Source organism: Glycine max, chromosome 11 (assembly GCF_000004515.6).
Source record: "Glycine max cultivar Williams 82 chromosome 11, Glycine_max_v4.0, whole genome shotgun sequence".
Lineage (NCBI taxonomy): Eukaryota > Viridiplantae > Streptophyta > Magnoliopsida > Fabales > Fabaceae > Glycine > Glycine max.
Window position 1 is genome coordinate 38,568,812 of NC_038247.2, and position 67,642 is coordinate 38,636,453.

General features: G+C 33.4%; 8 protein-coding genes, 1 long non-coding RNA gene and 1 other non-coding gene across 10 annotated transcripts; 5 read left to right on the plus strand and 5 right to left on the minus strand.

The window, feature by feature from the left end:
- Positions 1-5,971: 5,971 nt before the first annotated feature.
- Positions 5,972-6,231, minus strand: LOC121173090 (uncharacterized). The gene is made up of 2 exons (XR_005887242.1): positions 6,169-6,231; positions 5,972-6,071 (listed from the first exon to the last, which is right to left on the minus strand). It is a non-coding gene; the product is annotated as an uncharacterized lncRNA (long non-coding RNA).
- Positions 6,232-16,280: 10,049 nt separating this feature from the next.
- Positions 16,281-19,002, plus strand: LOC100780085 (uncharacterized). Its single transcript, XM_003538553.5, has 2 exons — positions 16,281-16,781; positions 17,505-19,002. Exons 1-2 carry the CDS (start codon positions 16,701-16,703, stop codon positions 18,600-18,602), a joined length of 1,179 nt encoding a protein of 392 aa, XP_003538601.1. The 5' UTR covers positions 16,281-16,700; the 3' UTR covers positions 18,603-19,002.
- A 4,020-nt stretch (positions 19,003-23,022) lies between these two features.
- LOC100779546 (GATA zinc finger domain-containing protein 14) lies at positions 23,023-24,087 on the plus strand. The gene has a single exon (XM_014764266.3). It carries the CDS (start codon positions 23,258-23,260, stop codon positions 23,855-23,857), a length of 600 nt encoding a protein of 199 aa, XP_014619752.1. The 5' UTR covers positions 23,023-23,257; the 3' UTR covers positions 23,858-24,087.
- Positions 24,088-27,416: 3,329 nt separating this feature from the next.
- Positions 27,417-28,414, plus strand: LOC100779018 (uncharacterized). The gene has a single exon (NM_001252748.3). The coding sequence runs from the start codon at positions 27,462-27,464 to the stop codon at positions 28,212-28,214; it is 753 nt and encodes a 250-aa protein (NP_001239677.1). The 5' UTR covers positions 27,417-27,461; the 3' UTR covers positions 28,215-28,414.
- Positions 28,415-31,992: 3,578 nt separating this feature from the next.
- On the plus strand, positions 31,993-32,685 carry LOC100500405 (uncharacterized). Its single transcript, NM_001250619.3, has one exon. It carries the CDS (start codon positions 32,028-32,030, stop codon positions 32,361-32,363), a length of 336 nt encoding a protein of 111 aa, NP_001237548.2. The 5' UTR covers positions 31,993-32,027; the 3' UTR covers positions 32,364-32,685.
- Positions 32,686-36,626: 3,941 nt separating this feature from the next.
- LOC100527069 (RING/U-box superfamily protein) lies at positions 36,627-37,527 on the minus strand. Its single transcript, NM_001251286.3, has one exon. The coding sequence runs from the start codon at positions 37,352-37,354 to the stop codon at positions 36,929-36,931; it is 426 nt and encodes a 141-aa protein (NP_001238215.2). The 5' UTR covers positions 37,355-37,527; the 3' UTR covers positions 36,627-36,928.
- A 2,676-nt stretch (positions 37,528-40,203) lies between these two features.
- Positions 40,204-44,999, minus strand: LOC100778486 (uncharacterized). The gene is made up of 15 exons (XM_003538550.5): positions 44,523-44,999; positions 43,327-43,432; positions 43,103-43,214; positions 42,833-42,976; positions 42,537-42,641; positions 42,138-42,221; positions 41,945-42,060; positions 41,712-41,813; positions 41,506-41,619; positions 41,355-41,411; positions 41,201-41,267; positions 41,045-41,098; positions 40,823-40,897; positions 40,699-40,734; positions 40,204-40,539 (listed from the first exon to the last, which is right to left on the minus strand). Exons 2-15 carry the CDS (start codon positions 43,344-43,346, stop codon positions 40,426-40,428), a joined length of 1,200 nt encoding a protein of 399 aa, XP_003538598.1. The 5' UTR covers positions 43,347-43,432; positions 44,523-44,999; the 3' UTR covers positions 40,204-40,425.
- Positions 45,000-46,934: 1,935 nt separating this feature from the next.
- TRNAR-ACG (transfer RNA arginine (anticodon ACG)) lies at positions 46,935-47,007 on the plus strand. Its single transcript has one exon. It is a non-coding gene; the product is annotated as a tRNA-Arg (tRNA).
- Positions 47,008-54,234: 7,227 nt separating this feature from the next.
- On the minus strand, positions 54,235-59,331 carry LOC100777954 (uncharacterized). The gene is made up of 14 exons (XM_003538549.4): positions 59,175-59,331; positions 58,345-58,504; positions 57,990-58,247; positions 57,639-57,813; positions 57,242-57,303; positions 56,973-57,136; positions 56,739-56,836; positions 56,347-56,405; positions 56,096-56,230; positions 55,763-56,010; positions 55,506-55,665; positions 55,180-55,255; positions 55,011-55,061; positions 54,235-54,663 (listed from the first exon to the last, which is right to left on the minus strand). Exons 1-14 carry the CDS (start codon positions 59,234-59,236, stop codon positions 54,401-54,403), a joined length of 1,971 nt encoding a protein of 656 aa, XP_003538597.1. The 5' UTR covers positions 59,237-59,331; the 3' UTR covers positions 54,235-54,400.
- A 1,185-nt stretch (positions 59,332-60,516) lies between these two features.
- On the minus strand, positions 60,517-66,850 carry LOC100777425 (protein PECTIC ARABINOGALACTAN SYNTHESIS-RELATED). The gene is made up of 11 exons (XM_003538548.5): positions 66,391-66,850; positions 65,986-66,036; positions 65,776-65,866; positions 65,291-65,367; positions 64,750-64,838; positions 63,045-63,164; positions 62,333-62,449; positions 62,106-62,249; positions 61,892-62,015; positions 61,607-61,798; positions 60,517-61,267 (listed from the first exon to the last, which is right to left on the minus strand). Exons 1-11 carry the CDS (start codon positions 66,682-66,684, stop codon positions 60,908-60,910), a joined length of 1,659 nt encoding a protein of 552 aa, XP_003538596.1. The 5' UTR covers positions 66,685-66,850; the 3' UTR covers positions 60,517-60,907.
- Positions 66,851-67,642: the final 792 nt, after the last annotated feature.

Consider the following 67,642-nt stretch of genomic DNA (forward strand, 5'->3'; position numbering starts at 1 on the left):
CCGGAAGAATTCCGGAAGAACTTTCAAAGTTCTGGAAGACCTTTCCGGAAGAACCCCTTCTTCCGGAATGTTTCCGGAAGAACCACTTCTTCCGGAAGTGTTTTTTTTGTTTTTTTTTTGTGTTTTTTTTTTAAAAAAAAATTTTAAACAGAAATTGTTTTATTTTTTTTTAAATGAATTATTTTATTTATTTTGGTTATTTTGTTTTTTAGATTTTATGAAAAATGAAGTTTGGGTTTTTTATGTCATATTTTTTTTATAATTTAAATTGTGTATTTTTACTAAATATTAATTTGTAAATTAATTTTTTTTTATAAAAGTAGTTGTGTTTGTTTTTGTTTATTATTTTTTTTTAAATTAGTGTTTTTTCTTTAAAAAGGAAGTTGTCTATTTTTATAATTAAAGTTGTGTGTTTTGGAAGTTTTATAAAAATACTAATTTTTTATAATTAATTAGTTTATTTTATTATAAATGAAGTATTTTATTTACTAAAAAAATTGTGCATGTTTACTAAATAATTTTTTTTACATTAGTTGTTTAATTTTTTTTAAAAATTAAGTTGTGGATGTTTAGTAATGAATTATTTTTATATTAGTTGTGTTTTGTTTTTATAAATGAAGTTGTTTATTTTTTTTTAAAAAAAATTAACTTGTTGATGTTTACTAAGTAATTTAGTTGTGTTTTTTTTTAGAAATGAAGTTTGTTATTTTTTTTTAAAATTAAGAGTTGGATGTTTACTAATTAATTTTTTTTACATTAGTTGTGTTTTTTTTTATAAATGAAGTTGTTTAATTTTTTTAAAAAATTAAGTTGTGGATGTTTAGTAATGAATTATTTTTATATTAGTTGTGTTTTTTTTTTATAAATGAAGTTGTTTAATTTTTTTTAAGAAAATTAAGTTGTGCATGTTTATTAATAATTTTATTTTACATTAGTTGTTTTTTTTATATAAATGAAGTTGTTTAATTTTTTTTTTAAAATTAGGTCGTGTATGTGTGAAAATAATTTGATTTAAGTTAGTCTTATTTGTTTATAAATAAAGTTGATTTTTTATAAAGAAAATTGTGTATATTTTGACCGAAAAAAATACGTGTTCGACATGATTTACAGATCATGGCCAGAACACGAGGTTTAGGTCGTGCCATAGATAGAGTTGTAGGTAGAGATAGAGCTGCTGACGAGGATGCTGGCGATGTTCCCGAGAGGCGTAGGCCTACTGCCTCAGCCCGTAGGCTACGCGTTCATCAGATGACTACGGAGGGACGTGATATGACTGAGGACGTCGCTGACATGACTGATGATGTCCTTGAGCAGCCTACGGAGGCACCTGAGATGCGTGCGGACGCACAGGGTGCTGATAGTGGTGAGGGGTCAGATGGTGATGATGCTGCAGAGGGATTCCCTGGTGGTCCACGTGACCCGTCAGTGCTCACATCATTTGCCGAGCATGTTGCACATGCCGTGTGGAGTGGACAGGTATTTTAATTTGTTAATTATTTGTCATTTTTTATTTATTTGTTTATGATTAATTTTTTTTAATAATTGTATAATTTGTACTTCAAATCAGGAACGTCCTGATTTGAAGTTAGTGTCACATGGGAGGAAGGTGACACTGATTGGGAGGCCAGTGCCTGAGATTGAAGGCCTGGTGGCTGCCACAGGATTAAGTCCACTGATAGATTGTTCAGTTATTACTGGCGATCCTGGACTTATATCCGCATTTGTGGAGAGGTGGCACAGTGAGACTAGCACCTTCCACCTTCCAGTAGGAGAGCTGACGATCACATTGGATGATGTGTCGTCCATTCTACATTTGCCCATCACTGACGCCTTGCACAGTTTCCACGCTCTTTCTACGGAGGAGGCCAAATTCTTGCTCACGGAGTTGCTGGAAGTGTCTGCGGAGGAGGCCAGAGCGGAGACAGCACTCACACGTGGAGCATATGTACGATTAGGATGAGTTCGTAACATTTATGAGACCAGATGTCAGGCCCGGCGGTGGATTGTCGCAGCTCGCGCTTATCTGCTGCACCTTGTCGGTTGCACTCTTTTTGCTAATAAGAGTGCAACATACGTGCATGTGGTCCACCTTGACGCTTTCCGGGACCTCGCTCATAGTGGTGGTTACGCTTGGGGGGTTGCCGCGCTGGTTCATATGTACGACCAGTTAGATGAGGCTTGTAAGACCACCACCCGACAGCTTGCGGGGTACTTGACGCTACTTCAGGCAAATTTTGTGTTTATTAATATGTTAGGTTCGATTATGATTTAAACATGTTTTTATGTTATGTTAACCTCAATTATTGTGTAGTGCTGGATCTATGAGCACTTCCCTAGTGTGCATCAGTGCGTGACTGACGATACATACCAGGAGACGTCCCCACGTGCTTCCCGGTGGTTGACGTCGAAGGCGCACATGAAGGGCATCACAGGAGCACCCTACAGGGCACGTTGTGATGGTTTGACCGTCACAGATGTGTCCTGGTTGCCGTACACGGAGCATCGGGGTGTTAGGGCGTTTCAGGAGATTTCATCGTTCCAGGGTCAGCTCAGATGGGGTCCTATGATCGTCACAGTTCGACCGGAGAGGGTGGTACGCCAGTTCGGTTACATCCAGAGCATCCCTCCGCCGCCTGTTAGTGCACGATTGTCACAGGATCAGATAGATGACAGGTGGATGGAGTTTGCGGATCACTTACTACCTGCGGGTCAGCCTTGTCTAGTACCTGGGCAGGTATCTGCGGATTACATTGAGTGGTTTTTCCGCATATCTCACCCTTTCATGACACCGACCCAGGAAGCTGACCAGCAGAGGGATGCACCAGCTGCAGACCCTGAGGACTACATACAGCCGCCCAGCCCCCAGGTTCCAGTGGCATTTGACCCCCCTCCATATGTGGTAAGATTATTTGCGCGTTTAATGTTTTATGAGTTGTTGTTTATTTTGAATTTCATAATAAATGTTTTTACTGACTTTGACAGGATGATTACGAGGGATATGAGGCGATTGCACAGAGGTTGGAGCATGTGCTCAACCTTAGGATAGTCACTGCAGGCACAGAGTTATATGACATTATGCAGGACTGCCTGACGATCGCGAGAGGGGGACCCAGTGCTGATGGGACGGTCAGGGCTCGTTAGAGACGCCGCACGGACCATTGATCATTGTATTTATTTTGTTGTGTTGTAGTTGACATGAATATTTGTAATTATTACAGTTTTTGTTTAATATAGTTGACGTGTTTTGCACAGTTTATTATTTTATAATATAGTTTGTTATTCCGATTGTTTGTGGTCCTTAAGGGAAGTTTACGGTTGTTTTAAATTTATTTTTAAAAAAAGGGAACCTAGAATCATGAGTTTTGTTTGTCAGAATTACATAAAAAATAAAAGTTTTTAAAATGATTAATAATTCATAAGTGAACCCTTTTTCCATGTTCAAGTACCCATGTTTGTAAGAATTACATAAATGAACCATTTTTCCATGTTTGTAAGAATTACATAAAAAACATAAGTTTTTAGAATCATGAGTTTTGTTTGTAAGAATTACATAAATGAATCTTTTTTCCATGTTCAAGTACCCATGTTTGGGATTTTTTTGCGTGGGTGTGCCTGTGCCCTGAGACAATGGAGGGCGGCCATTTCTCATTTTTGGACGTCAAAGAATCCAAAAAAAATAGTCCCGTTCCATGGTTCCGTCAACTAACACGTCAAAACAAAGCCTCAAAATCCAAAAAAATAGGAAATGAACCCTTTATCCATGTTCAAGTACCCATGTTTGGGATTTTTTTGCGTGGGTGTGCCAGTGCCCTGAGACAACGGAGGGCGGCCATTTCTCATGTTTGGACGTCAAAGAATCCAAAAAAAATAGTCCTGTTCCCCGGTTCCGTCAACTAACACGTCAAAACAAAGCCTCAAAATCCAAAAAAATAGGAAATGAACCCTTTTTCCATGTTCAAGTACCCATGTTTGGGATTTTTTTGCGTGGGTGTGCCTGTGCCTTGAGACAACGGAGGGCGGCCATTTGTCATGTTTGGACGTCAAAGAATCCAAAAAAAATAGTCTCGTTCCCCGGTTCCGTCAACTAACACGTCAAAATAAAGCCTCTAAATCCAAAAAAATAGGAAATGAACCATTTTTCCATGTTCAAGTACCCATGTTTGGGATTTTTTTGCGTGGGTGTGCCTGTGCCCTGAGACAATGGAGGGCGGCCATTTCTCATGTTTGGACGTCAAAGAATCCAAAAAAAATAGTCCCGTTCCATGGTTCCGTCAACTAACACGTCAAAACAAAGCCTCAAAATCCAAAAAAATAGGAAATGAACCCTTTTTCCATGTTCAAGTACCCATGTTTGGGATTTTTTTGCGTGGGTGTGCCTGTGCCCTGAGACAATGGAGGGCAGCCATTTCTCATGTTTGGACGTCAAAGAATCCAAAAAAAATAGTCCCGTTCCCCAGTTTCGTCAACTAACACGTCAAAACAAAGCCTCAAAATCCAAAAAAATATGAAATGAACCCTTTTAACAATTAAATTTTTGGACCACTGAAACAACGCATTCAACTTTATTATGGGAATTAAACACGCCGTAAACATATAAAGGTTACATCAACGAAAAAACAAAAAATTAAACATGACATTCAGTTGTTTAGCGACGTCCCACTGACCTCGTCTTCAACATATTTAGTAAAGACAGCTAAAATTTCTATTGGTCCATATTTTTTCCAGTAGTTAGATTGTACTAACACCTTCAGCAGTTCTTCGTTGGTGATCAGCTCATTTATTTAATATTTTATAACCGTATCTGAATACTCAAACCGAGCTGGTTGGCGGAAAAACAATCGTCTTACCGTTTGTGATTCGTGAATTCCAAGAGGGGGAATCCCTTTAGGTGCAACTTGCTTGATTAAATTCTTCAGTTCATCGATGGTACATGTTGAAGGAATTTGAAATTTCTTAGGATTTTTTCCTGTGAACGCGCAACCAACAAATTTGTTCTGCGGTGGCATGTTCCATTTGCCGTTGTAATACAGGATCGCGTCATGAATACGAGGCATAGTGCGTTCAAGTAAGTTTATTATTCCATCTGGTGTTCTTCCAACGGTGCATAATAACTCAATCGGACCAACACAAGAAAATTGATCATTACACATTAACATTGTGTTGACATCGTCATCATTTATCAATTTGATACACTCAAAGCGAATTTGGTTACCTGTATCGGTGAATGGCTTTCGGTAGTGAATTTCATCCAAAAATTGTTTGTCGGATAGCTGAAGGGTATTGTGTATTCTGGTTTTTAGGCTTGCAAAATCACACCTATTTGGTACTCGAATGGGCACCGGAGTTGAAGTTTGGAAGTAAACCCCAGTATCATTGTGAATAATCGATCCATTTGGATAAATGAAAGCCAACCTTGAGTTGACAATCGTCTAACTGCTAGTTTCTTCTAGAAATGCCATAGTTTGTGTATCAGTTGGGAGATTATTTGAAAGCAAGATAATGTGTGATTTAGTAGCCTAGTCTGCCATATATATAGATGGTTGTGACCGAGCCTTTGTTTAACTTTGTTTACAAAAAAATAGACACGCGTAAATGTGTAGTCAAGTCAGCCAATGTGTTGTCGCTAATGTGTAGTCAAGTCAACCAATGTGTTGTCGAGCGACTGCTAGTTTCAAAATGTGTACTGAAGTCAACCAATGTGTTGTCACGCTCAAACTGTAATACGCATGCATGTCATTATGTGTTGTCAATTATGACAATGATGTATGCTGTACGCGTAAATGATTTTTGTTGGACCAACAATTTCCTTGCTTAACCAAACGAGTAGTTGATAATATTAATTGGTTAGTGACGGGTTACAACGAATTATATCGCATAATGAATACAAATAAATAAACAATGAATGTTTAGTCTTCATTTAGGTCTACATAGTGTGTTTTGAATGACATCAAGCTTGTGTATTCCTGCATTCTACTAATATATGGAATTGCCCATTGCTTTGCCTGAGAATAACAATTGGTTGACCACAACAGCGCTGGGGGCGGCAACGGACAATGGTCTTTCAAATAAACCTGTTGTACATGAACAAACATTATATCATGCGCTGACCGTGCCAAACGAACAAGCGAAGTCATTGCATAATTGTTACACTAACTATATTCAATGTACCTGAACAAAATGATTTCCAAACACGTGACCGACACATATGATGCGGTGGCCAGAAGAGTCAGGTGGTGGTTGACTTCTAAGAGGGAAAAATGTCATGCTTTGTTGTTGGGACAACGATACAAGGATTACATTATACCGTGAAGCAATCACATATCTCATGTCTGTTATATCCATCCACTTGTCCACACTAACCTGAATGAACCAAACATACACATGTAAGTAATTTAAACATTGTTATTAAAAAAAATTAACCTAAAAACATACCTTTGAAAATCCATCAACAAGTAGGGACAACTTTAATTGTTCAAATCTCTCTGTGCCACCTAAGAGGTTCATGTAAGCAATTACGCACTAACGGCCACGAATCTTCCCCCATACCTAATAAAGCGCCAATGGACCGATATCCACAGTTACCGTCCGCTTTCACATCCACAACGTCACGAATGAAACCTTGAAAGAATGACATAAATTGATCCAACATCGGGATGATCCTTGTTGGCTGACGCGGTTGAGAACATGATGCACTTCGTTTCACTGGAGAGTTGCTGCTTTGAACAGAATGAAAAGCATCAACATACTCCCAGTAAGATGGATCACGCTTTGTGGATGTTTGACTTCTTTTCATCGGTTTCTTCGGTGCACCTTTAGTGTTCACCTTTGATGGAGGAGGGCACATAGAGTTATGATCAGGGTATGCGATTTCTCGAAGTTTACTCTTCAGATTTACTTTGCCAGCCACATCAAGTTCATCAAACCTTTTAGATATGACCTCTATTTCTTCCTTGATGGTGACTTCCGTCTCACATAACCCTTGGTCTGAAAAGCAAAGTCTCCTCCAAAAAAGATGGACTGACTCAAATGGGATGCTGCTAGCAGTATACCTAGAAAGCTCACATGCACAAGGAAGCCTGTGCGTGCTTCTCATCACACAACCACAAGAAGAGAGATTGTTGCCGAGATAACGTAGACGGTCAATCTCAGAAGCAATCTGATTTAAAGCATCCCTCGAAACCATCCCAAGAAGCCTCTTGTATAAGGTTTTTTTATATACATGACCAACCACATGCGTACTGGTTTCAAAGGATGCTTTAATTTCGACGTGTTGCAGCGTGATCATGTTGTTCATGGCATCCCAAACACTACATAGGTCTCCAACGCTATTTTGTAGTACTCTTTTGAGAGCCCAATGAGCTGATTCAATCCTACATTTAAAATACACAACAAACATGAAAATATACAACAATTAAATACCATTTAATATTAATCGTTACTAAAAAATAAAATCAGTTGTTAATACCTGTTTGTTGTTGTGTTGCCTAGGTGCATGACCTTATTCGTCCATGCTGTAATAAATTTTTCCTTGTGGGGGATAATCCATGTGTCGTTAACATAGTCAACGAACATTGGCCAAGGCGAACAAGCAACTTGAAACTTCTGATATGACTCATGGAACTCGTATTCGGACGGACAATCAACCAAAGTACCCCAGTTATCCATTACACAGTCCCACGCATTTTTTTCGCCGATTAAATATTTGCACTTCGCCTTCACATTCTTATCGATATGAAACCTGCACAACAAATTAGTAGACTCGGGAAACACAGTTTTCACTGCATTCATCAGTGCTAGGTCTCTGTCAGTGACAATAACAAGAGGGAGGCGATCGTGTCTTAAAAATAGGCCTCAAAATCGTTCCAAAGCCCATACAATATTATTAACACGCTCAGCCTCCAGATATGCAAACCCAGCAGAGAATGTCATCGCCGTTGGTGTCATTCCAACAAAGTCAAGTAGTGGGAGTCTGTACCTGTTTGTTTTGTAGGTACTGTCTATAAAAAATACCAGATGACATGCATTGCATAACTTTACTGCATCTGGGTGACACCAAAACAGATCACGCACCACAACTTCATCCTTCAATCTATGCCAATGAATGTATTGATCACGTTCGAGAAGCTTCATCAGATGCTGCATTTCGGTATCAGCTCCTCTTATTGAAGAACGATATGCACTTCTTGCATTGTAAATTTGCTTTATCGTGGTGTAACTGTCGGCATTGTGTTCCTTCAACGTTAGCAAGATGTTTTTCGGTTTCACCATCGACTTTGTCATATCAGCAATAATTTTCTTTTCTTCCTTAGTCAATCGCCCGGCGTATGGATGTCCAACTAAGGACTTCGCCAATTCATGATTATGAATCCCACACATCAACTTCACCATCCAACCTTCCCCTCCACGCACTGGTTTCCCACGAAGCCTGAAGGGACAACCACATTTCCTACTCCCGGTGTCTTTTCTAACGAATTCTTTATTTCTACACTTGTACGTACCACTCCTTTCACACCCAATTAACACAAATGAACTTCTTCCTCTGCTACCGGTCTCTGTGTCAGATCTCATAATCACTGCAACAAATCCATTTTCATGGGCAACTGTTCGAGCCCATTGCAAAACATCATCTCGAGTAGCGAATACCTACAACGCAACCCTAACACATTAATTTTCATACAAACCATCAATTCAACCAATGACTCAAATTATCTATGATTACCTGAGATGTATTAAAAGCATTTGAACAATCGACATGTGGTTCATTCACTCCACATTCTTCTTGATTATCATAATCATAATCCATATGAACTTCTTGTGACATCGCAAAGTCATACCTCCATTGATCTTCGTCCATCTTAAGGACATATGCATCATACACAAGTACATTCAAATTATCATATAACCACATCCAAAAATTTACTACACCTTAAATAACAAACATATTAATAGGACATATGCATCATACACGACTATATTAAAATTATCACTATATTCTAAATTTATAACTACATTATTTACTTAAACTAAACTTATCACTATAATAAACAACTAATAAAACATTTTTGTACCATTATACATTTAAGTTACCTAAATCATTTAATATTATACCATTATACCTAATTAAATCAATAATCCACAACATATATAAAACAGAAATAAAAAAAATTATAAAACAGAAATATATATATATATATATATATATACCATTATAAAACAAAAAAATTATTAAATGAATTTTATTGTTATAAATTTTAATGTCCACAATATATACCATTATACCTAATTAAACAAATAATCCATTATTAAACAAATATATATATATAAAAATTATAAAACAGAAATAAAAAAAAAATGTTAATAATTTAACATTCCGGAAGACCTTCTTCCGGAAGTGTTTTCCGGCAACACTTCTTCCGGAAAAGGCCTCAGTGCCTAAAATTTCTTCCGGATACACATTTTTTTACTACTTTTCTTCTCTAAAAAGTAGCCGGAAAAGAAAAAAAATACCCATAAAAGCGTACCTCCGACAAAATAGGAAGAACAGCCACTAACAAAACTTCAAATACCGAACACGGGACCACCGAATCTCTAAATACTTCACGGGACCACCAACAAAATAGCGAAAGCGCAACCGGAAGAAACAAAGCAATCGGAAGAAACAAAGCAGAAGAAAGCGAAAGGCAGTAAAAAGAAGCGAAGAAAGCGAAAGCGCAGTAGAAAGAAGCGTTTACGCGTTAATTTAAAGAAAATTACACAAGGGCAAAATCGTCATTATATACGCATTAAATATTATTTTATTTTTACTTATTATTATAAAATGAAAATTCTTATTTCGTTACATACGTTCACTAATTATTTAATTATTTATGTATAATAATATTAATTATTTTATAATTTAGTTTATCCATTAAAATTAAATTATATTATCAAATAATTTTTTTTAAAAAAAAAGTTAAGTTCCAGAAGAAGGTTCTTCCGGAAACTTCCGGATGAAACTTCTTCCGGAAACCTCCGGATGACGATCTTCCGGAAACCTCCGGATGACGATCTTCCGGACGAAGTTTGTGGGTACTTCCGGAATTCCCAAATTCTTCTTCCGGAAGAAGTCTTTTTCCGGAAACTTTTCGGAAAAACTTTTTCCGAAAAGTTTACGGAAATACTTCTTCCGGAAGAAGAATTATTGAAGGGCAATTTTGCCACTTCACTGTTTGCTGGGTGCCCCAGCAATAATGCTGGGTGCACGTAGCAACTCCCCAGAAAGCCCCGTGCTATCAGAATGGCCCAACAGCACACACCGTAAGGTCCAAAACGCTTTTCTTTTCTCCTACCCTAAAGCTTAGCCCAAGTTGAACTTTCGGATATGAACAAAAGTTTCTTCATGGGGTTTGAATAAAATTTGTGAGGCTCAAATAAGCACTTAATATATAAATTCACACAATAACAGTTGGGGGTTGCTATTGACTTTTTATCACCATTCAAAAATATCATTTCTCCTAATGCACAACGAAATTATCATTTTATTATATTAATGGAGTAAAAAAAAATTAAAAGAAGTTGTGATTTTATTGCATGATATTTTCATATTCTCATAATGCAATGAAATTATAATTTTGTTGTATTATTAGATGTGTGAAAAATATACAATAAATGATAATGTTATTATATAAATGAGATTAATTAAGCATATAATGGAATCATATTTCTGTTAATGTATATTTTTCTAGAAAAAAATATGATTTGGTTGTGTTACATAAATTATAACACAACAAAATCTGGATGAATTTTTAACATAATAATCATGATTTCATTGTTTTGCTAGAAAATTGAAAGAAAAAAAAAAGAATCACAAAGGTGAGGGATGGGTGCCAATATGGGAGAAAACAGAACGAAAAAAAAAAAGAAAGATATTTTGATAAATGCACTTGCATGGTAGGGACCAAAAGTAATTTTGGGACAACAATATCAATTCCCTAAAAGTTTCCTCAACATACTCACGACACTTGATATATAAAAAAGGAAAACTCAGGGTTGAACCAAAAAAATTGCATGTATGTAAATTTAAAATAAAATCTTTAAAATGTTTTTTTAAGGGAAATCTAAAATGTTTTAACTGAACTATTCACACTTCTTTAAATAAAAGAAAAAAAATAGCATCTAATTTTAATCAAGTAAATCAGTTCTGTGAGCGTGTGTATAATTAATTGTTCACATGAAACCGTGTTGGAGATATGATTAATAAAAAGAAGTCACGCTAAGAAAAACAGGACTCTAAAGATTTTAATAAGAACAAAATGCATTTAAATTGCTAAAAAAAAATGCGTGCTAGCATGATTATTTGTATTCTGAAAAAAAGTAATATACAAGAAAATGGAAATGACATTTTCACCCTGCCATTCTTTTAAATTTATATTACATGAAATAGAGGCATTCCATGTCTGTGTACATTTTTTTTATAAAATAAAATAAAAATAAAATAGGAAGAAAAGGGAAGAGAAGGAGCTACAATATTAAAAAAAAAAATTAGAGAAAATGTAACAAGATAGTAATTAATTTTAATAGGTATTTTGAATTTTGAAAATGGTTGAAGGATATACTCCAAAGGATAAAGAAAATTACTAAAAGAAAGATTGTCTTTATCATATAATAATGATGATGCTATATATATATATTATAAAATGACTTTGACTTCAGTGGCGTGGACCAATATCAAAGCCTACTTTTTGAAATTTCTTGGCAAGTACTGGGTCTTTGTAGTTATGCCAAATTATGAACAAAACCGTGTAATCCGTGAAGTTTGGGTTTGAAATAGACGTCCACTTCTCCTTCTAAATTGATGTTTCCTAGTCTCTTCCCAGTTGAATTTTATGGTAAACCCATGACCATAAAAGCAATTATGGCCCATGAAAGCATTAGTAACTTTCTTATAAACAATTCAAACAAATTCATTTAATATTAAATTTATTATCCTTCTAGTCCTAAATTTTTCAAAATTTTTATTTTTAATTTTTAATTTTTTTTTTTATCTGTTTTACTTCTTCAACTTTTTTTCCTCCTTACTTATAGTCCATTAAAACTTAAAAGGATTAAAAACATGGACAAAAAAATCAGAAACTAAAAATAAGGATTAAAAAACTTCAGGAACTAAAAAAAATAAAATATTCAGGAATTAAAAATAGTTTTTTTAAAAATTTTATGAACTAAAAAATAGTTTATGCTTTAAAATTTTATCTTACTGTTAAAGTGATATCAATAACCTAACAACAGAATTATGAGCAAAATCTGTGGATATTATCCTTGTAACTCCAATTCACGGCAATTGTTTCAATAATATATTACTGCACTATTTATTGCTTCCCTTGATACCAAACTCCGGAGCTGGAATCATCGAGTCTTTAGTCTCTAAGATGTGCATTCTGTTTTCATTAAACAGATAAAAGTAATTAACATAACTGGCAAACATTGGATTGCATAACTGTTCGAGTTTTATCGTAGAATTGGAAACACAGGCTTTTGTGTTATCTGTTCTTGGTTACAAGGCTTTTGTGTTATCTAATTCTTAATAATGATAATATTTTTTTAAAAGTAATAATGATAATAATTAGAATGAGTGTAATTGTAGTCCTTGTTAGATATAAATTTATTATTTTCAGGTAAACTCTCCCTAGTTTGCTGTCCAACGATCCCATGAGTTGGATTTCTACTAATTTTCTAAATATGCGAATGATACCCCACCTGATAACTTTAGTGGTATCATTTCTTTCCTACCGTTTAATTCACGAAAAAAGATTGCATGCTTTTCATTAGTTGACATATAAGTCAATAAAAATCATAAGAACCTCTTATCTTTTTTAATTTGGGTATTTATTCATGTAGTTATGTCATGATTAATGATTAGTTATTGGAAGATGAATGCAATTTATTAGTAATTTGTAAGTCCCAAAACAATAGTCGTCCTTATTATTTTAGAAAAGATGAAGAAAAATTAATAAATACATAAAAATAATAATATTATTATAAATTAATCTTATATTATTCTTGTTGGAAAATACTCAAGTCCTACATTTGTCTCACTCTTGGAGTGTAGCTTATATACATGTTGGACAACTTCACTTAATACCAATTGGTTTTAAGTTAAAATCTAACATGATATTAGAGTCAATTCTGATCCTGGGACTACGCTTCCGCTAGTTCTCGCTTTGTGGTGACAAACACCGATAATTTGTCATGCCCCGAGTCCAAAAATTGCTTGGCGTGAGAGAATGTGTTGAAAATAATCCAAGTCTCACCTCGACAAAAAGTAATCCTTACGAGTTGTGATTAAATGATATATTAAATTTTTTTGGTTATTATGAATATAAAAAGTATAACCATCGTGTAGCATTTGTCATCTTTTTTATTAATTTATTTGATCACATTTCATTTTTTTTTCTTTTTTTATATACTCGAACAATAAATAGTATTTATTGGGTAAATTATTATAAAAATAATATTTCTACTCAAACAATAAAAAGGATCAGTCATTGGAGGGCAAATTTACGGTAGAGGGTCATATTTATAAAGTATTTACGAATTAGGGTTCTTTTTGAAAGAAATTGCAGGGGGTCTGTTCTGTGTTGGATGTCGCCAGTTGCATCAGCGATTCAGGTGGTGCCGCCACTAGTTGTGGTGAGAATGGGGCTGACGTGGCTGGGTGCCGCTAGCACCAATTGCGGTACAACTTGTGCCGCCACTAGCACCAGCGAGACACTGGACAACCCGCCAATGCCAGTGGCGGGACATTTGCAACGGACCTGCATAAAAAAAAATCAATTAAGCTTACTCGTTGTTTTGAAATAACGTGATTTTAAATTGAAGATTGTTTACCTTGTCCACTGCTTATGAGGTCTTTGCATGTATCATCTAAGTAATCTGAAGCCTCATATGTTGAAGAATTTAATGGATTAAATCTTGCATTGGCTTGTTCATAGCATGACTTGCATTGATAACATTGGGTCCATGTGAGATGACTGCCCGTATCAAATACCATTTGCAAAGTTTTCTCCGACGTCCCAAGACGAATAACAATAATGTAATTCAAAGTCGAAAGTGGAGGACCTGGGTTAGTTGGTATGGTAGTAAATGAATCCAAATCATTGAACGACAAATATAGTAAAAATAAATAGTGCTCCGAATTAGTGCCCCACCAAAGCATGATGAGATTGAGAATAGTGCTCCGAATTGGCTTCACACATGTGGTGTTGATCCTTCTGCACTGACATGTTCCTCTTCCTCAGCATTATTATCTCAAAACACCTGCACAACACAAACACACACAACCAACCAATTTCAAATCAATTAGCCACACCCCAGAGGAAAAAAAATCAAAACTTTAAATGCATTTTACACTGCAAGTGCAAGATTCTCTAGAAACCCAAAAGAGAAAAAACATGCAAATGAAGAAACCAATAACGGAAGCCAAAGCCTTTCATTATTTCATTCCAACCCATATACTCCAAATGCAAAAAGTGAATTAAAAAAACCCCAAAAAACAAAACTTTTTTTATGCCATTGAAAGATGAGTGAGCGAGTGAATGTACCAACTCCCAAGTGAAGCCACCACACTAACTAATCCAGAGTGGAAAAAAAAAAGCTAAAGGGCACAATCAGTGAGATGAGGTATGAAAACCAGAGAGTGAAAGAGAAGAAAAATCTGAGGGAAAGGAAAAGAAAACCATTAACCCACCCAGTTTTCTCTCTGTGCTATGGAAACTTGACAGAGATGAAGATGTCGAGAAGAGTGAAGAGTTCCAAATGCAGTAAAAACATGAGAGGAAGTGTGAAACTTGTGTAGTACGACTCCTCTCTCTTCTTGCATGCCTCAAAATCAACGAAGCAGCAAGCTTATGAAAGAAGAGAAATGTCCCGCCAGTGGCATTGGCGGGTTGTCCAGTGTCTCGCTGGTGTTAGTGGCGGCAGACGCTGTACCGCAGTTGGTGCTGGCGGCACCCAGCCACGTCAGCCCCATTCTCGCCACAACTAGTGACGGCACCACCTGAACCGCTGATGCAACTGGCGGCATCCAACACAGAACATACCGCCCTGCAATTTCTTTCAAAAGGGACCCTAATCCGTAAATATTTTATAAATATGACCCTCTGTCGTAAATTTGCCTCATTGGAGTCGTTTAGGAAACGTAAAATAGTCAAGTCAATACTCACTAGTAGTAGAGTGGTAGGGTGCTCCTCGTTGAATCGTTAGCAGAACTGCTTAGGGCTTGTCGCACAGTGTTGCAGTTTTACTAATTAGAATTAGAAGAATAATGATTAAAGAGTAAATATTTCGTAAATACCAAAAAAGAAGAATAAATATTTCTTATTAAAATCACAGTAAATAAATAAATATTAATATTAATAATAACATAAATTTTAATATTTTTATTACTTAATTATATACTTTGAGTGCAAAATTAATAAAAAATACTTAACTAAAATTGTTATTTTTCTAACAATTTAACTATCTATTTTTAAATAATAAAAGAAAATATAACTTATACATTGATAATATAAAATTATTTTATATTATTATTTATATAATAAATTATCATGTATATATGGTGCTTAATTTTTATTAGTTATCATTAAACTTATAATACAGTAATTAACAAACATTTTTGTCAGGATATTACAATGAAAACATAAAAAAAGTTACACACTGATATTCAATTAAAACTTATTGCTCAAGATATATATATATTTAAAATTTTATGATATATTTTTATCAAATAGTATTATATTTTATGTTTTTTAATATTTGAATCATTGTCCTTAAGATAATGAATAAGATGACCGTTTCTATAATTAGCATCGGAATGAAAGCAGAAAGTTGGCGACAACGTCGTGGTAGGGCCCCTCAACACAATTAACCCAGTTGGTATGGGCCCCACCCTACACCCAATTGCCTTACACAGTGTTATGGTGCGCATGGCCGTAGCCAATCCTTCCCCCACCAAACCTCAACATCGTGCCAGCGTTACTCACTCGAATCCAACACCCATTGTCGCTTAGGAAGCAACGACGTCGTCTTGGATTCTACGCGCTCCCAATCACAAAGCATGGCCGCCACGTGGCAACGTTAGAAAAAATCCGAAAGAGAGAACAACTCACGAACGATGTAACCTACATCAAGACTTGGTTTTTACTACGAGAGCTGTATAAAAATAAAACGAAATTATATTATGATAATTAATTAATACACTTTTTGAAAGTTATATATAATAGAGGGGCTATGCTGCGTGACTAAGTAAGTAGAAGATATGTTCAAAAGAAACAAAACGAATGCGCGTGTAGAACAGGTGTTTTACTAGAAATGAGTTTTGGGTTTAGCTAATGGCTATTTATACATAAATACACATTTGGAAGAGGCGGTGATTAATTGGAATTGAAACAAAAACAAGTGGCATTGAGAAGAACAGAAACATCATCAACACAAACACAACAAAAAACAGCCAAAGAGGAATACCTCAACGGAACTTCCTCGTTTGGCTTTCAGTGTCTGTCTCACTCCTTACCACAAAACCCTACGCCTTTACCCCTTGCTTTTATTTATCCTTCAACAACGCCCGTTCCTTGTTGCTTCTCGCCAGAAGAGGATTTGGATCGGAGCGAGTGTTTTTCACTATCGATCTGGTTTCCTTGGATTTGGATTTGGATTGAACTCTAATAATGTGGTGTGCGGTGAGAGATTCCGGTGGCCATTACTGCCCTAAGAAGACCGATGATTTATGCGGCGACGTTTGTGGCCAGGTAATTATTATCATTCCATACAAGAAAAAAAGTTCCATCTTTTTTATGTGTGCGTGATTTTTGTGAGAGGATTTGCTCCCTTTGATTAATCGTCGTGGCTTCGATTTGCCCCCTTTGATTAATCTCGTCTTTGGTTTGGGGGGTTATTAAAATGATAAAATGAAAATGGTGTCTGGTCGTGGCCATTCTGTACCCTAGTCGACCTTTTTTTTTTTTTTTTCTGTGCGTTTTAATGTGTGCGTGATTTTTGTGATCTAAATTTGGCTATCTGAGAAAGCATGGATTTTTAAGCCTATTTTTAGCAAATATGCTGGACTATTTCTTAGGGATTTAATTTATGGCACATGCACATGCTTATTCAGACTCTCGATTCTTTCTTCTTCATTTTCTTTTGTTTATGAGGGGGGAGAGGGGTTTGATTGCGCAGCCATAATGGGATTGGAACGGCTGAACAATTAACAATTTGCATTTTGGGTTTTTTGCATGTGTCTGATCTGTTCAAGATGCAGCTTTTTAGTCTATTATTGATTAGAATTGCCCCCTTGGTGTTACGTTCAATGATTATTGAAAAAAAAAACATCAATAGATAGGGAAAATTTGGCATATGGATCATGGTTTGATTTATTTACAGGGTGGAATGAAGTTGCATTGTCAAGTTATAATGTTGTTGTATTATCCTTCTTGATGAATGTTGACTTAGATGTTTGCTCTTTAATGATACAGGAGTCAAGTCAAGTATCGGGCATGTCAAGAGTGCGCTGCATTTTACGCGGCGTGGATGTAAAAACCTGCATATTTCTTTTTGCTGTTGTGCCAATGTGCATCTTTGGAATATACTTGCATGGACAGAAAATCTCCTACTTCCTGCGGCCACTATGGGAGAAACCACCCAAGCCTTTCCATGTCATTCCACATTACTACAACGAAAATGTGTCGATGGAGAATCTCTGCAGACTTCACGGCTGGGGAGTCCGTGAGTTCCCGAGACGTGTGTATGACGCTGTGTTGTTCAGTAACGAATTGGAAATACTAAACTTGCGCTGGAGAGAGTTGTATCCTTACATAACACAGTTTGTTCTCCTTGAGTCAAATTCCACATTTACTGGTAGGCCAAAACCTTTTGTCTTCAAAGGCAACCGGGAGCAGTTCAAATTTGTGGAGTCTCGGTTAACTTATGGAACTATTGGTGGGAGGTTTAAGAAAGGAGAAAACCCGTTTGTTGAGGAGGCGTATCAGCGAGTGGCATTGGACCAACTCCTTAAGATAGCTGGTATTACAGATGATGACTTGTTGATTATGTCAGATGTTGACGAGATTCCGAGTGCTCACACTATTAACCTCTTGAGGTGGTGTGACGACGTGCCTTCAGTCCTTCATCTTCAGCTGAAGAACTATCTATACTCCTTTGAGTTTCTCATGGATGATGGCAGCTGGAGAGCTTCTGTTCACAGATATCAGAGTGGTAAGACTAGGTATGCACATTACCGCCAGTCCGATAACTTATTGGCGGATGCTGGTTGGCATTGCAGCTTTTGCTTCCGCCATATCAGCGATTTCATCTTTAAGATGAAAGCGTACAGTCATAACGACAGAGTCAGATTCTCCCATTATTTAAATCCCAAGAGAATTCAAGATGTAATCTGCAAAGGGGCTGATTTATTTGATATGCTACCAGAGGAATACACTTTCAAGGAAATCATTGGTAAAATGGGACCAATACCCCATTCCTATTCTGCAGTTCATCTTCCTGCTTATCTACTGGAAAATGCACAGAAGTACAAATTTCTGTTGCCTGGGAATTGCTTGAGAGAGTCCAGATGATCAAGGAGAGGTTATTTATGGCACAGTTTTATTGTGCAGCTTGAGCTGCTCATTGTGGTTTTAACTGGGATTTTGATGACTGTTTTGTCACTCGTACTGGTATTTCAAAATCCAGTAAGATATTATTTTGTCAGAATTTCGTTCATTTAGGACAAATTCTTTGATCATGGGGACAATTCTGTACATAATTTAGACTTGGACTTCTTTCAAGGGGAGCAGCATCTTTATCTATTGAGCTTTTAGAATACAATGTTTCTCTCAGTCATGATGAGGTTGTGTTTATTTTGGATTAGTGTGGCTGATTGATCCCCAGATACATAGTAGTTTAAAGTTCCCAACCTTACCTTTTCCCGTTAGGGAAGTTTTGTGTTGCATATAAATTTATTCTCTTTCTGCTCTACTTTGATGTTGAAGATGTCTCTCTTCTGATTGCCTGCATTATATTTTCAACGCTTGAATATGTTGTTTTTTATTCTTGTAAATATGATTAAATTTTGTTTGTTGATTTTGATATTTATGTGTTTTAAATTATTTTAAAATAGTCTTGGTCTCTACTGTGATGATATGACTATATCTTGATTCTTGACACCTCATGTTAACAACCAAAGGTAACATGCAGAGGAGCAGGCTTGACTTGAGTTTAAGGGAGTCAAGACCAAAACCCTTTCATTTTTTCTTTCATCTATGGATGCCATCTGAATATTTTTATGTAAGAATCTTAATGGAATTTGAATATTTTGGGGGTGACTATGTCACATGATACGGTTAGATAGAAATTTTAGTGATGGCGATCTTTTTAAGTTTCTTTAGGCCATTTCACCCAAGCACGACGTAAATGTGTAGGGTTGAGAATTGAAATGTCTCTTTCAATTATTATTTGGTATCTCATTTTAAGAACTTTATTCAAGCCTTGAAGAAAAGTGCAACTCTACCTAGTTGATTTCAAGCTTCATCAGGTCCTGAATACACTAATCCAAAAACTCATGAGAAAATAAATCTTTTTATAAAATAAAATTAGTTTTTGTGCAAGTTAAAATTCAGCTTTTAAAGAAACTTATATGATGCACTTGTAGGAAAAATAGCACTAAGATTATAATCTGATATTCATTCTTTTCAATTAAAAGCAATCCATTTTACTTTTATTTATTTTATTCTTTCTTATTAAATGCAATCAATTCGAATATTCCTTCGAATTATTTTATTCTTCTTCGTTAAATACAGTAAATTTGAATGTTTGTTTTAATTATTTTATTCTTCTCTATTAAATCAAAATCATGATTACTGAATTGTCTAAAAAAATTTACTTAATTAAAAAAAATATATGATTTGCATATACAAACTAATTTGTGGTAATAATTTTTCCAGTCAATTTTTTATGATTAAAATAATCTCAAACTAAAAATATATATTCTGATTTCTATTAGTGGATAATACTAATATATATTTCAATACATAATTAAAAAAAATTCATGATTCGAAATATTTCTACGATTTGAACATTTCAAAATAATAATAATAATAATAATAGAATTTATGTTCATGATTTATATTTAATATCATTACTTTATATTTTATTATCTAAAAATTATAGTATTTATATATTATAATGATATTCATGATAATAAATTATTATATTACACAAAATATTATTATTACTTATTAATTATTAATTATTAATGTAACAAACATTAATGGATAAATCATCAACTAATACTATTATCTAAATTTTTGCACATAATCTCTGGTATGGACTACTATAATACTATTATCTTAAATAAAAATTATTTCACAATATTTATGTTGACAATAAATTATAATATTTCTTATATATATTAATACAATTACCTTAAATAATTTAAAACAAATATATATTTTTATTGATCTAGGTTTATAATACTATTTAAAAAATATAATCAATCAATTATTACATATATTATTCATAAAAAAGTTTATTAAAAATTTTATATTATTATTTCAAAAATTAAATAAATAATGATTTGAATCAATTTACAAATTATTAGTTATATTATTAGTACTTAAATCAAATAAAAAATAAATTAAACTGCATCATACTTATAATATATCGAACTGATTTCATTAATTTTTATCACTATTACTAATAATTTCAGCTTATTGCTTATAATATTTTCGTACATATAATAATTTTAAATTAATTAATTAAATTTAAAAATATATTATAAAAGAAGGTTTTGCTATGTGGACAAATATCACTTTTTAACAAAAATTAATCATTCTCAAAGTTACTAAATACTTCATACCAATAACACAATTATACAAAATATAAAAAATAAAATAACTAAATCAGCTTTTTTTAAAAAGGAACATACAAGATATCACCAAAGTGAAAGATATCCTACTTAGGACAACACCTAAATAATAACATTTTTCTACAACATGTGTATACATAAAAACATATTTAAATATTTATTGACATATTTATTAATATACATTTATTAAAATTTAAAGTAAATAGTTCATAATATATAAAAATTCATAATGACAATAAAAAATAATTATGTAAGTTATAAAATATGAATTTAATAACCGTGTGTAATATTCATGCAAGACATTAGACATTAAGCTAGTATGAATTTAAAGCATTGATTTAAACACTTTTTTGTTGGATCACACGCTTCAAATTCTATATTTTGAATGGGAAATCATAGAAAGCAATTACATGAGAAAAATAAGAAGACAAAAATAAAATAAATGTTTTTATGAGTTAAAGTTAGCTTTTGTATAGATCCAACTTTTGAAGTTTATGAGAGTTGTAGGAAAAATATCACTAAGAATGATACGCTTTATATGCATTTAAAACCTTAATTTATAACCCTTTTTTCATCTAATCACATGTTTATAATTCTATTTATTAACCCTAAACATCTCCTATTCACATATTATCATTAGGTGTCCAAAGTCGGTTATCCATTAACACATTATTAATGGACTTAAGTATCATCTAGGTCATAAAATTAGATTTTTTAAAATAAAATAAAATGTTACAATTGATAATAACCAAGGAGACATAAAGTTGACCTAATAGTTGGGGTAGAGTTAAGGAAGAAGGGAGGAGAAAAAAAACTAAAAACGTATAAAATACTAAAAACGTATTTAAAACTTTAATCAATCATAGACCTCTTTAATTTTATTTGGAGAGGAGAATACGGTCCCATGTGAATCCCTCATGGTTGAAACATTATAACGAATGGGATGCTTTTCCATCCACGATGCGAATTAAGAATCTGATTTGTTATTCCTACAACGCTAGCCATGGTGATGGGTTTAGAATTTTTGAGCGGCAGAGAACCAATACATCATATTATTATCATTATTATTATTCTTGTTGTCATTATTAAACGTTATATTTTCTTTTTTCTATTTAACATATATACTCTTGAAAAATGAAAGTGTTATATTGGAATTCATTTTAACGTAAATGAGGATTTTAAAAACATCTCTGTCTGTGATTTTTAACAGGATTGAGTAGTTTTAATCATCTGCTATTCATTTTGTGACCTCAAAAGATAAAAATCAATATCATTTTAGATGAAATTTTAAAGCTAAAAACAGAACTATTTAAAACCTCATTTCTAAAATACTATAATTGATAATAAAGTGTTCAAAATTTGTTACTAGTAATACTAAAAGTTGTACAAACATATAAAATATCAAGGAGAGATATGATTACAAGTATTAAGCACTAATAAGAAATTTGTTTATATTAAAGTAGGATTAGAATATATAATTCATTCATTTTTAAAAGAAAGATAAATAATCTATTCTTATTATTACCTCTTCATGGAATTTGAGTATTTTATTAATCAACAGCAACCTCTCTATCCAAATGAAATAAGTGGCATATCAAATCTTCTACCACCAAATCAAAGTGACCTCAAGGAATGCCGTTTCATATAAGTAAGTTTCAGCGATAATTAAGATAAAGAAAAAAAAGTGGTCCTTAGCTTAAGACAAACCCAACCTTCAATTCAATCCCATTGCCTCAGCTAACTAATTAGCTATTCCATGTTGCAGCTACCACAAAAACACCTTGTTGGTCCCGGATACCTGCCCTATTTGCCCACCATTAATTGAATCATAAATTGATATGTCTTAACCTTTGACTGCAAAATATGATTTTTTTTAATTATTGGTGCTATTCATAATTCTTCGAAACACCATAGCTATAAAGGGTTACCGAGAATTTCTTACTTGGTTGTAATATGTAAATGTGTTATCCTGAAATTCACTTCTATCTTTATAATAACACCAGGAATGCAATTATTTATAGCCAAAAGGGAATAAATGATCTGCATATATGGTCTGAAGTCTGAACCATATCTTGGGGGGATTTTTTTTTTTAAAAAAAAGGAAGAACGGGAAGAAAACACTGAGGATTTAGAATAAAGTTGTATCAATAATTTATAGCGCACTTGCCTTCGTTCAAAATTCCAACATTGAAATTGGAAAAGATTAAATTCCGATACAAAGATGCATTACTATCAGCAATCCTATTTCCAGGCTTGTAATATTATTATTAAGTTCCTATATAAGGATCTCCAACCATTGAAACAAATTAAAGCAGACATCTCTCAACACTAATAACAAAAAATAACTTGAAGTTTCGAAGAAACAAGATGGGGAGGAACCATTTTCAGCAGCAGCAACACTGTGCTGATGAGAGCATGTGGATGGAGAGTCAGGGTCAGCAGCAGAGCTATGCCCTCCACGAAGATTCTTGGAGCTCTGATAACAACTATGGCCACAACCACAAGCAATTCCCAGGCATGCACATGAACATGAACAACCACAACAACAGGCTTGGTGCTTTTGCTGCTGTGGACTCTGACCTCTCCATGCAAAAACATCATCATGGCAACGTAGGAGGAGCCATGCACATGAACAACAGGCATGGTGGCAAGTTAGGAGGAGGCATGTTTCAAGACCATGGCTTTGGACATGGTTGTTATGCACAGGGTGGCAGAAAGTTCCCTTTTGGTGGTCATCATCATGGTAATAATAACGCCTCTCATCATGAGTATTTTTCGGAGGAATCCAAGAAGTACGAGGAGTCTTATGCAGAGGAGCATGTTGGCAGAGTCACGGCTAAGGTGGATGAAATGAGATATGAGCGTCATAACTGGGGTGGTGGGGATACTCGCTATGCCAATCCCTATGGAAGGAACAACATGAATCATAAACCCCACAAATTTCAGTGGACAGCAAAGGGGGTCTAATTAACTCTAATAAACCCACCACCTACACCCTATTAATTACTTCTGCATGCACTTGCTTCTTCCTATCAAATAGTATCAATAAAACAGTAATAAAAATAATGTGTTCTTTGTTGTTTTCTTGTTGGAATAATTAAGATCTCTCCAATTTATTTGGACCTTTGTGATATGATGCTTGATGCTACTTGTAATATCTTCTTTAACTTAAAGTTATAATATAAAGTTGTCTTTCATTATGATGACTGAAGATATTAGTCAAGCGCTTGCTTATGTCGTCTTCTTTTTTCATGTTTTTCTTCTTTCATTTGTTTGTCTTTCGGATAATCTTCTTTCTCACCTCTCTTCTTCTGCACATATTGGTCTAGTCGTCCTTTAAGTGAATACACTCATTTGTCATATGGTCATAATCATCATTAAAGGCATACCATTTCTTCATACTTTTGTTGGCCTTTCTTTTTATTGATGATAGTTGCGAGACTTGTGTGAACTCGATCGATCAAGTAGACTTTGTCTGGTTTATTACCAATGGGGCATAGTTGTTGAACTTTCCTCTTAATTCCTTCCTTAATCCATTTGTTGAGTAAGGAACGTGTCGTCACAAGTGTTTAATGGAGATATATTAAAATGTTTAGTGAAATACTTGGTGAATAATTTTGACTGTTTATATTTTTTAACCGTTAAGAGTTACATTGTTGGATGAGTTCACCATCTGCACATGACTGTTAGGGGTAATGCCATCTCGGGTTATTTTTCGTCTATTATTAACCATTTTGGTGGGTATTGGATTAAGTGAATTTCAGCATGGGACACTAAAAATGTGTTTGGATGAAGCAATTTAATAAGGGGATTCATTTTTTCAAGGAATTTAAAATGATTCATGATAAAATAGTTTGTTTAGATAGAGTATTTGAAAGAAGATTTAATTTTTGGTATTTTTATGAATTATTTTGATTGACTAAAGCAATGAGATTTCAAATTCTCTCAAAAAATATAGAATTTGAAATTCTTTTTTAGGAGATGCTCACTCTAACTCACATTTTTGCTCGCAACTCTTTTTCGCCAAACACTCACAACTATGGGTGACCAAAGTTTTTACGGCCAATATCGACATAAGTTGTTTTCACTAACGTTGACCGAGGTTTTTTCGATTAGAATTTTTTTGTATGATGTCAATCAAAGCTATTTTTTGTCGATATCGACTAAGATTTTTTTAGATGATGTTGGTTAGGGTTATTTTTTCACTAACGTCAATCATGAGAAATTTTTGTTAACGTCGGCCAATGATTTTTTTTGTCATTGTCATCCAGGTTTTTTCAGTTGATGTTGACCGATAATTTTTTTGGCCGACGTTGGCTAGATTTTTTCTACTGACATCGATCATGACTAACTTTTGAGTAGACACCTGTTAGGATTTTTCAAGCGACGTCAACTAGATTTTTCCAGCCAACATCAGCCAAAGCTATTTTTTAGCCAATATCAACTAGGGTTATATTTTAGTCGATGTTAGCTAGGGTGTTTTTGTTGATGTCAACTAGATTTTCTTAGCCGACGTTAGTTAGGATTTTTTTGCTGACATCAACCAGAGCTATTTCTTAACCACATTAGCTAGGTTTTGCATGATGTTGGCTAGGATTTTTTCTGCTAACACCAACTAGGTATTTTTGACCAACATTAGACATGACTATTTTTAGTTGACATCGACTAGTTTCTTATAGTCGACATCCACTAGAATTTTTTCAGTCGACATCGGTCAGAGCTATTTTTTAGCGAACATCAGCCAAGGCTATTTTATAGTCGATGTTGGGTAGGGTTTTTTGTCCGACATTGGTTAGGGCTATTTTTTAGCCAACTTCGACTAAGGATTTTTCGGTCAACATTGATCAATGATATTTTTCAGTCGACATCGGGTAAGTTCTATTGGTCGGCATTGACCAAGCTATTTTTTAGCTGATATTGGGTAGATTTTTTTGTCAACGCTTGCTAGGATTTTTTAGGTCGACAGTGGCTAAAAATAGCCTTGGTTAATGTCGTTCGAAAAGACCCTAGCCGGTGTTGACCAAACAAACCCTAACTGACGTTGGTAAAAAAATCTAGCCAACATCGGCTGAAAAATAGACTCAACCAACGTTAGCCAAAAAAATAAATCCGACTGACGTCAGCTAACAAATATTTCTGGCATACTTTGACAAAAAAAACCCTATTTGATGTCGACCGAAAAATAACCTTGGTTGATATCGATTTAAAACCATCACTGGTTGTGATCAGACAAAACAACCCTAGTTAAAATTATCAATATTTTATATTTATAAATTATTAAAAATTGAAAATATTTTTTAATTAATATTTCAAAATTAGATTGTGTTTATTTTCTATAAAGTTTAATATTAAAATTTCATCTATTTAAAATATAAAATTAAAATTTTGCATATGGAGAAAATTGAATTTCCCTATCCAAACAAAGAATTCGAAATGTAAAAAATTTGAATTGATTTATCCAAATAAAACATTTGAGAAATGAAAGAAATTAAAATTAAAACAATTCAAATTTTAGACATTTCAAATTTCTTGAAATTTTAAAATTCCTAATCCAAACAAAGGTAACGTCTTATGTTAGATGGACTTATATGATGTGTCTAAGATGAATTATTGACAATTCTAAGGCGAATAGTTGGTCAAGAATTAAGATTAAGATCCTATTTAGTGTTGAGTAAGAATTTCACTAGAATATTAAATGCTTAATTGCTTACATACTATTGTGAGATTGGTGATATATACAAGGATTAGAAATGGACTGAAATCCTTAGCATGGTGCCTAAAGCCTCTCATAAGCAATGATTTCCTGTTTTAGTGTTAGCAACAGAGAAAATTTTACTTTTTACCAAGGTGTGATTCACAGATCACAATTATATGTTATTACGTACTTCTATTACTCACATTGACTTGAGTGAACACTTGTGATTTTAGACTAATTCAATATTTGGTCCTGCATGGGTCACTATATAAGTAATATTGGTAAATCATAATTTTAGTCCGTAAAAGTTTAAAATTTAAAGTAAGTCTCTATGCTAATATTATGTATAGATATTGAAATGAAATAGCTTTTAGGGCTAAGGACTAAAATACGAAGACTAAACAGATATAAGAATGAAACGAGTAATTAATTCATAAAGATAAACAAAACCTTCAATCTTATTGCCTCAGCTAACTTTACTGATGGGCTAGTCCATGCTGCAGCTTTCACAAAGACACGGTCTGACCCTTATTTGGAACGTCTTCAAACCATATCTATTACCCATATCACGTCACTACAATGACGCATGAGCTACAATATTAACGCCTATTCAAACACGCAAAAGAGGTATTGGAATAAAGTTATATCAATAATTCACCACCGCATTCTCAAGTCCAACCGATCCTGCCTTGGTTCAAAATTCCATTGAATTATTTGGCAAAATTAAATTCGGATGCAAAGATGCATCGTTATCTATCCCATTTCTAGGCATATAATATTATTATATTATTATTTAACTGCCTATATAAGGGTCTCCAACAACTGAAAAATAAAACAGAAAACTAACTTCCTCCAAGTTTCCAACAAAAAAAAAACATGAGAAGGAGCCTTGTGTTTCAACAGCAATACTATGCTGATGATGGCACATGGATGGAGACTCATCAGGCTCAGCAACATGGCTATGCCTTCCACGAAGAGTCGTCTTGGAGCTCTGATAACAACTACGGCCACAAGCGATTCCCAGCAGCCATGCACATGAACAAGCTTGGTGCTTTTGCTGTGGACTCTGATCTCTCAATGTCAAAACAGAAGCATACCAAGTTAGGAGGAGCCATGCGCATGAACAGGCTTGCTGCTTTTGCTATGGACTCTGACATCTCAATGTCAAAGCAAAGGCATGGCAAGTTAGGAAGAGGCATGCACATGAACATGAACATGCTTGGTGATTTTGCTATGGACTCTGAGATGTTAATGTCAAAGCAGAAGCATGGCAAGTTAGGAGGAAGCTCCGGCAATAATATTTTTCAAGAAGGCATGCACAGTGACCATGGCTTTGGACGTGGCTATGCACATCATGGGGGTGGCAAAAAGTTACCTTTTGCTGCCAATAGTAGTAACTCTCATCATTTTTCGAAGGGTGGTGGCAAGTTCAATTCTGGTGGGCACCATGAGTATTTCTCGGAGGAAAGCGAGGAGTACGAGGAGGCTTATACCGAGGAGCATGTTGGTGCAATCACAGCTAAGGTGGAAGAAATGAGATATCAGCACCATAACTTGGGTGGGGATCCTTGCTATGTCAATCCCTATGACAGGAATAACAAGAACTGGTGGACAGCAAAGGGGATCTAATTAATATACACGACCTACTTCCTCTGCATTTGCTTCTTGCTATATGATCGATACAAACTGTAATAAAATGTGTGTTTCTGTTGTTTTCTTATGGGGAATAAGATTCCCCTGATTGTATTTGGACCTTTGTCATGCTTGATGAAGTTACTTGTAATATCTACTTTTAACTTATGAAGTTGTAATATATTTGGACCCTTGTCTTTGATTGAGATGACTCTGAGTTCTTTATTTGCAGCTCAATATGTCCTTTAATATTACCATCACCATACTCACGAAATAAAAAAAGCCATCTACACTACAGGTAAAAGTGTGAAACCAATGTATCTTGTCAAGATGCTTTAAGCATGCATACCTTTTTCTGCCTTTTAAATATTTACATCGTTTTTATGTAGTAATGCTAGTGAAATAATAATGAGGTTTCTAGTATAATAATATCATGAAGTGCATGTTTGGTTTTCAGCTAGGAGCCCCAAAGGTTTGTTTTATATATAAAACTAAAGAATAAAGAAGTCTTTAATTTTATTTAGTTTTCAGTTCAGTTTGAAGCTAAATTAAGTTCTGTCTAAACTTTATCTTGAAACTCGGTTCAAAATGAAAGAAAAGAGAGAATTATTTTTGCAAACTCGGTTTATAAAATGAAGCTCATTTAAGTTTAGAACCTTTAATCCAAATACAAGTTAGGTCTACAAAATAATATCCTTGTTTGTTGTAACACTTTAATTTTTTGTAAAATAAATTAAAAAAAAAATTTATTTAAGTTTTAGAAAAATAATGAGATTTTTGTAATTAAATAAAGAAGAAGAAATATTTTTATTAATTAAAATAATAATTTTAAGGTAAATAAAATAAATATATCTTCTTAGAAAATAAAAAATATTTTTTTTTTATTTATTCATTTGATAGTAAGTAAAATAGAGTTTATTTTTATAAGATAATAAATATAAAAAAAAATAATAGACTGAAAGTACCCTAGGAATAAATAGAGACATAGTAGGCTAATTTTATTTGTTATTTCTTCCTTTCAAATTCGTTTTTCCTTCTTTATTTTTCAAAATCCTATTTTTTTCCCGCATACATTCAAATTTGTTCGAGTAAAATTACAATCTTAGACTCTTTAATATTTGGATCATCGTGAAATTTGAAAAAAAGTTTCGAAACTCATTTTTTCACATCCCCACCATTTGGAGTTGTGAAATAATGTATGTGGTGAAAGAAATGTTCATCGTATGGAACTTTATTTTTTCCACATACACCCAAACTTGTCTCAATAAAACTACAGTCCCAGACTCGTTAACCATTGGATTATTGTGAAATTTGACAACAAGGTTAAAAACTAATTTTCTCACATTCTCACCATTTGGATTTATGAAATAATGTCTCTAGTAAGAGAAATGTCTCTCGCGTGGAGCTTTCTTTTTCCCGCATATACCCAAACCTATCCAAGTAAAACCACGACTCCAAACTCGTTAATCATTAGATTATCGTGAAATTTGAACACCACATTTGGAACTAATTTTTACACATTGATATTTGTGAAATAATGTCTGTGGTGAAAGAAAAGTCCCTCGCACGAAGACAGTGAAAAGGCTTCAATCCACTCTCCTTCTCTCTAACGCTTGGAAACCTTACTAGAACAACCAAAGAAAAAGCTTGAGAAATCTTAGGGAACCGTTAGAGACGTCACTATCACTATCGAATTACACACATGAGCCTGTGTAGGGATCCTTAAATAATCAAATTGAGAATTATTTTGGGATGTTTACTGTATTGTGATTCTTCCTTTATGATTATAATTACGAGATTGTTGTGTTTGACATATCAATTGATGCCCTGATGTGAATTGGTTGAAAAAATTGAGTGTTCTTAGTGTTTTCATGTTTTTGATCTATGATTTTGATTCCTTTGATTTTAATATGATTATGTGAAATTGTTTGAGGGGTTTAATCATATGAACATAACATATTAATATTATTATTGTGCAACATGTATATAATGCATGAGGTGTGATAACGTATTGTCTTGGGATTTTGTAAGTGTAATGAACTATGTGTAAGTGACAAGTTGAGTATGTATTAAATTATGAGATCACACATGTGTATTGAGATGTTATGTGTATTGAGTTGTGAACTATGAACCGTACAATCACACGACTCTAAGACCCTTTAAGGGCGACGAGTTAATGCACGACGAATATTATGATGAGATCCATTATGGAAACCCGGTGAGTTTAATCACTTTAAGACGCGACGAGTTAAAATTATTTTGAGAAAAATTGAGAAGTTGTATGTTTTGGACAGTTTGTAGATAGAGTTTGCGTACTAAAATGTTTTATGGGTTAAACTTGAATCAGGAGGGAGAGACCCTGACGGACTCTTTGGAGTGTAGACTTTAGAGGTAAATACATTCGGTTTGAATGTTCCTTGAAGCCTATGTTAATTCCATATAGTTGGAACGTTCTCGCAAGACAGAGTGACCCTGACTGGTCTTCCTATGATTTTATCTAGTGAGAGTGACTTGACTTATCAGCGTGTGCTCTATCTTGTCATGTACTCTGGGAGCCCGACGAGGTTTTTCACTAACATTGTACCACATTACATATAAAATTGAATCTTAGTATATTTATTGCATAACGCTTATGTATTGATCAATATTGATTGATTGAATGATATTGTGTTTTGATCCCTGAGTACGTGAGTGATGTGAAAATGTGAGACGTGTAGTGTTGATATGTATATCTATGTTATCTTGTTTCTCTCTATTAGTTAGGAATGTGATAACTCACTCCCTATGTATTATTTGTGTTTGAATCCTGTGATGATCTTAAATTTTGTGTTCGTGGGAGCATATAGTTAGGTGAATGATTATGGAGAACTTTGTGCTAAAGGATGCTGGAACACAATGTTCTGATAGGATGTGACATTAGAACATGAGTTTCTGTATTATTTGCATAATATTCTGATAATTAACACGAATGTGAACCTTTTACCCATGTGAATCCTTTATATTTATTGAATAAAATTATTTTAATTAATTTTACATTTTTATGTAAGACATTATATAAATATGTATGTCGGGATACAGAATGTCACATTTGTGATAGGAAATAGGGATGATACAATCATAATAACAAGGAAATGATTAACAAGAATCCCGAACAGTTTGTTGCGAAAATTTTTGGGAAAATCTAATTTTGTTTTATTAGTTAAAATAATCTTGTCATTGTGTAAAGCCTCCCTTTTCCTTTCTACATTCTTTGGTATAGACTAAGGCAACTTTCATTAGAGACAATTCTATTTAAACCGGATAGGATTATAATGAGCGACAAAGCTCTTTCCTTCAAATATTTGACCAGCTGCATTGGTTCTATTTTCCTGGAATGGTTTATCAAACAAGTTGATTCCATTCAATGAAGAGCATAATACGGGATTGATTTCCTTCAACTGTAACTGTAAGTGTAAAACGAATCAAATTGAATGGTGGAGCTAATTATTTTCTTATCCATCTAGCTTTAATTAGATATTCTGATCCATTATGCCGGTGCTCAAAGATCCACTAGTCCATATTTAATTCTCTTCTTTTTTGTTTATAAGTTTTTCTTTTCTTTTCCGAAAGAGAAGGGTATTAGATTCAGCCTTATCATGATAGAATTTTATTTTTATAAACACCATATCATGATAGAATAACAGCATATATTATATGATGTATACATCCACCAAAAAAGAGAAGAAGAAAGCAACATAGTCAGTGTATAAATAAAATACAAGGAGACAAAAATGTTAAAGAATGAAGGCGTAACTTTGAGATAGCTAGGAAATGGCATACCAAATGCAAATGCAAAAGCAAAACCTGAGATACCGAGGGTGGTGCCCCTCGAACGATTACCAAGTCCATGAAGTAATAGGGCCTGCACTACTACGCAAGGGCCTTGATCGTCCTCGACATCAGAAGGGTCGCGTGGCGTTCAAAACCGATCTAGAAGAGTCCATAACAGTAGCAGAACCAACCCCTGTGCCTGCAGAAACTGAAACCCCTACTACTACAAACCATGCAAATGGTTTTAGGAGCGTGGACCAAAAAGCTGATGCGTTTATTAAGCAGGAGCATAGAAGGATTGAACTTGCCAGGCTCAAGTCTTTGGGACAAATATAATTAGCACTTAGCAGCTACTTATTATAATAAGGCCATGCATGTTTCTCATATCATATCATATATACTTACATACAAACATGCAATAATCTCCACCTTGGCTACTCTGGAATTAGCATGTGTCTTTTTCCTTCTTTTTTTTAGACGTCTTAGATTAGATTAGAGCATGTTTTGCATTTTCATTTTCACCCTAAATAATGCTTCTAGCCCTCGATCACCCTAGTATACGGTTACGGTGTGCTTTAAATATATAATTTCTTATTTCACATGCGTTCAGTTCAGTAGTGTACTCGTTATGACTAATTTAATTTGTAGTTTTCATGGTACGTACCACCTCCCCCCATATTGCAGTGTTCTGCTTCAATGCAAATTTTGGGGAAATTGGAACTTTTTTTTATGCATATTAAGTTCCCATGAAGCTATCATATTATTAATCCCTAACTGGGGTAAAGGATTAGGAAACCTCGCAGAAAAAAGTGAGTCAGAGAACCTTAATCTCCTATATCATGAGAAATTATTGATTGGAATAGATGTTTGTAGGGAAAACACCACTCTCGTTCCCCTGTCCCTTATCAATGACGATGCATTTTGTTTTAAATGACTCTCCCTTCAAGTTACATCAATGTTGTTAAATTTATTAAGATCATTGACTCAATCATGGTGTGAGATCAGATCACTAGTTAGAACTAATGAGTCAGAAATCAAACCAATTAAAGTTAAACCATGCAGACAGATATCATATGGTTCCCCTCCAAGTTGCATCACTGTGATTAAACTTTGTCCGTTTATCAACTAGCTAGGCTAACATACCTATACGTATATCCGCACAAAACATACGCGCATCACGCACACAGAAAATCAACATTCAAGTAAATTTTCTTTTCCAGTAGAATTTGGGAAATTTTTTACTATTGAAAATGTCGTAAGGGGATGATTTTTCCTAGCATGAGGTGGAGAAATTAAGTTCAAGGCTCTCAACAATACTTGGTAGAGAATTTATCAAGTAGACAATTTTGAACTTATAACCTGTTTTTTTTACTGCAACTTATAACCTGTTAAGATGTGAGATTCTAGCTAGAGGCTGATTCAAATTGGCGGTGCTAGATGCAATTGATTGGGGTTAAATGGATGTCATGTAGTAGGCAGCATATATATTATCATGGGTTTTGTGATTTTCTTTTGTTTGCCTTAAATGTTGGGTAGTGGATTAATATTCTGTGACATACTGATCTTGTATATTTTGGCATTGGTACACCTTGTATTCCTGCTTCATTCTCAATAATATTTATCTGATTTTAGCCTTTCAAAATAAAATTAAATGTGAGATTCTATCTTTCCTACTTCACTTAAATAATTTCTTGCAGATAATTTGAAAATATTTGTATCGGCATGGTTATTTAAAGATAGTATAAATATTTTATTATCATATTTTATTGAAAAAGTTATTATTGATTGACTATTGTGTACCAATTGTCTTTAATTAATTATATTCAAATAAATTAACTTATACGGATTAAACTATTGGTAACTAATCATATTCGAAGGTGAAATTATATTTTTCTTTCACTATGTTTGTCTTATATTAAGTTTATTTATCAACAACATCTAATAGAGTCAATAAATAATTGAGTTTCTAAATTAAGTTAAGTTGTGTGCACCTTTAATTGAAGGTATAAATAAGTCAAATTTATTAAAGTTTTAATTTTTTAACTTTCATAAATATAAAACATTTAGTTAGTATACTTATTTTTTTCTCTATCAAATTATATCACATATTATATCTACACTAATGATAAAAAAATATTATACCTAGCTAAACTTTTCTCACTTTCTCTTCCAAGTTGTGTGTGAAGTAACATGGGATATAAAAAATCTTTTTCAATCTACTTTTCCACTTAACAAAATCTTCTCAGGTGACATTAAGGTTATTAATTAAATACTGTATTATTTAGTAATTAAATATCTAAAAATGTTATAATAAATAGAGAACTAAAGTAAAACATAAAATAAAGTTTAAAGAACGGAATTCTAGTTTCATGTTTTCTTTCTGCCTGTTTTTGCCTCATTTCAGTCACTTGACGTGGGAATGCAGATCTTATTTTATTTTTCATTTGAATTAAATTATCTTATTTTTAATTTATTTCCTGTTTATAAGAGTTTGTAATAAAAAATATTTTTTAATTTTTTCACTAATTATTGCATAAAATAAAATAAAAATAATTTTTTAACCAAAATAATACTATATTAAAATGTGTTTCAAAAGTCAAGAAGTTCTAGTGAAACAAATCAATACGTGGCATTAAATACAATTTTCACGCATTCTTCGGTGTTTCAAGCAAAATCATTTAACACGCCATGAATGCTTAGAGTCTATCAATCAAAATCATACCCTCATCCCTTAATAAAAAAAAATTTAAAAAAAAAAATCTATAATCCGCTGAAAGAAAGAAAAAAAATTAGATGAAAAAAAATAAAAATGATAAAAATAAAAACATGAAAAATTGTCTATATACTTGAATAAGTAAAAAATGAAAAAATATAGTCGTATATAAATAATTTTTTTATTCTTAAGATAAATTTTTCAATAGAAATATGGTATTAAAAAGGTTGTGTGTGGACAATATTTTTTATTTTATTACTAGTTGAAAAATTTGTTTATACATAAAGTTTGTTTGAAATACTTTTAAAATGTTCACTTTTAGCTTAGCTTTTTATACATTCTTTATGTTTTTATTTTTAATATATTTATTATTTTTTTACCTTTTTTAAATAAATTATAATTTTATTATTTTTTAGTTATTTTATATTTTTTATTTATTTTAATAATTAATTTTATTGAATATTTATATTTTAATAAATTAATTTTTAACTTTTAAATTTTAATTATTAACTAACTTTTTAACTAATTTTTTTCGACTTAATCAAATAAATACTTTATGATGCACAAAATATTGATAGTATCTCTCAAATTTATTACGCATGAATCACCCCAACTCCGAATAATTTTTCTCACTAAGCCTTACAGGAAAAAGAACAGCCTTTCTTGATTATAAAGATTTATTCTTTAATTATAAATTACCAATTTATCATAAGATTATTAAATTTTTTTAATTATTTTAAAATTATATCTAGAATGATTTTAATTAATTATTTATGTAAAAATCTTAATTTACATATACTCATTAAAAAAACAAGAGAGATTATTTTTGTTGTGAAAATATGAAAGCACAATTACACAAATGAAACGGAGAAAGACCGTGAGGCTATACTATACTGAAATGAAATAGTAAAATATGGCTCTTCTGAACTTTATATATAGTTTTTTTATTTAATAATGTGCCCGATCTCTATGATAACTGAAATATTATTTCTGAGTATATCGTTTTTCCGTTTAGTAAAAAATGAAACTACCCTTCTAATTTTTTTCTCTTTTATGCATTTGAAGTGAGACTTGACAAAAACATATTCACTAAATAAAATAAAACATTAGCTAAAGTGTGAAAAAAGTAAAAGCGGGAGGAATAAACTTCAAATTTCTTTTTTCTTAAATCTTTATTTAATCTTTTTACTGTAACTTAAGTTTCAATTTAATAATCTTCTATTTATTCATAATAATAACATTTTAAAAATTTAATTACCAATTAAGAGTCAATCAATTGCATTAATCTTACATAAGAAGATTCTGCTATGTGAGGACACAAATTTCTTTTGGTTATAAGTGATGACACGAACATTAAACAAAATGTTGTGACTAAAATTATAAAATGAGAGACCAAATTAAAAAAAACGATAGTTAAAACCTAAAATAAATTAGAAAATGGAAAACAGAATTTCACTTATTGAAAATATAAAAATAGATTAAAAACATATTTCTCTAAATATAATTGATAATTATTTACTAAATTAATTAAATTTAAAATACTGTCCTGATTAATTATTTATGTCATTAACATTTCCAATTTATAAATTAAATTATGTCTCGAATTTAAATTATGATTAACCCTTGCGTGTGGAATTAATCCTATAAATTATGATTGATGCTTGCGTATGAAATTAATACTGTATGGAAGTAATCCTGTAGGGAGCAAAATAGAGCTATGAATAATTTGGATAACTCAAATGATAAGCCTAGCTACTTAATCATTCAAATTGAAGCCTGTTTGTGTAACTCGTTAAATGGATTTTACCTACCGCTCTAAGATGGTGTTCGAACGGTTGGAAAAAATACCTAAAATCCATTTGAAAATTGAAACAAACTAACAAGCCGGAAGTATTAAATTAGAATTATCATGCAGCAATGAAAAGAGAATTTGGTATACTTGCACATACAAAATCGAGCTATTAATTAAGGCAACGTCATCTCTCATTATGTTCCATATATAAAAGCTAAAACATAGAGAAACTGAGTTGGGTTGAAGGAGGTGTACAAATCTAAAAGTAAAGAAATGAAAAGAGGCATTGATTCTTTTCACTATAACAAGTTAACAATATATAGCAACAACTACAACTATAGCTAGCTGGCTAGCTCTAATTGTAAATTTGAAACTAATTAACCTTTGTATATGTCTCTAGTCGATGGAACGACACAAGGGGCAAGTGCTGTGTTTGTTATCAAACTCAAACCATTTGTCTAAGCAACCTCTGTGGAAGTAATGCTTGCAAGGCAACTCACTAACCTCTTGATTGTCTTCAAAACGACACAAACAAACGCAGCACTCCACCATAGCCACACTTGTTCCTCCTCCTATGTCATGACTGTGGCACAATGACTTGTACTGAGTTATTGACACCCTCCTTTCCCGTGATGATGATGATGAACTAATTTCATCATCATGTTCAATGTTTGAAGAACTACTAGCAGCACTGCCACCAAACACTACTTGGAGCATGGATCTAAACATGCTCTTCAACAAAGCCACTGAGAAAACCGTGTTTATCACAAGCACAGGTAGCACCCCTTCAGATGCACTAATTGGGAAATTTGAGAGGCCCATAATTGATAATTATTCTCAGTTTCTCACTCACACACAACCACAAAATTGGTTTGGTTTTGGTTTGCTACTTAACACAAATTAATAAGGAGAATGAGACCAGACCCAGCACAGGACAACCCAACATATATAACAAAAAAACACAAGCCAACCCACTTGCCTGATAAACATTACATGTTATGTTAGAATTTATAGTAATATATATATATAGAGAGAGAGAGAGAGAGACACTATAGTGAGTGATGTTCACATATTCTAACTAGCGAATACTAACCATGGTTGATGGTTCTATTGGGTGACCTTGGGAAAGGGGTTTTACGCGTGGCAACACGTGGTAAGTACTGAGGTGAAGTGAAAAATCAATAAAAAAAAAAAGGAAAGTTTGAGAGAGCCACGTGTCCGTGGTGGCCACTCCGAGGTTTCTAGATTTTCGGCTGGGTCCGCGTAAAGCCCTTTAACTCGCTAACGCACTGCCTCAATCAATTATTTATTTCAACTTAAAATCTTCCACAAAGTATTCAAACTCTTTGTTATTATCATCATTTTTTCATTTTTTTTTATAGGTTACTCCCTCCGTATAAATATAATAATTATCGTATAAGAAAAAAAATCATTTTCAATAATTATTATTTTAATTTTTAATATAATATTAATTATTTTTTTATTTATATCTCTTATAATATTAATCATAAATAACAAAATTATTAATGAATTAGTGATGTATAAAATTAATTTTATACAATTATTACTGTTTTTCATATGTGATTTTGGAACGAAGGCACTGCTGTGTTAGAATATTAGTTTTTATTATAACGATTTTCATTTTAAGTTTAAATATTTTAGTTAGAGTTTTAATTTTAATATAATGTCAATGTAAAAAATATTTTTATAAACATGTTTTTCATTTTTATTTTTTTTGAAAAAATCTATAGATTAATTATATAGATATAAATCGTCTTTCTAATTAATTTTCTTTTTTTATCTAAAAACATCTATTTATACTGTTAGGAAAAAAAAAACATCTATTTATCGGTCGATATTTCAGTGTTGTATCTGTGTACACTTGTGAGGCATTTTTTTCTTAAAAAAGACTTTGACCTGACTTTTTTTTATCACGGAATAAGATACAGCGCTAACACGGTTTTTATATTTTTGTTATGCTTACTTATATTTATGCGTGACTAATTTTATTATGACAAATTCATAAGAATAATCTCTATAAAATATATCAATAAAAAAATAATTTTAAACATTTAATAATGTATGTTTAATATTTTCTCATAATCTGTCATATACATATAATTAAAAACTTGGTTTAAAATGTATACATTTTTAGAGCTATCTTATATTACTTATAAAAAAATGTTAATGATATTTTTATTATGTTAAAAAATAGTTACTTAAAAATTAAAAAAAATAGAAGTAATATCTTTAATATAAAATATTTGTGTTTAACAATTAAAAACATTTTAAAGGTTATAAAAGAATTAGAATCATTCATATCATAGGCTTGACTTAGTTTATGATAGGTTTAAAAAATATATGTCTTGTCAGGCTGACTTAATCAGCGTTTCTCACAATCCCAATTTAGACATTGCTATTTGCCTAAGAGATACATAACTCATAAAAGAGAAATGTTCCTTATTTTCCTTTCTCACAACCCCATTTTAGAAAGAAAGTGTTATTTGCCTAAGAGATCATAAAACTAGTGGCTACAATGTGAAACAGAGGCTAGAGAAGAAGACTGGTTTTAGCTGCTGGCTGCATCATAATGAGCCGAAACAAAAACAGCACAAGTTGAGCCGAACACACGGTTGTTTTTAATGTAGAAATTGGATTTTTTCTAACTCTGAAAGACGGAAATGAAATATATTTATTAGTCCAATTATAATTATGGCAAGTGACTAGATTAGATGAATTCCAGTGGCCCAACCCGTGATCAACAACACACACAAAACCAATTCCAAAAGTTTATAGTTGTTTGCTTCTTTCTCAAAATATACACCTGGCGTTCAGATATTGAAGAATCTAGTTGAGTTGTCGTCATCGTAGAGTTATTCAAGTGTTTGATTGAACATTCAACAACAATTTTGATTTTATTAAAACGATGGTAATCACCCGAAAAAAGCAAAAAAATTGTGCCCACAGCAACCATTTGGAAACAAATCTAGAAAGTTCACCAGAATTGAACACAAAGATACTGTGGAAATAGAACCCCGCATATCCTATTAGCGCCCCCACACCCCATTTTGAAAATGACTCTCCTGCCATTTTCTGTTTCTGGAGTCCTAATATCACACCTTCAAACATATATATATTATCATTAATTAAAATCTATTAAAAATTACAATAACATAAAAAGTTATTAAATATGATATAGGATTCATTATCTTTTGCAATTTTTAAAATATTCCCATCAATAAAAAAGAATATGTTCAAAAAAATGCATAAAAAGTATTACTAGCATTTCTTTCTTCTCTTTTTCTTTTTAAACTGAAACAACTCAACATCAATTAATCCATATGCATGGGTGATCCACATGCTTGGTGTTGATGGTAAATAAATATAATATGGAATAAATAAAATATAAAAATATAAAATAAAATTGTACAATCATTATTTAAACATTTTATAATAAAATCAATTTTTAAATTTTTATTCCAGTATCTGACAAGTAGAATAAAACAATAAGAAAATGTAACACTATTATAGTAATAGTCCTGTCTCCTCATCCCAAGGGTATGATAATTATGACATTTCGTTTTCTTTAATCCCAAAAACCCTAAAGAACTTCGTTGTCAGCCTCCAATTTAAGGATTCACTAGCATTTCCATTTCCTATAAGCACCTTCGTTAGCAGCAATAATAATTCTCTTCACTAGATTTACTCACTGTTAAGTACAGCAATTTCTACATCGAAATGATGTTTGGTCCCTAGCTAGGACTCTATATTGTGATTGCATTGCATGTACGTAACGTTACATAGGAATATATTTTTTTTTTTAAGGGAAAATTCTACGCGTAAGGCTAAGGGTAGTAACAATATGTTTACAAGTCAACTTAGGCCGAAGTCACCTAATGAGCAGTGGAATTAGATGTATCAATTCCAATGGAGTTGTGATACGCGTATTCAGCATTTGCCAACCGACTCTGGAACATGGTCCACTCCTTTCTACACCGCTCCCTCACCTAGCACCAACAACATTTGAACATCAACAAATTTCATTATCAAAATACAGATTCTTCATTAATACCATAATCTACAATCATAAGAAAAGTGATCAAAACAAATAGTCTAATAGTTTACAATGTAATAAAGATTAAGAATATTGAACAAGTAAAACATACCCCCTGCCATGGCGCTTTCCCTGTTTGAGATTCACCCTGCAGAGAAAAGGAGAATAGTTTTTTTAGTGAAATTGTTTTAGTCTTAGACTCTAGAGTAGTCATGGACTCATGGTAAAGAAAATACCTGATTCCCTAGTGAGGGAATACCTTGGTGAACAATCCACTGAGAATCAACAACTCCAATCTTCTCATGTGCAGGCTATATCAGAAAAAGGAGAATAGTTTAAAGTTACACAGAATGTTACAGATTGCATTTTTATTTTTCACTTTTTTTTTTCATTGGCATGTGCTTATCTTAAGGTCACACCAAATTAGACGATTTGAGAAAATGTGAGAATGGACTCACCTCAACACATTTTCTAAGAGCAAAATCAAGACCCCACCCATGGACCAAGTCATTCTGCATGTCAAGTGGTACAATCATAATTTTACCAAGTGCTTAAAGAACAACTTATCAAGGACATCTTTTAAAACAATTAGGACTTTAGGATTAACAGTCAACCTGAATCATATGCCACACACAGCGCCATGCATCTCGCGAGAACACTGGAGCCATAATCTCAACAAACCTGCATTTGTATTAACAGTGCTAGCACAATGAGATGCAGTCTTGTAGACTATATAATGTAATGATAAATACATAAGCAGCTACTTACGCTGCACAAGGAGGCAAATGAGGGTCAGAACACCATCCTGGTTTCTCCTCTGTCACTCTAACAGAAATACAAGAAAATAAACAGTAAATGCACATTCTTTAAAATAACATGAACTGCCATAAAACTGGTGCAGCACTCCAATCATTCTTACTTGTGAACTTCCTGATCACCTCTTCTTTTTGTCATTTGCCATGTCAACCCTCTATTAGGCTCCAAGCCAGGCTGTGAAATCTCCAAGCCATGCTTCCTCACAAGTTTTATGTACCTGCACTTGAAATAAGAGAGGCATATGAAATTTGATTAGAAATTAAATAAAATATTTAAAAAAAAAAAATCCCTCTCATATCCAATACTCACTCTTCTGCATTAAAATGCTCAACACCCAGGTCTTCATCCCATATGAATATATAGTCATATGGTGCCACAATGTCAGGATGCAGAAACCGCTTGGCATACCACCTAAGAGGGAAAAACTAAAATTGTCAATGTATTGACATAATTGAAATTAGGTAAGCACTAAACACTATTAATTGCAAAAACTACAATGAAAATTTATCCTCTAAAAAATAATGAACATCTTAGCTCCTTACCATTTGGTCTGTTTGTGAACACTCACATGAATAGCCTGCTTTGACCATTCAAACTCATCCCATTCAGTAGTTCGGCCATCATAATGAAATAGCAGAATAGTGAAGTTCCCTGAAAACTGTTAAAGCAAATTCTCAGTTAAAAGACACATAAACAAGCATATGCAAACAGAGAGAGGAATGAACTGATTAAGACCTTTTTCACAGCTGCATCAATATTATTTTTCTGATCATAGCCAACAGTGAAGGTTACAAGGTAATTTGGCCTGGACGTTAGATCCTGCAAGTGTGAACTTAATTAAATGCTCTGTCCACTAAATATTTGTTTGTTTTCCTTCATATAAGCAAGCAAATAATCTAGCCAAACATATGAAAGACTTATTTTTCTTTGCTATCATGTAGCACTTAACAAGGCCCTAAGCTGAAATTTAGCTACATTATTTTGATGCACAAAAAAGACAAGCTTTCGTTGCTCCAACTCCCCTACCCACCTCACAAAATGGAAGAAAAATAGGGAGAGAAAAAAAAAACAAATTTCTAGTGATATTTGGAATTGTGGCCACAACGAGCCTATAAACTGTTTTAGGATACACACCTCACTGGGCTTACCCCACAGTCTACGCAAATAATAGTCCGACTCAGCTTCAACAATGCCGGGAGGTAATCTTTCTGCACCTCTTGGATTTGATGGAACCCAAATCTGAAGAGAAGCAAGAAAATAAGGAGCATGTGAGTGATCAATAATTCAATATACAGACTCTCTAAGTAACCGTTTAGGAACAAGAACATGAAAAGGTCACTATAAAAGGCATGGATCATTAACTACCTAAAATCCCCATAAAACCAGTGACTTAAAATGCCTTAACAATGATGACAGGATGCAGTGTGTACCTTTGATGTATCATTTGATAATTGAACCTGCGATGAACTTCTTTTGTTACCATTATTCATAAAAGACCAAGCCTGGCGACCTGTATATCTGTCTTCGATGTAAGAAAGATCAATGGAGGGAAGCAGGCCAGATGGGAGATTCAACTGCAAATTGTTATGCGCTGTTAGCATACCATTATCAAGTCCAATAACATAAAACCATTGACAAAAAATTATTTCTGCAGAAACTATGCCATAAAGAGGAGAGGAAAGAGATACTCAGTCTTGCACCTTTGTTATTGACAATGTTGGAACTGATACTCCTATAAAGAATCCTAAAACTATACTAATAAAAGTTGTCACAAAAAACCTCATAATTTCACTTGGTTTTCTACCAGCAGAACTGCAGTCAATGAAATGGAAATGTCCAATGTCAATTGAAGGGAGTTGTTGAAATTAACCAGAATACACAAAATTTCTTGTTAAATAAACATAGCTATCACCAATGATTAGACCTGCGAGTGATGATTCCCATTTATGTTGGAACTTCTGTAACTGTATGTTCATAAAACTATATGGAGGAGCTATTCTTCACTGTTTATCAATTGGCAAGTATCCTCCCTATAAGAAACAAATATGCTTGTTAAATTAAAATAATAAAAACCCTGCCAAAGGAACAAAGCGGAAAGAACAAGAAACATTAAAAATTTGGAACCCGATAATGATTCTGATTTCAAAAGAACACAAGGGATAATTGTTTTACGAGACAAAAAATTTATCTTGTTAGGAATACAAATTATACAATATCCCCTAATATCATCTCAAATCCCCAACATAGCATTGGCATTTACAATATTAGTTTACTTCTATCCACGAAGGTGTTCCACAACCCAAGAGCATGGCAACTTATCATAGTACCATTCTGTTGAACTTTTCCAACCATATCAAATGGCAGTTATTGAAGCAAGAGCACTTCTAAAAGGCACTGTCGGTGGTTAGTGTGGTAGAAATTTCCAAGAAGCAAAAAGCAAAGGAACCAAGTTTAGCTAACAGTTCTTGAAGAAAGACACCGAGTGAAATGAAACATAGGCAAGAAAAGCATGTGTTTTTTTTTCCTCAATAACCTCCGAAATCATCTCAGATAGGTTGGACAACTCATGTGATCTCTTTGACAGAAGATGGATACGGATTTACATAGATATTGACACCCAACATAGTAGCTTCACTACACATATGCAAAACCACGCGGCAATTTCTATGCAAAATATAGAAACTGCCATTAAAACATTCAAATAAAAGGAAGGAAGAAAAAGGAAAGAGAAAATATAAAACTTGCCATATCTGAACTATCTTAATTTTTTATAAACAAAAAACCTTTAACAAGCAAAAACTCTCTCTTGAGAAAATTATTGATAAGCTTTTTGGGAAAAGAGGCACAATTAATGATTGCACTACCACTTAACATAATCTGAATTCATAAATCATTTTGCGGCATCTATAATCGATAAACTGAAACTCTATTGAATGCTATGACCATGATCCTAAATTTTAAGACTTTTTTATCTTTCTTTCGGAAAAGAAGGGGAAAAGGGAATAAAATTACATGGGGTTGTGTTTTCCGGAAATTTGATCCTAGTATTTGAAGCTTCCAACTTTAGTTTATGGATTCTGAAACTGCAAAGACAATAAATAAGAGAAGCAGAAAACGTACCAGGAACAGGAAGAGCAAGAGGAAGATCTGAGCAAAAATGGAAGCTTTTTCTGGTGAAAAGCTGAGAAAAAAACAGCCCAAGTGCGAGGAGTTTGATGATGTTGATCGAAAACAAACAATGAAGTTATAGAGCGAGAAAAGAAAGAATTTTTCAGCGGCAGAGACACGTGTATGAAGAAATAAATGAAGGGTGGAATCTTCTTCCCTCTCTCTATGGTTTGGGTTTATAGCAAAAGCACAACCAAGCAAGATCTTAATAGAGTTTAAACATCATGCAGGGTCATGGTCCTCTGTTTTGTACTCCTTGTTTTGGTTTTGGTTTTTGAGTTCCCTTGCTCTTCTTCAACCTTTACTTTACAGAAATTAATGAGAGAGAGAGAGAGAGAGCAATGGCTGTGATTAGTGATTGTATTTGAATTTTCAAATCAAATGTTATTAGGATGATTTGTGATAAGAGATAAGTAATTGTGCTTTTGATTGAAGCTGTTGGTGTAAAAGATAAGAAGAGGTGGTGGTACCACTAAAAAAATAAATAAAGTTATGGGGTGGTGTTTTGTTAATGCATTTATTAGGCAAAGGATTTAGGTCGAATGAAATTGATGACGTTCCTGCTTCAAAAGGGATTAGGAATTTAGGACTCTTATGGATGTTTGTCACTAAACAAAACAAAGACGAGAGTGGACTTATAAATTCTTTTTTACCTTAACAATGCTTAAAAATTAGAGAATGTTACGAAGTGTTTTTATAATATTGATTAATTAATTGAAGGTACTAATAATTGCCTATTGGAATTTTCTTATAAAAAAAATATTATTTAAAAGTGATTTCTTAATCATTAAGAACATCTTAGTTATGTTGGTTTTAAAGAGATTTTGACACATTCTTAATATTTTAAAATCTTATATAACTTTTTTTATAATTTAATGAAAAGTAGTCACATAAATAAAATATAATTTTGAATCAATTATGAAATTAATTTTTAATATGAGACTTAAATACACATAAAACTATAGATTTTTATAAAAAGAATATTATGTATGAATCAAACTAATGTCTTATCTCACAAATCAAGTATGTATTATTAATTGAGTTAATCAAAATTCAATATTTTAATAGTAACGTTAACATAAGATTGTAGAAATTAATTTGAAATATGAAAAACAGGGGAAATTATTGAATTTTATAAAATCGTGAAGAGTGTTTGGAGAAGTATTTTTATTGAAATTTGTTTACAAACTTACTTTTTTTTTCTCGTAGTGTAATTTTCTTTTCTTTTTTTACAAAAAAAAAATCATGTAATAAGGAGTTTATATATCTAAAAATTAAACTAAAATGCATAATAACTACTAGTACTTTTGTGTTCACCAAAAAAACTAAGTACTTTTGTGCTTCCATGAATCATGATATTATAATTTCGTTTAATTTTACAGTTTTCTGAGAAGTAAAAAATTCAATCAAGTTAGGGGACCTAGATATTGAATGGTCTGAAATAATATGTGAGTAATCAAAATTGATTGTGTTGTGACAGCATCATAATTCAATCTAGTTAGGCATAATAGTAATATTCAGAGTCATAGCCAAAGAATTTGAAGAGCCAAATTATTAAGAAAGAGCCAAATAAATTAAGAATGTTCAGGGAAATTACCCCATGCAGCCGTCAACATGGAATGGAATTGTGAACATATGACCCATTCAGGACATGTACTGATTTGACATTGGAGTGTTTATGCAGTTCTTATTGTTCGCTAGAAATCATTGTAGTCATCATTCAACATTGAAGTCCATTGCTTATTATCGATGCAAAAACTATCTCAGTGAGTATGAGAACTCAAACTCAATATCATATCAGAAATTTGTTTATTCTAATACTATCGCATTTAATGTTTATTTCATTTAATAAATTTTTATAAATGCTAAATTAAAATATACCAATACAACCATTATTAAATCATGTAATATTATTCTTAAGAAAATCCACGTAATACTATCTTCATGATCATATATATCTATTTTTTGAATCAATTAAACATTTGTATACATTTATTCTTATAGTCTACATTTAATTGTATTTTAAAAAAATATCATTCATTAAATTAAAGTTATTTAATGAAATATCAAACAGTTGTTGATTACCTGGGTTTTTTTTATAATAGATGTTCATTTTTTTTTAAATGATAACTTTTAATATAACAATTAAATTAATAAAATTTAATGTTTATGAGAAGATATTAAACTAAAAGAGCATCTTTAATCCCCTTCTTATTGTTTAAAATCTCTTTTTTAGTTTTTATTACCTGTTGTCATACAACAAATTCTCCCCTAGGCTTATCATGCATAGAGCATACTGTTCATAATTTGCTTCATAAACTTAACAATTTTATTATTATTCTGAACGCAATTGAATGTCGCTTAGACTCCATGGCCCAATGGATAAGGCGCTGGTCTACGGAACCAGAGATTCTGGGTTCGATCCCCAGTGGAGTCGTTTCATATTTTTGTAATTTACAATCCCTGCAAAAGTTTGTTCAACTGAGATATCATTATCAAGGTTATCTGATTTTTATTTTTTAACCACATATCTCTCTTTAAAAATCATATACTATAAAACAGCCATCAAGAATCTAAGTGTAGAGATGCTATTTATTTACAACTTTGATTACAAAGTCACAAGTGACCTGTGCTATATATCGTCCAGGTGTCATTGGAGACACCAGAAATTTTTGCTTTGGTAAAAATTGTGTAACGTTTATGTTTAGCACCAAACTCTTAACTCTGTAGCGAGTTCTACACTGCTATCTAATCAGATCCTTATTATTCAATTTATGAGACAGATTATGACAAATACTGAAAGCTCAACTAAGAGTCTAAGAGACTAGAAGGAAAAAGAAAGTCAAAGATTATAATATATTCAACACCCCCGAATATAAATGCTAGTTAAGAATTTATCCGTTAGGATTATATGATTTTGACGCCTAAGCATTGACCCAAAAATTAAGTCCAATAATCATAGAAAACAATATGCAGCGTGTCTGATATTTTCATTGGACACTCACTAGAAATAAGGTACAGTTTTCTTTTTTCAAATATTTAATCTAATTCGACAAAAAAAATATGATCATTTGTCATATATGCGTGAGTAATATAAAGTTCGCCAATATTAATGAATATAACACATCATGTTCTAAAATAACTACGAGAACAAATATTAATCTTAAAAAAATTGTAAAATAAAATAGAACATTTGTCATGAGATTGTGTATTGGACTTTTCCCTTCAAAGATACTTAATAGTTGACATCTCTAGTGAGAAAAAAAAAAAAAAAGAGCGAAGTATAAATGTATTTATGGGTGACAAAATATGATAGGAAAAAAATAGATTATAAGTGTTAATTTTTTATTTTTTTTTTACTGAAGATTATAAGTGTTGATAAACTGTATAGAGTCCTTAAAAAAATGTATAGAGTAAAAGCCTAGCTAAAATGTGTTTATAAATCATTAGTATGTACGAATAAATAGAGAGAAAGAGAATGTGGGATAAAAGATATTACTAAAAAATATACATATTTAAATCTTGAAGACATTGAATCTGACTAATTTAACGCAACGTGTGCTTTTTTGTTCAAATGTTTATTTCTCGTTATTGGTTAATTATTTTAATTATACAATAATATCAGTGTCATCACAACAATAATGTATGATTTTTCATTTGGACATTTGTAACCTAAGATTGGGACTTTGATCGGGTAATTGCAAAGTAATGCTTCAAGGAACCAAGATGGTGCCACCACGTTCCAAAAACGCCATATCAAGTGTAAAACATAATCTCAATTTGACTCTTGCAAACTAGCAAAACACTACAAGTGTATATGTTTGATTTCTCAAAATACTATTCTTTTTCCATTCATCCAAGTAGGTATCCTCGATCAGAGGTTATCTTGCTAAACTGTATGATAAGATAATAATAAAGACAGCAGGAAGTTTAATTAGGTAGAAAAAAAATTATTGTCATATGCATTAGCAACATTTGTATTCAACTTAGAACAAGCAGTTGATAGGAAGAGCCCATTGATGAATCTGCCGTAATCGTAATACCAATCAGAACATTCAAAAACTTCTCGTGCCCTTGTTATTAAAAAAAATTAAGTTCCATGACCAAAATATTAAGGCTTTTGGGGTGCCTATCACTGCAAAATAACTGTAACCGTATTGATCGCATTTATATACTATAATTTTCACGACATCAAAGAACGCAATACAATTTTAAAATTATATTGGCAGACTCATTATCCCACGCGGTTTCATTTCAGGGAACACAAATAACCCCACCGCGATCATAAGCATAATAAAAAACAATAAAAATCTAATAACAAGATTCTAAAAAAAAAAAAAAACACAAGGAATCAGAAATATTCCCTGAGGATTTAGCCATAGAAATTTCCATTCGCTAATTCGACAACTGACCAAACCAAGAAAATTGTAACGGTTACATTACGCGTGTGTTTGGATTGTGGTGAAAGTGAAACGGTTTCAGATTTTTTTTTGGGAAAAATGTAAATTATATTAAACCCAAAATGATACAATAATAAACGGGATATACCCCGCAGTTAAAGAAAATCAAAAGTCTTCCTAATACAAGAAAACCTATATCAAGATGTTAAAATAAATGTAACAGGTGCGCTTGTCTATACATAAGAAACTTAATCTTACTAATAATCTCTATTACAGAAAATTGATAATCTTCAAAAATCAGCTTGTTCCTAGACAGCCAGATGCAGACTGTGATTGCTATAGCCAGATAACGTAATTTTCCTTGAACACCTGATGTGGATCTGCCCCTAATTCTCGGACTTTGTGCTACCGCAAAGTGCAGTGGAGAAACAAACACGCATTACATTTGTGTGTTGAGAGGAGCAAGCAAATTATCCTTAGCAGCAGTTTGCATGGTTGTGCCACGTGTTGGTTCGTGAGTGGGCCTTGAGACTCATTCCCAACCCCACATTGATGTTCGCCAAATCGTCCTTGTGGGCCATCAGAATCTCCTCAGGTTTCGTGCCACCCAAATATCTAGACCTGACACCAACGTAACCCTTTGGAAATCTCGGACCGACCATGAAGGACGATTTAGAGTTTGGTGACTCCGAGATTCCGCCGCCACCCACACCTGGGTCTCGCAACCTCTCACGTGATTCGCCGGAACCCTCTCGGACTCACCAAAGGGAGGCGTAGTGCAAGAGGCGCTTCACGTGATCTATTGACTCTGAGAAGGAGGTGAATTTGAAAGTGAAATTGTTGAGATTATTGACGAAATTTGATTCCCATAAAACATTAAAATTGATACCCATAACTTTGAGTTTAAAAATAAAGATGTTCGATTTTTAAAAAAGAAAAAATAATTAAAAAGAATGACATGGTCAATGAAGTAATACTGATTATTGCAGTTGAATAAAATATTTAAAAAAGAAAAAAATTATTTAAATTTATTTAATATTTGCATTACAGAGAGAAAACATTGGAAATGGGAGTGGAGAGGGAGAAGAAAGGAGAAGGGAGTCATATTAAGAGATTGCCATATCCATATATTATGAAGAGATCGCCCCGGCAATTCTTTTATACTTTTAACTTTTTTAAGCATTTATTTTAATTTAATAAAAAATACATACAGCATATGGAAAATAATATATTACATGTTATATATAATATATATTTTAAAAAAACTAATTGAAATCTAAAAATTAGTTTATTAAATTATAAATATTTAATAAAATTAGTTGTCTTTTATATAATATAAAATCAGTTGTAGAAGTAATTCAAAATATAAAATAATATAAAAACAATTTATTTTAAAAAGATAATCAAAAAATTAAATAAATATATTAAAGATAAAAAAATAAAAACTGAAAAGTATTAAAAAAAACATGTTTACAGAATAGTCTAGTAATTCTTTTACCTAATAAAAAAATTAAAAATTAATAAAAATGTGTTGCTAAAAATAGTCATAATAATGTAATTTAATAAAAGAAAATATCAGAAATCTGTCAAAAAAATATCGTAAACCTTTTTACTTTAATAATAGTTTTTTACAAGATTGTCTAAATTAGGTCATTATTAATTATTATTTAGTAGAGAGTATAAAAATTAAACTCAATGTCTAAAATCAGACGTATGTAATGACGCTAGAAGATTACATTGAAATAAATCTTGGGGTGGTGATCCCTATTACATCAGAGTTTAGCAAATGGCCCTCAAAACTCATGAACTCTAACTTCATATCACAAGCAAAATTGGCTAAGGCATCAACACATCTATTATCTTCTTTAAAAGTATGAACAATCATAACATTACCTCCTTGCGTCAAAGAATGAATTGCCTGGACCAACCTAAGACCAGTAGCACAACCGGCTCCAAAAACCAGTGAGGGACTTCACAACAACCTACAAATCAGAATTAATAATTAACTGATACCATGTCTTCTTCACAAGCTTCATCCCCTAAAAAATCCCCCATAATTCAGCCACAAAAGCTAAAGCATTGCCAAGCTTTTTCGCAAAACCACGTAACCATCTCCCCATGTGATCTCTAACAAGGTCACCTTAACCTGCCATTTGATAGTATCCCACATGGAACCATCTGAACTGAGACAAAAGGCTCCTATTGAAGAAGGATGCCATCCTACCTCAACTCGAGTTCTCTGCTTATTGGTTAGAGTTAATGGTCTCATAGGATTGTCCACATAATCCTCCCATTGTTGAATCAAGAAATGTCATGGTTTAGGAGGGCATACAAAATTCTGGTAATGAACATGCTTGTTTCTCCACAGCTATAAAAAAAATAGCAAGTAGTTGTCCACAATTCTGCCCAAGGATTCAGATTATCCCTGTCTGCTTCAGTATAAAGGTTCAACTGCAACCAATCTTGGAAATTCATTCCAAAGAAATTACTCATGTGATTTAGATGAACTAAATGTGTCCAAGTCCAAATCGCCAAGGAACAGTGTCTCAGCACATGAACCATAGTCTCTTCCACAGTATGGCAATGATGAGAAAAAGGATTGTTTGAGCCCCGCTTGATTGTCCTACTATTAGTGCAAAGTCTCTCATGAGTTGCTTGCCAGAGGAAAACATGCATCCTCTGAGGAACTTGAAGCTTCCAGATTTTCTTCTAACGCCCCCTATTTGTCATAACATAAATGTATATCTTCCCAACCTTTCCCTTGATCACATTCTCCTAATCAATCCAGCGTCATTATAAGGAGGCATAATAGGCAAAATACACCGAATCAACTCATTTGGCAACATTGAGTTCAATAAAGCATCATAGTTGGCCACCCCACAACATGAGAGTCTCTTGTATTACCATGATCTCCCCAAATAAAGTATCTTTGAGTTTTCTGAATTTTCTCTAAGACAGTCTTTGGGATCATAGTCGTCACCATAAGATAAATCGACAAGGACTGAATTACCGATTTTGCAAGAGTGATCTGGCTTGCTAGAAAGAATTGTTGTGATGTCCACCCCGAGAGCTTTTGGGAAACTCTCTCAACAAGATACTGGAAGTCATTACATCTAGGGACTTTACTAAGCAGAGGCACACCTAAATATCTTTCCATAGAATTTGACTCATTAAAAGATGAAAGCTTGACTATAGCATTTCTAGTATGGGGATCCACATTCTTTGACAAATAAATATTAGATTTCTTTGCACTAATGGTTTGACCTAAGATTGTATAAAATAAATCCAACACCCTTTGCACACATTTGATTTGTTGGATTGATGCTTCCCCAAAAAGTAACATATCGTCCATAAACATGAGATGGAAGACTTGAGGGCCATCTTTACCAGCTCTCATAGGAGTCCAAAGACCTGCATTCACGGCTTCAAGGATTAAATGGGTGAGTTTATCCATACAATAACAAATATATAAGGAGATATAGGATCTCCTTGGTGCAAACCCCTTTAAGGGGGGTGAGGGAGGAAGCTCTACGACCATTCCAAAGCACGTTCGATAGAACAAAAGAAATGCAATGCATAATGACTGAAATGAGATTTTGAGGGAGACCGACCCATTTCATGGAGAATGTGATCAATAAAGCTTCATCTCATTTTGTCATAAGCTTTTTTGGCAAGATCCACCTTAATGACAAAGAAACTAGGCTATAGAGGCAAATAACACAATAAGGGGGGATTGGATTGTATTTTTAGAAATTTAAACTTTTCTTGAAACAAACACATGTTTTTCTTCATCAATAAAGCTTCATCTCATTTTTATTGTTTTTCTTGAAACAATCATCTTATCCAAGTTTTATTGAAAACAAATAACAAATATAGTGAAAATCTTGATCGTAGGAAGAGGCAATCTTTTTCTTAACAAACCAAGAAAAAAAAAAGATCTAAGAACAAATTCAAATCCTTTATTAGTTAAACACCAAGGAAAGCAATGAAAAAAAACACACAAGAATTTATACTGATTCATCTAAACCACCAAGACTACGTCCAATTCTTGGTAATCTACCAAGTTCCACTAACTTATCAAAAGTTAAGTATTCTTCATTGTCACTTCTGACTCTTACAAAGATAAGCTCTATCCCAAGCTTGAATTCAACGCAATATTTTTTGTCCTATCAAGCCATTGTTGGCTCTAAACAAATCAACAAGATTTGTTGTAAGATTGTTCAATCACTAATAAATGACCGTCTTACAAACGAATATCACACTCAATATTTTAGTCTTTTCTTTCAAGGTATATAAGGTGTCTTGAAAACTTTTTATCTATATAGATTTTTACAAAAAGATTTATAAGAAAGAATGAAAAAATATTTCGTGCAAGATGATTCGTGTCTTGTTGTTCAAAGTTTCTTCTATATATAGCCTTTATCTTCAAGTGTTCGTTGTCTCTCAAAATCTTTGTCTAATGAATTGTGCCCGTTAGAGTATTTAATGTTTGCATTAAATGCATGTTCTTTCTTTATTCAAAGAATTCATGTTTATAGGTAGGCGTGATAAACAGTTTGACAGAAAATCACTTCTTTCATCAAAACAAGTCTTTACAACAAAGCACGTCTTTTGATGAAGATCAACACTTTTAGATTTTGGACTTCGTTTATTTTTCATAAAACTTTGACAAATCATAGAAAAATGTTTCTACAAAATAAAATCTCAAATGTGGAGTATTAAATGAAAATCTTAAATACAACACTTAAATGTTATGTCAAATCATGTTAGAAATATATTGTCTAAAAACATCAATGCTAGAATACAAATCATGATCTAGCACATTAAATATAATTTTTATTATTTGTATTTATTTGTATCTAATCAAAACAATTATGAATCTTAATTCGTCTTTAAGATATAAATGTCTTTTGAGTGTGTGCATGCTATGAAGCATTTCTTGAACCACAACTATGTAGTTGAATGTTTCCGTCCCACCCTCTTGAGCTAGTGGATAGAAACCAGTGTGGAATGTGTATCTATCTTGCCCTTTTGGCCTGAAGCACGCCAAAATAAGTAGATAACCTGCTAGTGATTTGTAGGTCCTTTTTGTGATAGCAACTCCCGTCAAATTTACGGTTAATTGAGTATAGTGTAAAGCTATTTGGTACTTCCACCTACCAGTGACAACTAAGTGCATGCCTATTAGGCAACTCACTTACTCTTATTTTAAGTTACTCACCTCAAACATAGGAAGTGGTGTAGAATAGAAAACATTAAGTGTATGTTTGGTAAGTTGAAATTATTACGACATATGTTTCAATACAGATCCAATGGATAAAAGTCAAAACAAGAATTCTGATCTTTTTTTAAAGTACTTTCGCCTCCAAAGTCATTTTCCACCTGATTTTCAAGCATACACTAAGTCAGCCAATGAAATGCCATTTTGCTTTACTTATTTTCTTTCTTTCTTTCTATTTTTGGGGAAAGGAGGGGGGACTCGTTGCAATTGAGAACAATTAGTGCACTTCCATGCACTTCCACTGCCGTTGATAACGTTCCCTGAGTTATTTCTATAGCATCTCCACTCCACACTTCACTGCCCTGACAAGAACTGAAGTCTCTGCCAGGAAGAACCTTAGCCAGGTCTGATGTTTTTGCAGATATTACCCTCTTCTGTTCACTTAGATTGAAGAAAGCAACGTAGACTTCTCCTACACAGAGATACAACTCTAGGAGTTAGAAGAGAATAACTTCAAAGAATTCTTTATTGTGACATGGTCGCTCACCCTCAATGTCTGGCAAATATATATACACAAATGTAGTTTGGCTAAATTTGCTAGACAACTTTCCAGATAACATGTTCATTTTTCAGGAGTGCTCATTGGATGATTAATCCGATGAGCTTGACAAATTAAACCAATTTAATTGATGGATATCCGATACTTTAAGAACTACTTATATAATTTCATTAGTATAAGGACTATTTAGAAAGAGAGTAATATTTCGGGGACCAAATTGATGGTTTATTCATTTATCTGTAGTTTTGTTAGCATCATACCTTTTCTTCCTGTAGCAATCCAAGAGTGCAAGCCACCAGAATTAATAGTATCTGCATAAACGAACAATTTGCATCATGAATACTAAATTAGAGGAAAAACAAGAAAAACTCAACAAATTGTATGAATGACAATCATTCTAGAAAGAGGTACATATATACAGAATTTCACCTTCACTAGATTCTACTGTTGCACACAAGCCAGAATAACTATTCACCAGGGTCCCATTAGGGTTCAACTCCCACATCTGTTAAAGACTCCAAAGATCAACTTCTAACAGAATACACAAAACATATATATAAAAAAAAATGCATATCTAAAGGTTACTTCATATAAAAAAATTTGGCCAAGGCATATGATATTAAGATTGGAATAAAAGGAGTGGCGTGCACAAGCAAGATTATCTTTGAATTGTATACACCCATGAAAAACTGCAAAAACTACAGACCGGCTACATGCACTTTTGCAGAGCCTGAAGAAGAGAGACTACACCATACCTGATTCGAATCCCAACTGCAGGGAGAAAATGTCCCTCTCTTGAACTCTTTAGAAGTAAGCTTGCGTTTTGGAGAAGCATCCAAGCAAAATTTTATTCTGTTAGTTGCAACTAAATGATGTTTCCTTTGATGATACTCTTGATACATACTCGCTTCATCACTGTATCAGTATCGAAGTAACAATTTCTGTTGTTAACAACATTAATACTCAAATCAAAGTTAGGAAAATAAAACAGAGAAAGATAAAGCAAGATTACAATGGGAAGTAAAGTTCCCTCTTGTGCACACAGAAGGGGGCAAGATGCTTGTTTCCTAAACTCCTTTTCCAGCATATTCTTTCAAGGTATTGGTTAAGACTTTCACTAGCCCAACCGCTGGCCTTTGACTCAGTGCAGCTTGTGAGGCCCAATGAATGAGTGTAGGATGTTTTTATTTCCATGCTGCTTCTTCTCATTGGCCTACCAAGATCCTGATCTTCACTATTCACGCTTGTGATATAAGGAAACTGCCAATGCAGCAAAAGTAATATGACATCAATTTGACGAACATATTATTCCCTCCACCCCAAAAAAGTTAGATGGCTCACATGCCTCCATGTTATTTGAGCTAAAAGAATTAATCTCCAAAAGGGTAGGATTTGTTATAACATCATATGTGCTAGGATCAATCTTCCGAACATCCCCTCCATACATAAGGGGAGACTTTGCCATCGACCACAGAGTCATCTGTGGGATAAGAACACATTCACTCAGTCTATTGATAATGCATTTACAGTTGTACACAAGTTAAAATTAACACATGAATATATTGGAAAACAACTTAGTTGTTCTTTTATGAATACCTGTGTCTTCTTCTCTTCTAGATTGAGGTAACTATACCTATGTGGACCTTCATTTGAACCTTAAAAAAAAGGTGAAAATGCAGTATCAGGATCCATTGTCCCATGAGTCTAAAATCAAACAGCTTGTAGCAATTTTCTATGGTATGAGATTGCAAAACGTCTTGAGTTTTCTAATCAAACAGTTTCAGTGGATCAGCATTCTGGTTTCACATAAAAAAATAAAAAATATTTATATAAAATAACAAAATGGCAGAAGATAGAGGAATGATAAATTGAAAAATGAAAAGTGAAGTAAGTTGTTCAATAAGTACATTGCTGATAACTAACTGATTATAAGTATAAGGGTTGTGATATTCATAGGAAAGAAAAAATTAGCAACCCTGCCTCATTACCAGGATCAGTTAGCCATCCAAATGGTAGCATGTCCAGATCAGGCCAGGAGTTCCCCATTAAACCTTTTGCTCCTATCATATTAGCATTCGAAAAATCCCTGATTGAATCAAATAAATTAAATTTTTATGATATAATGATGGAATAACAGATCAGGGATTAAGAAGCAACACCATTGCAAGGTACTGTGAAGACAGATACAAATATTTTGAACTAAAATATAACAATGTAACCACCTTGTTATATCAAAATGAGCTTTGACATCCCCCCATGTATCCCAGTCATCTCCTGTTATACGATACATATTGACCAGTCCACTGACATCCTTGGCCATTGCTGGTGTCGCACTGGTTCCAGGAGACAAAGAATATACAATGGGGCGATCAAACTCCTTGAGAACCTACAATGACATGTCATTGGTAGTTTCCAATGGATTTAAATATTGCCAATCTTGGTTTTCATATGAGAGTAAAAGGGAGGGAGGAAAAGGACAACTGCAGAATACCTCAGACACATAGCTTATTTCATTTAAATCAAAGTCATCCCCGAATATGCAGTCATGTTTCACTGCATGGAATGTAGAAAAGCTGTTAAAATAATGGCTCCACTGAGTACTTTCTATTGCTTTTTTACTTCATCATAACCCCTAAATTAAAAGATGAATAAATAGGCAATCTATGGCGATATGATACGAAAACATTAATTGAAGTTTACGAGACCACTAAACATCAACTCCACCTATTAAATTATAAACAATAATCTTGAGCAGAAAATACAAATATTATACCAGAAATAAGTACAAATGCTTCCCTTATTCAAACTTAGTGGAGCTGATGCAATAAAATGTTAAAAATCATCATGATTGCTGTCAAAGACAGAATGTAAAATAGTCGTCCAGTTACCAAAATCAACACCCCATGCAGCATACTGCTCATAAAGGGATCTCAAAAAGGCTTTCCCAGCTCCCAACTTTGTATTTACACTCATGAAACCATGAGACATCCATGCACAAGCCCTTTCCGGGATTGCTATGTCTTTTGCATACCACACTCGACCAGATTCTTGATAAGCACCTCCCTAAGGCATTGAAAGAGGAGGAGATCAACAAGAAACTTTGGATTAAGGTATAGCAACATCCTCAACTCTTGCTTGTAATGTTACAAGATAAAATGCATTACATGGGGCATCCATTAGAGCATATTTTATTCCTTAAAAAAATATAATCAAATTATAGCATAAATAAAAAGCAATACCATTGTTGTATCAAGGATAGGGGTGTTTGCATTGACAGCTTGTGTGCTTATCCCTCTCATGACATGAATCCCAAATTTTAAACCCATGCTATGTACTTGATTAGCTACTTCAGTGAATCCTTTCCCATTTTCAGAAGAAGGCCACCTTCCTGGGTCAGGAACCATCCTCCCCCATTCATCAATCACATCAAATCCGAGAGAATCATGATAAGCGCCCTCTACTTTCCTTCTATACCAGAGGTAATCCACTACAACATACTACAAGGGTTTGAAGGAAGGTTATCATGTCTATATCTAATGAAAGTACTACTAACTTCAAACTCATCCATTAGCTATGGTTCCTCAGAAACTATACCTCGTATCCATGATCATGGAGACGTTGAGAAACTATTTCAGCACTCTGTAAGAATTCTTCTTCAGAAATTGTCCAGCAAAAGGAATCATAGGAGTTCCAACCTCTTGGAGGAATGCTAGCTTGCTGCTGCTCACTCTCGGATACATTTTGAGAGGACACACTGAAATATTATATTGGAGTCATCTCTATAGTCTACTCTTTTGTTTAACATCCCACAAATAATGACAGAACAAGGTCATAAAGATTAAGCCATCCAGAGGTTGCACTAGGACATGATTGTGCAAATTATGATTCAATTTAATCTAGTCATCATTACTAATTTTGCAATTAGTCAGGACAAGATTGAAGATGCTTATAAGATTCAAAATTATTCCACACACAGTTCAAAATTACAAGATTGAAGCTTGTCTATAATAATTCGAAAAATATTTGTACGAGATTCCTCGAGTTGACTTCATGCAAGAAAAGTGCCCAAGGCCAAAGTGAAATTTAGATGCTGATTTTAGAATTTCTCATAGATATATGATAGCCATAAACCGCATTCGGTGCAGTTTTTGTGTTGCAGAGATCAAATACTATGTTTGAACTTTTAAAGCAACCCACAAGATCAACCAGCTATAAGAAGCAGCCCAAAACTTGATGCGTTTTGAATTCAATAGTGAAATTAACAAGAAACGATGAGATAAGCTACGCAATTACTGATCAAACTTATTATCCAATGTGGAGAGGTTTCAATCAGTGATGAAACAAGCAAGCGAAACACGTAATCTATACTAAATGATAGCGACGGGAAAAGAATAAGAAGAGACCATATGGCCATGTTAATATACCTCTCGGAACAGAGAAAGAGGAGAATGAAAAGAGAAATTGAGGATAAGGAGAAACACTTCATGATTGCTTTTTCTGGTGCCTCTGTTTCGTTTGGTCACAAGGTTATTGTATACTCATTAAAAAAGAATCTCCATTATTTTTAGTTCATTAATTGGGACTTGGGAGACTGTCATTAGTGTCTTTGGCATCCTCATTAAAAAACTAGAAAATGTTTATAAGAAAAGGTTATTACTAATATATTGAAAATAAAAATATTTAATGATTTTAAATAATTAATAGAGTATATTAAATATTCCTTTATTAATGTTTAAATTTTAAGAATATTATATACTGTTAAACTGAAGGGAAAAAAGAAGATAAAAGAGGAGAGACGTGTTGTGTTGTCAAACCTATGCATATTTAATTTTGCATTAACTCGGTTAACTAAATTTTTAATGTTGTTACCTAGTTAAAGATGGTTTTGCTTGCACACGCAGTTCCAATTCGGCAATCACTTTCACTTGAACTTTTGTTTTGTCTCTCTGCGGTAGGGAGCATTAGAACAATGAATTGTTGTACTAGTGTACTACTACTATGCGAAAGTCGAATGAGGTTGGTTTGGCACGTGCGGTCTTATTTGAAGCAGTGGCAGACTTAGGGTCATGTGAGAATGTGCACTTGCATCCTCTCATTTTTTAAAATTTATTAAATTTGTAAATAAAATTTTATATTTTTATATTTTATTTTATCTATATTTATATAATTGAATCCACTACTTTTATTTTCGATTTGCCACTAGTTTGAAGGACAGCCTCGTTGTAGAACATGAAATTTTCGTTGGCATCAACTATCAAGAGAAATGAAGGGACAGGCGCGTACCCAGATTCCTCGCCCGACATTTAACATACAGAGGTTTAAGGCTTTCTCAATAGTTTAAGGATCGGAGGTTGCAATTTTGGTGCCCCCTCCCCAAAACACAGCCACCTTTCAGTTTGATCTAATGTTATCTTTTCACCATTTCCATCCTTGTTGACCATCATATATTTCTCTTTCTAACCCTCTCTGGTTTTCCAGTTTCCAATCTATGTGAAGCCCTGAATTAAAACTGCACCGTTTATCTTCACAATGGACTGAATGATCCTTTTTTTTTCGTGATTGTACATACTCTGCTATTTTTTAGCTTCTCTATTAAAAGATTGTGTAAAATAGTAATCAATGATTTGGAAAATCGAAAGTTAAAATTATTAATAATTTTATAATTTATTTTACATGTGCATCTGTTTTATCACAATTTCGAAAGCATCTTCAATTACACTCTGCACTTTTAAGGAGCCAAATCCTCCTATAAATAATCACAAAAGAAACCTAGCAACATGAAACTCATTAATGATTTGCACATTTTTCTTAGTACAAAAAATTGATCATTTTTTTCCTGGAAGAAGAAAAGAGGGTGGGGAATTGCTACATGTTAGATGAAAAGACAAAATCCAGCTGGTGTCTTGGCAAAGAGAATACTCAGAATAGGAAATCTGTTCATTAAAATGATAACCAACAGTCCAATCTCATTCCCTTCAAGCCAATATCACTGCTTCAAAATTCTATTTACTGCCCCTCCTACCTCAAAGCTTGTATTGACAGAAGCCCAGATTCCACCGTTTACCCTGTAGATAGATAGAATTCATAACTTAGATGGCATATTTCTCCCAAATGCATCTTGAGTAAAGTCCCATTGTTATCGATAAAATTGCTGTAATCAGGCTCTACACATGCACGGTGTCAGAGGGTTCTCCCAGAGGTCATAGTTAGGGAAAGTCTCTTCTGGCAATCCTGTCCGTGTCTGGTGAGTAACAACAACATCTTCTACAAAAGGAGCCCAACCCATATATGGATCCCCAAAAGACTTGGACATCAGCCCTTTGTCAGGCTTAATTGATTTTAAACGGTGACCCATGTATCTTCGTGCTCCAATGATCAGCTTAGCAAAGTTCCCTCCATGGGTCATCACAAATACATCTGACTTCAAGCACACCAAGAAGTCAAGAGCTGCCAGGCTAGTGACATGCTTTCTGAAACCATCTAACTCCTCTTTAGTTGTCAACTCTTCCTTGGTAACCTGTTGTCAAATGGGGAAAATATTAATCACATTGCAAAAGAATCAAAAGCATTCATACATGAATTGTGATGTTATCAAGGAATAAACTTAATATATTTACTTAATTATAATGGATAAGTAAATTTATATAGAGCAAGAGATCATTGCATCATGGCTTGAATGCTTGATAGCCTCAACTGACATTAGAACCCCATGTCATGACATCACTTCATTCACCACATAATAATGAATGTGATTTTCATCAAAAACAAACAGAAGACAAAGGTTCAAAATCTGAAGGACTTCAAGGAAGCACCATGTTCATTTTCTACAATCCATGCAGTAGTGAAGAGGCCTTACCAGATTAGGGAACATATTCCTTAGTGGAGCCATCCGGTTCTGTCCACCATACACCTGTCCAGAAGCTACGTAAATTTGAGTTTCCTTTGGATAGCCCATGGCCCGAAGAATAACAGCCACTTCTCCAGGCTCTAGAGGACATCGTCCTTCCTTTCGCTTCTGCAGAGCTAATTGCCACAGATGGGAACCATTCTGCATTTTCAACAAAGACAAATATGACCAAAATACTCCAATAGTAGGCTCTTACAGCTCATACTTAATTCAAATAAAAAATAGTATGGCCACCTTGTACCGTCGAGGCCACTCCTTTTTTCTATACTCCGCCATTTTGGCTTTCTCGTCTCTTGTCCCCACAAAATCACAGAATGATAGTCCCACCATTCCTTTCTCAAATCTAAGATGCAGAGCCCTGTTTACAGTAAAATTCTTAAATCACTGACACTGGAAAAATTCACCCAAACTCAGTTACAGCAAGATCGTGATCACAAATGTCACATACATGTAAGGGTTTGAACTGCCAGTTCGGTTTCTCATTCTTGATGCTAGTGAATTAGCCATCTGCTCTATATCAGGAAGAAATTTCAGCGCATGATAATTAACTCTACATCTCAACTTGTTGATTTCAGGAGGAACATTGTCATATCTGAAACAAGAACCAAGACATCATAACAAGAACAATTACATATAAAAAAGTGGCCTCTAGCATATATATTATCGTTGGCCTACCCCAGCCTGTCAACAAAGGGTTTCAGAGCCATAATCTTCTTCTCCTTGACTCGGGGCAAAACATTATCGATGTAAAATTGTGCCGGTGCATATTTGGGAATGTTTTTTACAGTCCGTCTGAAAGAGAATATATTTTTGCTTTGTTAGTCAAGCCAAGTGTACCCAATCACAAAAGGCATTGATAACAAACACCAACTATCAGAAACATCTTGGTTGGTATGACATCATTGGTAACAATATCCTAAAGCTAAGAGAAATGTGTAAGTTAGATAGTCATCACCAGTTGCGGGCATGTTTAAATAACAAGTAATTTAAATTAATAATTATCATCGCATTCGATCACAAGACCCAGCACTTCCACCAAAACCAAAAGTTAGTATGTCTATTGATGAAACAGAAAACCGACAAAAAGGTAGCTTGCTCTTGACATATTTATCCTTCTCTTATCAGCTATAACTTGGGATGTAAGTGTTCAAAAGACTCAAATAAAAAAGCACGGGAATCTCTAACTTTAAATTCAAAATTATTATGCTATTCAATCAAACATGTCAATCAGTACACTGATAAAACAGAAAACAAAAAAGATACTGCTTGAGGACATATTCCATATCTCAATTTTAAGGGAAATGGAATATGTTTATCCATCTCTTATACCGACTTGGGATTTAAGTTTTCAACAAATTAATAAAAAAAAAACAGAAATCTATCAAACCTTATGCTAGTAAATAACTCTGATTTATCGGTAAACCATGTTGGGATATCACGGACAATACGAACATCATACTTCAGGTAGTCAATGAAGTGATCCACATCAAAAATGTCTTCAAATTTCCTGCAATCATGAAATGCATCACCATGGTCAGAAAGGAGGGCCAGCATTGAAATCCACCACACAAGGCAAGAAAACTAATAGAAGAGGAAGTACAGCTAGCAGAGTGATAAAAGAATTGGCCAAGTGAATAAAAATTTAAAAACTATTTGGCTTTACTGGTTAAAGAAAAATGATATTGGTGATCTGATGTCATACATGATACATATGCTTAGCAAAACAGTGGTGATAATTAAAATTTAAACAGTTTAATTAATAATTTGGTCCCTATAGTTGACACCCTTTTCGTTTTAGTCCCTACATGAAAAATATATATATATGTTTTGGTTCTAGTACAAAATATAATTCTCGCATTGGTCTATGTCATTTGTCCCAGTTATCGCGGTGTTAGTCTAAGTTGTCTAACAGTGTCCCTATTTGGTAATTAATGTTGACAACCAAGAAACGACATCATCAATCAAATTAATTCATAAAAAAACTTCTCTTCAACACCAAGTGTGTCATTTTCTGCATCCGCCACACCCATCAAATATCACCCCAATCCATAACCAACAAAAATAGCAAAAAAATCAGCAGCCAAAGATCTCCAAATCATGATCAATAGTAATCCATTCTACAACCTAAAAAACATCTTCAATTAAACCAACACCATCCCAAACTTCACCCAGAAAACTTCTGCAATTCACTGCTTAACCAAACTCCTGAAACATCTCTATGATACTTTTCTCCACAACTCCTACAAACAACAAAAACAACTATCCAAGACCCATAACCCAGAAAATAGCAATTTTGTCCTCTTAGCAATTCTAAAAAAAAATAACCTTCATCTCTGCCCTAGTAGCAAAGCCACAACATCTCAGACAATCATCCAAATGAGACCAACAAATCAAATAACCCCTAAATCACCTGCAAACTGCCCCATTAGTAGCAACGCCCCCAAACTGTCAGTTTCCAAACTACCCAATCACGAACACATAGCCACTGTGGCAGGCTGGCAGCTAATCTTCATTGACATTACATTACCGACCGAACACACTGTCTCAGTGCTTCTACACTCCTTTCGAGTCCAATACAGAGCCACACCACAATAGTTTGCATCCTTGAGCCATAAAACCAAAAGTAGGAAGCCCGGGTTGGTTTGATTTGTGACACAGTGTAGTTCTACAATTTGGAATGATAGGTTATTAAGTTCATACAAAATATTTTGTTGCTAGAACTTGAAGTGTGGAAGGTTGTTCTCTTTACAAGAACACACCAACTTTACTCTTGATTAGATTTTTAATGGATCAGGGATTTAGTTTGAAGAAGAAGCTGACTTATTGACCATGTCTTTTTCTTTCTGTCAAATGTAATTGCCAAGTAAGAACACCATTCGACAACTCAGCATCCCACTAAAATCATGATAAAGGGATAAACAGTAGGGACCAATACGTAAATGATTTTTCACGAGGACCAATACCAAAATGTAGAGTTTTTTCATGTAAGGACTAAAAGAAGAAAAAAGGTATCAACTGTAGGGACCGAATTAGCAATTTAACCTAATTAAACTTATCTAAACAACATGAAAAGAATGGACAAGAGATCTCACGTTTGGTCTTTCCAAATCTGGTCCTGCTTCAAAACAGGCAAAATAAGGGTGGCATTCAATATTTTTGCCACAGCCACTGCATTGCATATCTGCATTTTGAAAGATGAGCAGAAGTGAATCATTGATAGATAATTCTTTGAAACTTTCCACAGCCAGTCATATAACGCCCATTTCAATGTACAAGACAGTAAAATCAGCACCATGGATCAAATGCAACATTGAATTTGCATCAAAACCAATTTTAAACAGTAATTCTAGCGGCATTGCTATTTGCTAGTGCACCAAATTGGAAATAATACAGTATTGAGACAGCACTTTAACAGTTAAACCAGTCTATTCTTTTACTTTTTAATTACATCAGACAGTTCGAAGAACATCATGTTCACATATTTTACAAGTGGAAGGAAATTTTCCAATTAAAGTGCAGCAGTCTACAAGAGAACGATGGCTATGCAAGAGAATGTCAAATTCAAGGTGAATTTCAGAAAAGAAAAACAGTCTAGGCTAGAGAGTAACAAAAATGAAGGAACATATCTCATACCGCAATTCTCTGCTGATTTAGACCACCTTCAGCATGGATGAATATATAGCCATTTGTTTCATTTTCAGGAGGAAGTTCTACATGGAGGTATAAAAGTACTGTCAATAATAACAGTAGTACTAAGAAATGAAAAAAATAATTGTAGATCACTTTTACAGAACGCCCTTGTTACAACTAAAAATCTTCAAACTTAAGGATTTTGCACAGTATTTTTATTAATGAAGATGAAGGTGATAAAAAAGTTAAAGGGTCCACTCGCTCCATTAACAAGAATAGAATTGCAGTCACGGACTTGTTGAGATACCACTTATAATTGCTTAGTCGATGCTACTGGCAAATGCAAAATATGTTAAGTTGTCACAACTTCTGGGTGAAGATATTCTTATTACTTTATTTGTTAATACCCTGTTTTGACATGGCTTGCTATGCTAATGAGATCTTAAATATGTAAATATAAATTAAGGAACAGAAAAATAAAAGGAAACCTGGTAAAACACCAGCCTGGCGCTCAGCACAGGGCTTCCAAGATGTTGTGGAAGAGAAAGGATTTTCCCAAAGTGAAGGCGATTCTTTAACCTAAAAATAATGCCAAAGAGCCCATGTGAATGGGAAAAGAACACACACCATTGGCATCGAACAATATGGAAGGAGAAACGAAACGAAACTCCAAAACAGTAGTCCTTTAGAGAACTTACATGCGGGCAGTGAAGAACAATCCCATCTTTTTTACACAAGTAAGGCGCATTCTACAAAAAAAAAAAAAAATGAACACAATTCAATCATAAGAACTTGCTAAAATAATAGTAAGAAATACAATTGCATCAGCTGATTGTTTCTTTCTGTATCAGATAAAAAAAAATTCCATGCATTACTTGCACAGCTACTCATTACTGAAGTTATAATAGCTGAACATTACCAAATCAAAATCAAAACAATAGGCAATTTAATTCCATTTCAGATAAACAAAATAACACTACACATTGCACATAAGGAATTTCGTTTTCCACACACCGAAAGGCGAAGAAGGATGCAATGCATTAGTGATTTAGTAGTGAATATGAAAATGCAGGCAGAGAGAGAGAGAGAAAGAAAGGACTCACGAGATTATGAAAGATTCTGAATAGGGAAACTAAACCAACGAGAAGAAGAAGTAATGTGAAAAAGATAGAGATCCTGGAGTTGTGAGGCGAAACCCTAGGGTCGTCCGTGAAGAAGGAGCAGAGTTGCCGGTCGCGGTCCTTGGACGAGTGTCGATCGTGCTCGTCGTCGTCGTGGGCGAGGTGGTTGTCGGGAATGAGAGGGGAGGAATCGCCACCGACGGCGACGGCGTCGCGCTTCATCGGAGAATTGGAGGCTCGGCTGCCGAGGGAGGAAGAGTGCCGGAGCTCCGCCATGCTCCGATTGGCGAAGGAGTGAGCTGTCTGTCTCTCCTAATAGCAGAGAGGGGAAAGCAACGTTTTGTTGTTGTGAATGTGAATTCAGATCCACTTGTTTGCGCAATTCATTACTCTACATATTCTTTTCCACAACGAGCAAAGCAACAAGTCTCTATTATTTCATTAGCTACTGTTTTCTATTTTTCGATTCTCTAATGTAATTCCCCTCCCTCCGCGAGGGCATGATCGTCATTCACCGACAGACACCCTTCACTCTTCCCTGCCTCTGCAAGTGGACCCTCCTTCTTTACTCGTTTTGTTTTTTTAAATTGATTTTCGATATTGACTCACCTTAATGGTCCATTTGCTAGATGGAAAGGTGATGTAAATGAGTGGATCATAAAATTTTTATGGGATCCACGTTTTTACTCTTTATTTTAATTTAAAATTTTATCTTTTTTTCTTTTTATTTTTTTCTTTTACTTTACCAAATATAAACCAAGTAAGATAGTCAACCAATAACATTCATAATTTATATAAGATTTAATTATTAATTTGGTCTCTAAATTATTTTAAATTGTTCAATTTAATCTATAAATTTTAAAAAAGTTTAATTTAATTCTTGAGTTCTTAAGAAAATCATCCCAAATTTTTAAAATATTCAATTGGATTCTCATTAAGTTTTTTAAAAAGTTAATCAATTTGGTCTCCAAAATATTTTAAATAATTTAATTTAGTCTTCAAGTTCTTAAAAAATTGGAGATCAAATTGATTCATTTTTAAGAATTTGATATCAAATTGAAATTTTTATAAATTTAAAGACAAATTGATTGGTTTTTAAAAATTTGATAATCAAATTGAACCTTTTATGAAAATCAAATTGAACAATTTGAGATAATTTGGAGAATAAATTAATAATTAAGCTTTTGAGTAAATCAAGTTAAAAAATTGACTAATTTTATACATATTTTCTAGA

Coding starts and splice junctions, on each gene's coding strand:
- LOC100780085 (XM_003538553.5), top strand. CDS start 16,701: ATGTGGTGTGCGGTGAGAGATTCCGGTGGCCATTACTGCCCTAAGAAG. Junction 16,782..17,504: donor GCGGCGACGTTTGTGGCCAG/GTAATTATTATC, acceptor TTAATGATACAG/GAGTCAAGTCAAGTATCGGG.
- LOC100779546 (XM_014764266.3), top strand. CDS start 23,258: ATGGGGAGGAACCATTTTCAGCAGCAGCAACACTGTGCTGATGAGAGC.
- LOC100779018 (NM_001252748.3), top strand. CDS start 27,462: ATGAGAAGGAGCCTTGTGTTTCAACAGCAATACTATGCTGATGATGGC.
- LOC100500405 (NM_001250619.3), top strand. CDS start 32,028: ATGGCATACCAAATGCAAATGCAAAAGCAAAACCTGAGATACCGAGGG.
- LOC100527069 (NM_001251286.3), bottom strand. CDS start 37,354: ATGGGCCTCTCAAATTTCCCAATTAGTGCATCTGAAGGGGTGCTACCT.
- LOC100778486 (XM_003538550.5), bottom strand. CDS start 43,346: ATGGGAATCATCACTCGCAG. Junction 41,814..41,944: donor GTTCACAAACAGACCAAATG/GTAAGGAGCTAA, acceptor TTTCCCTCTTAG/GTGGTATGCCAAGCGGTTTC. Junction 40,735..40,822: donor TTCCCTCACTAGGGAATCAG/GTATTTTCTTTA, acceptor TTTTCTCTGCAG/GGTGAATCTCAAACAGGGAA.
- LOC100777954 (XM_003538549.4), bottom strand. CDS start 59,236: ATGAAGTGTTTCTCCTTATCCTCAATTTCTCTTTTCATTCTCCTCTTT. Junction 57,304..57,638: donor TGCATGGGGTGTTGATTTTG/GTAACTGGACGA, acceptor CATTCCATGCAG/TGAAACATGACTGCATATTC. Junction 56,837..56,972: donor GCTCATTTTGATATAACAAG/GTGGTTACATTG, acceptor TGATTCAATCAG/GGATTTTTCGAATGCTAATA.
- LOC100777425 (XM_003538548.5), bottom strand. CDS start 66,684: ATGGCGGAGCTCCGGCACTCTTCCTCCCTCGGCAGCCGAGCCTCCAAT. Junction 65,867..65,985: donor TTGTTCTTCACTGCCCGCAT/GTAAGTTCTCTA, acceptor CATTATTTTTAG/GTTAAAGAATCGCCTTCACT. Junction 62,016..62,105: donor GGCAGTTCAAACCCTTACAT/GTATGTGACATT, acceptor TACTGTAAACAG/GGCTCTGCATCTTAGATTTG.